Below are 60,948 nucleotides of genomic sequence, written 5' to 3'. Positions count from 1 at the left end.
GTGGAGTGGCACATGTCTGGACCTGTGTGACTGTTTCTATCCATATGGGATGATTTCTTTTACATGGTTGTTCTTCGAAGCTTGTTTGTTTGAACAGGTCAGCAACTCTCACGCTTTCTCCTACAGCTGGGATGATGACGTCATCATGTGGTTATCCACGTACTGTGCATTCGGAAAGTTTTCAGACCGCTTGGCTTTTTGTTACAGTCTTATTCTAAAATTGCTTCAATTGTATTTTTCCTCGTCAATATACACACAATACCCCATAATGACAAAACAAAAACATGTTTTTAGAAATGTTTACAAATGTATTACAAACAAAAAACTGAAATATCACATTAACATAAGTATTCAGACCCTTTACTCAGTACTTTGTTGAAGCACCTTTGGCAGCGATTACAGCCTCGAGTCTTCTTGGCTATGACACTATAATCTTGACACACTTGTATTTGGGGAGTGTTTCCTATTCTTCTCGGCAAATCCACTCAAGCTCTGTCAGGTTGGATGGGGAGGAATACTGCACAGCTATTTTCAGATCTCTCCAGAGACGTTTGATTAGGTTCAAGTACGCACTCTGGCTGGGCCACTCAAGGACATTCAGAGACTTGTCCCAAATCCACTCCTGCATTGTCTTGGCTGTGTGCCATTGTCCTGTTGGAATCCCTCTGTACTTTGCTCCGTCCATCTTTCCCTCGATCCTGACTAGTCTCTCAGTCCCTACCGCTGAAAAACATCCGCACAGCATGATGCTGCCACCACCATGCTTCACCGTAGGGATGGTGCCTTGTTTCCTCCAGACATGATGCTTGGCATTCAGGCCAAATAGTTCAATCTTGGTTTCATCAGACCAGAGAATGTTGTTTCTCATGGTCTGAGATAGAGGTCGACCGATTAATAGGCATGGCCGATTAATTAAGGGCGATTTCAAGTTTTCGTAACTTTCCTTTTTGGATGCCGATTATGACCGATTACATTGCAATCCACGAGGAAACTGCGTGGCTGGCTGACCACCTGTTACGTGAGTGCAGCGTCAAAAGCACCTTGTGGCTGCAAGGAGCCAAGGTAAGTTACTAGCTAGCATTAAACTTATCTTATAAAAAACAATCAATCTTAACATAATCACTAGTTACCTACACATGGTTGATATTACTAGGTTAACTAGCTTGTCCTGCGTTGCATATAATCAATGTGGTGCCTGTTAATTTATCATCGAATCACAGCCTACTTCAACTTTGCCAAAAGCACATTAGCGAAAAAAGCACTGTCGTTGCACAAATGTACTTAACCATAAACATCAATGCCTTTCTTAAAATCAATACACAGAAGTATATATTTTTAAACCTGCATATTTAGTTAAAATAAATTAATGTTAGCAGGCAATATTAACTAGGGAATTTGTGTCACTTTTCTTGCGTTCAGTGCAAGCAGAGTCCGGGTATATGCAACAGTTTGGGCCGCCTGGCTCATTGCCGTATCCGTACAAATCAGCTGGGCTTGACAATCTGGACCCGCTATTTCTGAAACTATCTGCCGCCATTGTCGCAACCCCTATTACCAGCCTGTTCAACCTCTCTTTCATATCGTCTGAGATCCCCAAGGATTGAAAGCTGCCGCAGTCATCCCCCTCTTCAAAGGGGAGACACCCTGGACCCAAACTGCTATAGACCTATATCCATCCTGCCCTGCCTATCTAAGGTCTTGAAAGCCAAGTCAACAAACAGGTCACTGACCATCTCGAATCCCACCGTACCTTCTCCGCTGTGCAATCTGGTTTCCGAGCCGGTCACGGGTGCACCTCAGCCACACTCAAGGTACTAAATGATATCATAACCGCCATCGATAAAAGACAGTACTGTGCAGCCGTCTTCATCGACCTCGCCAAGGCTTTCGACTCTGTCAATCACCAAATTCTTATCGGCAGACTCAACAGCCTCGGTTTTTCGGATGACTGCCTTGCCTGGTTCACCAATTACTTTGCAGACAGAGTTCAGTGTGTCAAATCGGAGGGCATGCTGTCCGGTCCTCTGGCAGTCTCTATGGGGTGCCACAGGGTTCAATTCTCGGGCCGACTCTTTTCTCTGTATATATCAATGATGTTGCTCTTGCTGCGGGCGATTCCCTGATCCACCTCTACGCAGACGACACCATTCTATATACTTTCGGCCCGTCATTGGACACTGTGCTATCCAACCTCCAAACGAGCTTCAATGCCATACAGCACTCCTTCCGTGGCCTCCAACTGCTCTTAAACGCGAGTAAAACCAAATGCATGCTTTTCAACCGATCGCTGCCTGCACCCGCATGCCCGACTAGCATCACCACCCTGGATGGTTCCAACCTTGAATATGTGGACATCTATAAGTACCTAGGTGTCTGGCTAGACTGCAAACTCTCCTTCCAGACTCACATCAAACATCTCCAATCAGAAATCAAATCCAGAGTCGGCTTTCTATTCCGCAACAAAGCCTCCTTCACTCACGCTGCCAAGCTTACCCTAGTAAAACTGACTATCCTACCGATCCTCGACTTCGGCGATGTCATCTACAAAATGGCTTCCAACACTCTACTCAGCAAACTGGATGCAGTCTATCACAGTGCCATCCGTTTTGTCACTAAAGTACCTTATACCACCCACCACTGCGACTTGTATGCTCTAGTCGGCTGGCCCTCACTACATATTCGTCGCCAGACCCACTGGCTCCAGGTCATCTACAAGTCCATGCTAGGTAAAGCTCCGCCTTATCTCAGTTCACTGGTCACGATGGCAACACCCATCCGTAGCACGCGCTCCAGCAGGTGTATCTCACTGATCATCCCTAAAGCCAACACCTCATTTGGCCGCCTTTCGTTCCAGTACTCTGCTGCCTGTGACTGGAACGAATTGCAAAAATCGCTGAAGTTGGAGACTTTTATCTCCCTCACCAACTTCAAACATCAGCTATCCGAGCAGCTAACCGATCGCTGCAGCTGTACATAGTCTATTGGTAAATAGCTCACCCTTTTTCACCTACCTCATTCCCATACTGTTTTTATACTGTTTTTATTTATTTACTTTTCTGCTCTTTTGCACACCAATATCTCTACCTGTACATGCCCATCTGATCATTTATCACTCCAGTGTTAATCTGCAAAATTGTATTATTCGCCTACCTCATGCCTTTTGCACACATTGTATATAGACTGCCCATTTTTTTCTACTGTGTTATTGACTTGCTAATTGTTTACTCCATGTGTAACTCTGTGTTGTCTGTTCACACTGCTATGCTTTATCTTGGCCAGGTCGCAGTTGCAAATGAGAACTTGTTCTCAACTAGCCTACCTGGTTAAATAAAGGTGAAATAAAAAAAAATAAAAAAAAAATGCGAACTGTGAGAATTGCCAGAATGTTACATAATTATGACATAACATTGAAGGTTGTGCAATGCAACAGAAATATTTAGATTTAGGGTTCGATAAAATACGGAACGGTTCTGTATTTCACTGAAAGAATAAACTTTTTGTTTTCTAAATGATAGTTTATAGATTTGACCAAATTAATGACCAAAGGCTCACATTTCTGTGTTTATTATATTATAATTAAGTCTATAATTTGATATTTGATAGAGCAGTCTGACTGAGCGGTGGTAGGCAGCAGCAGGCTCGTAAGCCCCCATTCAAACAGCACTTTACTGCATTTGCCAACAGCTCTTAGCAATATTTGATGCACAGCTCTGTTTATGACTTCAAGCCTATCAACTCCTGAGATTAGGCTGGCGATACTAAAGTGCCTAAAAGAACATCCAATAGTCAAAGGTATATGAAATACAAATTGTATAGAGAGAAATAGTCAACACGTCATAATTCCTATAAAAACTACAACCTAAAACTTCTTAACTGGGAATATTGAAGAACTGGGAATATTGAACCCCCAGCTTTCATATGTTCTCATGTTCTGAGCAAGGCACATATTGCACATTCACTTTCTTCTCCAACGCTGTGTTTTTGCATTATTTCAACCAAATGTGAACATGTTTCATTATTTATTTGAGACTGAATAGATTTAGTTTATGTATTATATTAAGTTAAAATAAGTGTTAATTTTTCATTCAATATTGTTGTAATTGTCATTATTACAAATATATACATAAAAATTGGCAGATTAATCGGTATCAGCTTTTTTTGGTCCTCCAATAATCTGTATCAGTATTCGCGTTTAAAAATCATAATCCAGAAACAAGTCTCTCATCATTGCCGCTTGCTATAGACCACCTTCTGCCCCCATCTGTGCCTTGGTCACCATATGTGAATTGATTGCCCCCCATCTATCTTCAGAGCTCTTGGTGTTAGGTGACCTAAACTGGGACATGCTTAACACCCCGGCCATCCTACAATCTAAACTTGATGCCTTCAATCTCACACAAATTATCAATGAGCCTACCAGGTACAACCCCAAATCCATAAACACGGGCACCCTCATAGAAATCATCAGAACCAACCTGCCCTCCAAATACACCTCTGCTGTCTTCAACTAGGATCTCAGTGACCTCATTGCCTGCGTCCGTAATGACCAACCCTCATCACTGTCAAACGTTCCCTAAAACACTTCAGCGAGCAGGCCTTTCTAATCGACCTGGCCCGGGAATCCTGGAAGGATATTGACCTCATCCCGTCAGTAGAGGATGCCTGGTTATTATTTAAAAGTGCTTTCCTCACCATCTTAAATAAGCATGCCCCATTCAGAAAAATTAGAACCAGGAACAGATATAGCCTTTGGTTCACTCCAGACCTGACTGCCCTTCACCAACACAAAAACATCTTGTGGTGTACTGCATTAGCATCGAATAGCCCCCACGATATGCAACTTTTCAGGGAAGTTAGGAACCAATACTCACAGGCAGTTAGGAAAGCAAAGGCTAGCTTTTTCAAACAGAAATTCGCATCCTGTAGCACAAACTCCAAAAAGTTCTGGAACACTGTAAAGTCCATGGAGAATAAGAGCACCTCCTCCCAGCTGCCCACCTCATTTGCACACACTGTATATAGACTTTTTCAATTGTATTATTGACTGTATGTTTGTTTATTCCATGTGTAACTCTGTTGTTGTTTGTGTCGCACTGCTTTGCTTTTTCTTGGCCAGGTCGCAGTTGTAAATGAGAACTTGTTCTCAACTAGCCTAACTGTTTAAATAAAGGTGTAATAATGTTTTTCTTTTTTAAATCAAAATAATCGGTCGACCTCTTGTCTGAGAGTGAGCTGTCATGTGCCTTTTACTGGGGAGTGGCTTCCGTCTGGCCACTCTACAATAAAGGCCTGATTGGTGGAGTGCTGCAGAGATGGTTGTCCTTCTGCAAGTTTCTCCTATCTCCACATAGGAACTCTAGAGCTCTGTCAGTGATCATCGTGTTCTTTGTCACCTCCCTGACCAAGGCCCTTCTCTCCCGATTGCTCAGTTTGGCCAGGCGGACAGCTCTAGGAAGAGTATTGGTGGTTCCAAACTTCTTCCATTTAAGAATGATGGAGGCCACTGTGTTCTTTGGGACCTCCACCACTGCAGATTTTTTTTGGTACCCTTCCCCTGATTTGTGTCTCACCACAATCCTGTCTTGGAGCTCTACAGACAATTCCTTTGACCTCATGGCTTGGTTTTTCTCTGACATGCACTGTCAAATGTGAGAACTTCTATAGACACGTTTGTATGCCAGCAGAATACCACCCTGCATCCCACTGCTGGCTTGCTTCTGAAGCTCAGCAGTGTTGGTCCTGGTCAGTCCCTGGATGGGAGACCAGATGCTGCTGGAAGTGGTGTTGGAGGGCAAGTAGGAGGCACCCTTTCCTCTGGTCTAAAAAATATCCCAATGCCCCAGGGCAGTGATTGGGGACACTGCCCAGTGTAGGGTGCCATCTTTCAGATGGGACATTAAACAGGTGTCCTGACTCTCTGAGGTCATTAAAAATCCTATGGGACTTATTGTAAGAGTATGGGTGTTAACCCCGGTGTCCTGGCTAAAATTCCCAAGCTGTCCCTCATACAGTCACCTAATCATCCCCAGCTTACAATTGGCTCACTCATCCCCCTCCTCTCCCATGTAACTATTCCCCAGGTTGTTGCTGTAAACGAGACTGTGTTCTCAGTCAACTTACCTGCTAAAATAATGGTAAAATAAAAAACTTGTACATTTCCAAATAATGTCCAAACAATTTAATTTACCACTGTTGGAATCCAATCAAGTTGTAGAAACATCTCAAGGATGATCAATGGGAACAGGATGCACCTGAGCTCAAATTTGAGTCTCATAGCAAAGGGTCTGAATACTTACGCAAAAAAAACTGTTTTTGCTTTGTCATTATGCGGTAGTGTGTAGATTGATGAGAATTGTTATTTAATCAACTTTAAGATAAGGCTGTAACGTAACCAAATGTGGAAAAAGGGAAGGGGTCAGAATACTTTCCGAATGCACTGTAGATATAGATGCTGCGTTCAACATAAAAAATTTGAACGATCATCCAACTCGGAATTCCAAGTCGGAAGCTCGGTTATCTTTCTAGAATTCCAACTTTCCGACCTGAAGATGAGTGACGATTTCCCAGTTGTCTTATATCAGATTTATGACAAACATATCAACAACCTTCCAGTAGGTATAGGGATAAATAGCATACTGGAAATATTCACATCAGCCCCATGTAATGTCTAAACTTACAAATATGATTAAAACACTTGAACCTGGATAAGTATCTTTAAATCTAAACCAAGGGAGAGACGGTTTGAAAGATGTTTCCACTGTGGCTGGTTTCCAGGTTTCCTTGCTTCCTTGCAGCCTTTAGGGTGGCTCAGGAACAGGCAGGCACCCCTCCTTCCTTTGTGACTGCAGTCTGCAGAACTAGGCTAAAGGTCCCAAAACAGACTTGTTTCCCTCACTTGCAAAGTGTGTCGTCATCTACAAGAGCAGAACGTGATTGGAGGGATGTTGGAAGCTCTCTCAGTATACTAATAATTGGTTGTGCAATTCCTTGTTCGGCTATTGTGATTTGAGCTAAAGCTTCTCTAGAAATATGCAAAAACCTGACAAGAATGTGTGGACAGGCCATTGTCTTCAGATACTTCCTCCCTCACTGAATCTTTGCCGTTTGAAATACAGATATTAAGTTACATTGATACCTATTCAAGTGAAAATTAAGTCTGGTCTGTACCATCATGAGTATTCAGTATGCATCAATCTTATTTCAATTGTTAAACACGCAATATACAAGTTTTCCTACAGTAAGATATTAGGCTAATTTCATTCAGTCTCGTGAAACTAGTAAATTCAAGATGCCCTAAAAGATGTGAACAGCTGAGTGAAGAGGACAGGAGGGAAATTATATACTCATACTTTCATCACATTGTTGATTAATCCAAGGTTATGCTCCTGATTAAAGTCTAAATTGAGAAGCACATGTCCTCAGTGTTGATCTGACAAGGTTACCTTTACAGTAAAGCCTTACAGAATATTGCGTGTAAACCAGAATTAATCTCTGTGCCCTTTCTTTTTCTTTGCGGGGATCTAGGCCAGGTTACAGTAAAGCAACGTTAAAAGGGCAATCAGAAGTTGCTACAGCTGTTTTTGTACTTAATACTGTATGTACCCATTGATTATTGAAGATGAACTTAAAAGGCCTCATGAGATTAGTTCAACTGTCGTACCCCATCAGAACCCCAAATAAGCTTGTTTTACTCAGTAAAATTGCCTCAACATTGTTACATATAATTTTGATTAGAGGTCTACCGATTATTGGAGGACCAAAAAAGCCGATACCGATTAATCTGACTTTTTTTTGTTTTGTTATAATGACAATTACAACAATACTGAATTAACACTTAACTTAATATAAAACATCAATAAAATCAATTTAGCTTCAAATAAATAATGAAACATGTTCAATTTGGTTTAAATAATGCAAAAACAAAGTGTTGGAGAAGAAAGTAATATGTGCCATGTAAAAAAGCTAACGTTTAAGTTCCTTGCTCAGAACATGAGAATATATGAAAGTTGGTGGTTCCTTTTAACATGAGACTTCAATATGCCAAGGTAAGAGGTTTTAGGTTGTAGTTAATATAGTATTTATAGGACTATTTCTCTCTATACCATTTGTATTTCATATACCTTTGACTATTGGATGTTCTTATAGGCACTATAGTATTGCCAGTAACAGTATTGCTTCCGTCCCCCTCCTCGCCTCGAACCAGGAACACATCGACAACAGCCACACTCGAAGCATCGTTACCCATCGCTCCACAAAAGCCGCGGCCCTTGCAGCGCAAGGGGAATAACCACCGTACTCCAAATCTAAAAGCGAGTGACGTTTGAAACAGTATTAGCGCACACCCAGCTAACTCGCTAGCCATTTCACATTGGTTACACCAGCCATTAGGCTGATAGGCTTTAAGTCATAAACAACGCTGTGCTTAAGAGCTGCTGGCAAAACGCACGAAATGCTGTTTGAATGAATGATTACGGGCCTGCTGCTGCTCAGACTGCTCCTTCAAATCAGACTTAATAACATATCACACAGAAATACGAGCCTTTGGTCATTAATATGATCGAATCCAGAAACTATAATTTCGAAAACAAAATGTTGATTATTTTTTGTGAAAGACGGAACCGTTCGGTATTTTATCTAACGGGTGGGTGGCATCTCTAAATCTAAATATTCTTGTTACATTGCATAATCTTCAATGTTATGTCATAATTACTTAAAATTCTGCCAAATTAGTTCGCAATGAGCCAGGCAGCCCAAACTGTTTCATATACCCTGACTCTGCGTGCAATGAACGCGAGAAATGACCATTTCACCTGGTTAATTATTGCCTGCTAAACTGGATTAGTTATAACTAGTGATTATGATTGATTGTTTTTATAAGATAAATTTAATGCTAGCTAGCAATTTACCTTGGTTTCTACTCGTGGAGTGCATTGCGTTGGACTGTGCGGTTGCAAGATTGGAACCCCTGAGTGGACAAGGTGATAATCTGTCGTTCTGCTCCTGAACAAGGCATTTAACCCACAGCTCCTAGGCAGTCATTGAAAATAAGGATGTGTTCTGAACTGACTTGCCTAGTTAAAAAAGTTATAACATTTAAAAAATAATAATAATTGGAAATCGGCGCCCAAAAATACCGATTTCAATTTATTATGAAAACTTCAAATCGGCCCCAATTAATCCGGTCGACCTCTAATTTTGATATCATGGATGGCCAGTTAATGCAGCCATAGCGCAGTCCATAAATGTGATAAAATAGCATACTATTAAAGTCAAACAAGAAAGATTATGGTAAAATTAGATTTTTTTTATGTTACAAAAAAGACAGAGCCTGTCACTTGCAATATAAATTCCATAGCTGGCCACTAGAACAGTATACAAATCCTTAAGAGACGGACCTCCCCCCACACAATCAAAAATCTACAGCATCTTGGTTAGTAAATCATGTTAAACAATATTATGAGTAGCAAATTGATACACAACTAGAAGTAGACCTATATATAGAAAACATTTATCCCTCCAACAGACATTGTCTGGAATTGTTAAATCCATAGCATCAATTAAAAAGGGCAATGTTGGCAGTGATCAAACTCTACCCTGAACACAGACTGCAGAATGTACTGAAGATTCTCCCATGAAAAGGGTTAAAAAGCAAGCCATACATGGATGGTCAAGACTTGCAATATGCAAGGGGTTTACAAAGCTACAGACAAAACAGTACTTGGAATGACACTTGAGATGTAGCTCAATAGGACAGGAGGGGGATTATTTCAGACCAAAAGAGTATCTAGTTCATTTGCTGTATTCTTTAGGCTCCTCCCCCTCTTCACTGAGCAAACATGTGCGTATCAGCGCTTCCGTGACTGCATATGGGTCGCAGTTAGCAGATGGGCGGCGGTCCTCGAAGTAGCCCTTCTTGTCCTGACCCACCGAGCGGGGTATGCGGATGCTGGCGCCGCGGTTCGCCACGCCGGCTGAGAACTCATGGATGTTGGACGTTTCGTGGTGACCGGTCAAGCGCCGGGCGTTGTCCAGCCCCCCTTTGGGGTCGTAGGCACGGATGTGGTAGCGGTGTCTCCTTCCCAACTTCTCAATCGAATCTTCGATGCCCCTGTGTGGATAGAAGACAGAAGGGGTTAATCCACTGCTAAAGAGACTTGAGACTTAAAAAGCTTATGAGGCCAGTTTCCCAGGTTGGATTAAGCTTAGTCTTCAACTAAGAAGCATAATCAATGGAGAATTGCCATTTGTCTAGACCTAGGCTTAATATGGGTCCAGGAAAACCAGCCCTAAAAATAGAGCAGTGGGTTTACAGCACAATTGAATCCATGCCTACCTCAATCCGCCATCTTCTCTCATCTCCTTGGTGCTGAAGTTTGTATGGCAGCCAGCACCGTTCCAATTCCCAGGGATGGGCTTGGGGTCGAATGAGGCCACCACACCAAAGTCTTCACACACCCGGTGGAGGATGAACCGGGCAGCCCAGAGGTGGTCACCCATATTGATACCTTCACATGGCCCAACCTGGAACTCCCACTGGAAGACAATAAGAGTCCGAGAGATGATGGTTTTGAATATTTACAGAGTTTCATGAACACAGATTTAGCCTAATCCTGCACGAAGACTAATTCTTGGACTATGCTTAATCTGTATACTGAACAAAAATATAAATGCAACATGTAAAGTGTTGGTCCCATGTTTCAGGAGCTGAAAAATGAGCCAATAACTCTTCCAATACGCAGAAAAAGCTTATTTCTCAAATTGTGCACATTTGTTTACATCCCTGTTAGTGAGCATTTCTCTTTTGCCAAGATAACCCATCCACCTGACAGGTGTGGCATATTAAGAAGCTGATTAAACAGCATGATCATTACACAGGTGCAACCTTGTGCTGGTGACAATAAAAGGCCACTAAAATGTACAGTTTTGTCACAACAATGCCACAGATGTCTCAAGTTTTGTGGGAATGTGCAATTGGCATGGTAACTGCAGGAATGCCAACCAGAGCTGTTGACAGATAACTGAATGTTAATTTCTCTACCATAAAAGTCACCACCAACATCGTTTTAGAGATTTGGCAGTACATCCAACCGGCCTCACAACCGCAGACCGCATTTATGGCGTCGTGTTGGCGAGCAGTGTGCTGATGTCAACGTTGTGAACAGTGCCCCAAGGTGGCAGTGAGATTATGGTACGGGAAGGCATAAACTACGAACAGTTGCATTTTATCGATGGAAATTTGAATGCACAGATACCCATCTCAAGGCTCATTCTCATGCCATTTATTCGCCGCCATCACCTCATGTTTCAGCATTATAATGCACGATCCCATGTTCGAAAGGATCTGTACACAATTTCTGGAAGCTGAAAATATCCAAATTCTTCCAGGACCTGCATAGTCAGACATGTCACCCATTGAGCAAATTTGGGATGCTCTGGATTGAGGTGTACGATAGCGTGTTCCAGTTACTGCTGGTATACAGCAACTTCTCTTCAATGGCTGTGTGGAGTGGGACAACATTCCACAGGCCACAATTAACAGCCTGATCAACTATGCAAAGAAGTGTCGCTCTGCATGAGGCAAATGGTGGTCACAAGATACTGACAGGTTTTCTGATCCACACACTTTTTTTAATAAAGGTATCTGTATTCCCGGTCATATGAAACCCATAGATTAGGGCCTTGTTTATTTAAATTGACCGATTTCCTTATATGAACTAAAACGTTGCATTTATATTTTTGTTCAGTAGAATAGTCAAGTGGTTCTTACCTGAGCTGGCATGACTTCAGCATTGGTGCCACATATCATAACCCCAGCATATAAACAAGCTCTATAGTGGGCTTCTACGATGTCTCTACCATACGCCTTGTCTGCTCCCACACCACAGTAGTAGGGGCCTGTTCAAAAACACTGCATCATCAGGCTCAACAGTTTAGATGCTAAACATTTAATACTCTACTTGAATATACAGACTGAAAGTAGCTATGGATATCTGCTAATTAATGGTACTTTATATTTAAACTTAACCTCTCAAACTAACCTTGTGGACCAGGGAAGCCGTTGGAAGGCCAGCCAAACGGATGTCCGTCTGTTCCCAGGATGGTGTACTCCTGTTCCATGCCAAACCACGGCACCTGGTTCTCTACCATCTCCATGATCTTCTTACACATCAGCCTGAGGTTAGTTTCTGGAGGGGAACAAACATTGTACTTGTCATTCAAACCATTTCTGCTACACTGAGCCAATGGGGCCTGGGTTCAATAAGATACTTAAGGCTAGGCCATGTTCAGCAGGCATGAAATGGAAGAAAACAGGGTGGTATTATCCAAATGTATCCAATAAACCTAATTTTAATTTTCTATTGCAAAAGTTCAAATGTTTGAGCGCCAATGAATATGACCCCCCAATGTCACTTTACTGCTTAGGTTTACCTGTAGGCTTGCGGTTGTATTTGAGCACTTCACACAGGACCAGTTTGTTGGGGTCTTTCCTGAAGGGGTCTCTGAACATGGCAGCAGGGATAAGGTACATATCGCTGTTGGAGCCCTCCGACTGGTACGTACTGGAACCATCAAAGTTCCACTCTGGGAGATCTGAAGGAGAGAGGGAGGGAACCGTGCGATAAGAGCAACGCAGGGATTCAAATACCCATTAGGTTCAGGGTTATTAGTCAAAGCAACCCGTATTTTTGGATTTATGCTGTATTAGAAAAGTTACTGTTGGAGCTCTTTGAGCAATGTGTTACAAGGGTGTAACCAGTCTTTCATCTATATTCATTTAGAAAATAGTTTGCCAATCCGACCCCCCCCCCACAAAAAAAAAGTAATTTCTGCCACCCACCACTGAAAAAACATTAGGGAAAACACTGGGTGTAGCACAAAAGTTTCTTATTACCCATTTCAACAGGCATAGATCAATGCAAATCAAATCTTACCATCAATGTTCTTGGGTTCAGAATCCAGAGTTCTGGTCTTGCAGCGGAGCCCCTCTCCAGTCCCATCTATCCAGATGTACATGGCCTGGACCTTGTCTCCCTGAGAAAGGTCCATATAATGCTGCTTCACAGTTTTACTCAAACTGGCACTCTCTGACGTGGCCATTTTTTCAATGAGCGCCTGGAAAACCTTGGAACAAAGAGCAATCATTTGGAATCCACTTGAAGCGTTTGATTCTTAGAATTGAGCCATTTGAAGTCTACAACTATGGTATTATGCCCACCCACTGATTTATAGTAATAGTTGATCTACTCAAAACGTCGTAACAAAAAAATAAAATGTTCAAAACGTATGTCTTGTAAGTTTGCCTAATTACTATTGCACCAACGTGTGATGAGAACGCAATCAACATCCTGCAATATCGAGTTAAATCCATGAACGTTTTCCACAAGAGAAAACAGTCCGGTTTACAATAAAGCACGTACGCGAGCATGCTGCTATGTCAGTTTACAATAGGTTACAATACTGTGATGCCTGTTTACGCCTGGTTACGATGATGGAAAATAAAAGCGCAATGGTTTCTGTTGCCAGGTTATGATAGTCAAAAACGTCTGGCACGCACTATCCATACATGGCACATAATCAACAACAATAATAAATAACTCATATAAATGGAATTCACCATAATTCGGCTAAGAGGTGCGAAACTATAAAGTGAAACAGCACACCAATTAGTCAATATGATGAAAATACACAATGGAATTGTCGTAGCCGCTCCTAGAACTTTTAAAATATAGGAATATACCTTATATCAAGTAAGGAATTAGGATCAAAAGCCTGGTACAGCCTTCTGTAAATGTTCTGTGTAATTCCAAATGTTTTTGTTTCATTCTCTACCCCCAAATTTGTCCTAACGGTTCGATTTATAAAAGAGAGATATGACCCTCTCGCCTCAGATTGGCTAGAAAAGAACGTGATCCCTTCGTGATCAGGTGATGGGGAGCTCATGGTTTGCGTTCATTGGTCGTCCGGAAAAATGTGGAGTTTCATTCAATAGCCTGCCTAAAAATCCTTCCAAAAAAGTATTTATTTCAAGACTCTACTCTTTGTTTGCTAAAGGAATGATAACTATCCTTACCAAAACCTCAAATACGTTTCTTTATTTGAACAGTATGATAATTTGTTTAAAAAATACGAAACGGAGAAAAAGATTATGCATGGAATAATTTCTATAATATGGTAATGATAAAGAACGATGATTAAGTAAAATACGCCCCTTGACGAAATGAAAACGGAATATTCCTAGAATCAATTATGGTGCCTCTAAAGAACAAATGTTCCTAAATGATGAAAAATAAGACCATTATGCTCTTTGACTGTTGGCTAAAATATCGACGTTCCGTACTATTTTATTATAAGATGGACATTTGTTATGATGAAGAAACAAGAATGAAAAAAAATACAGCCTACCGATTTACAAGCCAATTAACCAACAACGTAATGAATTGTAACAATTCATACAGGTTTACGTTACGATTTTATGATTAAATTATTACGTCATTGGTGGTATAGAGCGACTGTTAATGAAACCACATGGCTGAAAAGGCACAGTCTGCCTAGTAGACAACCTGCGTTGTTGAGGTATTATAGAATGAACGAATAAAAATGACCAACAACTCATCAATACTGAAACCATCTGGTATGTTCTGCATAATACTATAATACCGGTAGGCCTAAGGAATGGCATTGTACATTATTTGTTGAAGCCTAACATGACCCACATATAACATGATAACATGTAGGCAATCGGTTCACATTTGTATCTATTTTAGGTGGCGATGATGACCGACTGTCAGATCTTCTGAAAAATGACGTTTTCGTGGATTTCTTTAACACGTTTCTGAACCTACCGGTGAGCCCCTTCTGCGATAAAATAGAACACAGCTCTTTCACAGAATTTAGAATAGAATATAACTGAACAGAATAGAATATATCTTTCACAGAATTGATACTAGAACATAACTGAGTAGAATAAAATAATTGTCACAGAATGTATGTCACAGTTGAATCTGTTTTCTGCCTAGGTGTTTGGTCAAACTCCTCTCTTCTTTCTGTCGGACAACAAATGGTTAACTTGTCCTGAGCTACTTCAAGGCCAGGTAGAGAATACAAAACCTAACGAATTGCGCCCTCCTGCGGTTTATTTCTGAAACAGTACTCGCTGTCCATATTTTTATTTATTTAATTTGAACAATAGGGTTCAAATAGAGTTCAAAACAGAACTTTTACTCTACATACCCATGAGAAAGACAATACAAATGAATTTCTTCATTTTGAAAAAAAAAAATGTCAGTAGGCCTGGGTATTTTTTATTTAATATTGTAGCGACCTTAACGGAGCACCTATCAACCTCAGCAAGAGGTTCAGACCACTTGTCATAAAGGTTAAGGTGTTGGATTAATAGTTGCCAGACCTGTGTTCGAGTCCTGGTCAGGGTTACCCCCTGAATTTGTTATACTTTGTTAAAATGTTATGATTTATATGCTATTCTAATTTTTGACATAACAGGAGGTGAACAGAGGAGGATTTCAGAAGTGGTTGACTGCTCATCGCTTCACCTTGTTCAAGGAAACAGAGTTGTTCCATTACTACACTCTCTGTAAAGAATTCTTGGAGTTCTCAAACCATCATTCAGAAGGTAATCCGATTAGTTATATATACAGTATATATATTTTTGCAGTATGATAGCGGTACTGTAAAACTAAAGCATAGAGAAACGTGACAGGGAAGGAGCCATAGTTTCGGTCAGTGTTTCCCTGTTGACTCTTATTAGTGATGAACATCTAAATGGTACAAAAACACCCTTTACCTGTTGAAAGTGAACGTATGGGGAGGGTTTCTAAGTACAAATATTTGGGTTAAGGGTACAATGAGCGATATACATGGAAAGGTAATGTCATAAATGTTGAAACAAAGTGTAAGAAGGTGGTGAATCATACGCGCTCGGTCTCAGGTTATGAATGGGGGGCTGACAGGCAATCGTTGATGGATATTTATAGAGCTCTGCTTAGGATGACACTTGATTACGGGTGTATAGTTCAAGGAAGCGGCGAAGACCTGGCTTCAGAGGCTGGACAGGATCCAGTATATAGCTTTAAGGATATGTATTGGTGGATTTAAATCAACATCTGTATGTGCATTACTAGTGGAGACAGGTGAGATGCCTTTGGATAAATGGTGTAGAAAATTGTCATTAGCTTGTTGGGTTAGGTTGAAAGGCTGTGAGGTTGAGCATCCCACTGCTACTGTTCTAGATGACTGTTGGGAATACTAGTAGGCAGTGGTTTGTACCTTGTCAGCTCTGGGATTTGAACTTGCAACCTTTCGGTTACTAGTCCAACCACTAGGCTACCCTGCCGCCCCATAACAGATATATTCAGTTGAATTGTTGGTGATATTATTTGCCCTCCAGTGGGTGAAGGACATACAACCTGTTAGTATGCTCAGATTCTCTGTTTTGGTTGGACAGTTGGAAAGCGTGTTGATGAGAGTGGTTGGAGGTTGGCCCTTCTGTGGTGATCGAGGATGTTCCTCCATGGTTACTCCCAGATCCTGTTGATCTAACCTTGGAAGCGAAAAGGAAAGATTGGTCAGAAGTCAGTGATCTAGGGAAACTGGTTGACAATTACATTGGTAGAAGTTTTTATGCTTTTTTTAACCACTTTTCACGATGGATCCAAGGACCCAGATAGTGGGCGCACAGGAGCAGGCGTTTACATTCCTGAATTTGATGTGCAGATATGTAGAAAATTAACAGTCCATTTGGCCCAGCTGGAACAGCGTTGTGTTCTCCAATTCGTTTTTGAAATAAGAAGAAAAAAATCAAGGACACCAGAGTTGGAGGGCAGCAAAAGCAATCTAACTGCACATTGTCATCATTGCGTTGATTTGTAGTCACGTATTCAAATTATCTGCAGAACAAACATTCCTCATCTTTCAGCATTGGTGCACAATTGCATCAACTGCACCACCAGTCTATAGTCTATATTGATCCTGGGGATGGGTTGTGGCTGTGGTCTAGCTGTTGCTACAACTTCGGTGGCTAGAGTGGCCGCAGTGGCCATCTAAAGCTAAATTTTCTAAATTCTTCGTCCGAATACTCAGGCTCAAATAAATATGTTTCGAAGACACAATCGGTGCCCCTCCAGCAGTGGCGACCCGTCAGTCAGTGCAGGTGGGGCTCTGTTTTGAGCCCCACATTTTGAGCAAAAAATATTCGAATAAAAATGTATATTTTTTGGGAGGGGGCATACTTATTTTGCATGTTATTTTGGCATTAATACGTGTCACATATCAGTTTGCAAACAATGTAAAAAATATATATATGTCATTGAGGTAACAAAGCCTCATACAAACATGGTCTCTTTTTTGTTTTCTTGTTGCTCAAAAATGCTGGTGTTTCAGCCTAGCTCAGTGCTTTCTGTGGTGGTGGGGCAAGCCAGCAGAAAATAGGAGCACTGCGCCGTGATTGGCTCAGTGTTCTGTCACTCATGGGGACATTACATCACAGGCCAAGTCTAAGTCCTTAGCAAGGGTAGACATTGAACATTTAAGCCCTTTGGGTCCTGCCATAGAATTACATTAGAAGAGCCCTTCCAAGAAGGCTCAAGGCCATTGGCCACAGATAAAATGACATAATCGCCACTGCCCTCCAGTAGTTTTCTTCATCACTCACAAGTATTTCATCGTCAGACATGTTCGTAGGTTGTTCTTTACTTTGTTTAACTAATGTGTAAGGTGGTCTTCACTTCTCTGCCCAAAAAATACCCACATGAAAAAAGAGTAGTTTACTATGGAATAAATACTCCAGTACTTACTATAGAATTCTGTAGTAAATTGTAGTATACTGTAGTATCCCTTGATCATTTGTAGTACTTACTCAATAAATTTGTAGTAAACTGTAGAACACTAGAGTAAATACTACAGTATTATCCGCAAAGAAACACTATAGTAAGTACTACAGTAATCTCCACAAAACACTACATTTAAAAAAACAACTATATATAGCACTCATGTACAGTTGTTACCCATCTCCGCTGCTGTGGCAGTCGGCTACATAAAATAACTATATAAAATAACCGCAAAAGTTTTAGGTGGAAAAGTACACATTTACTGTACCTTTTTCTTTCTTTTTTAAAAAATAGCTAATTTGGCCGTAGGCTTTCAATAAAACAACTAATTTGTCCACACCACAGATTTCTGAATCATGAACTGGCAATGGAGCAGAGCGAAACCTGCATCCAGCAATGTCATGAGTCACTTGACCCATTTTTACAGCTGTTTCAGTACAGCACTGCAGGGAGCGAGAAAGGAGGAGAGTGCAAACTCCACTGAATTAGTTTCAATGTATGGAATCACTTGGAAATTCCAGGATTTTGGGTAAACTTTTCTTTTAACCTTTTACAAACAAGAAAACCTGAGTCATTTAATAAACTTTGCTTGTTTTTTACATCTGCCTCCCACCACGGGTGGACTGGCCATCTGACATTTCAGGCAAATGCAAGATGGGCTGGTCTATTTTTAGCCAAGTGGGCCTGTCTAACTTGTTCCTTTTTTTTGTGTGCAAAATGATCATTATCTGGCTAATAATGGGGGCCTCAATGAAAAAAATGGGCCAGTGTGGAGTCCTCGAGGGGAAAAATGGGCCGGTGTGGAGTCCTCGAGGGGAAAAATGGGCCGGTGTGGGGGGGACGACAAGACCGCTTCCCTGCCCCATCCGCCGTGTCTTTATGGCACATGTGTGTACTGTCAATTCCATGAAGGTCTGTGTGAAAACCCTGCTGACAGATTCAGAGTAAGGTGCTGTACAATGCTGTACGATGCTAATTTGAGGTTCTTGTTGGTTAAAGTGTTGAAATGGACAACAGCGGACCAGTGGCTACTGAGGAGATGCATTGGGAGCGGGAGAGGGATGAGACGATTCAGCACTTTCATCAAGGGCACTTGTGGTAGGTGACTGGTGTTGGTGTGTGTGTGTGTGTGTGTTCCTGGCCTATGATTACTCATTTATTTTCTATGGTACTGTGCATTTTCCACGTGTGGTCATTCATCGACTCATGCTTCCTGTGTGTGTGCAGGGAAGGAGCTGGTGTCGTTCTGTGTGAGAGTGTCCAGGTTGTTCAACATGGACTGTGAGGATGCAGGTCAGAAACACAGATACCTGGCCCTGCTGACTGTCATCAGAGCCATCCATCTCACAGAGGGATCCAGCATCATGGCTATCTGTCACATACCACGAGGTAAAGAGACTAAACTGGTGACAAAGTACATTAACCTGGGATCGATAGTCACCATGAATAAAGATGATTAATTCAAGAGATGGACAGGCCACATCACTGTTACCTGTCCTGAACCTACTCACCTGCCCCTTCTCTGACCTATAGGGCTACATACTGTTTGTGCTGTGTTGATGTATTTTCTTGATTTAAATCCCTTTGTCTGTGCTCTCCTGTGTCTGTCTGGTAGATACAATGATTAGCATTCTATCCAGTGAGCTACCCAACAGTGCCAGAAAGCAGATCATCGGTCAGATGTATAACAAAGCTTTACATCGGCTGCAGCACTATTGGCTTCCTCAGTTTCTAAGATACTGCAAGGACTCACTCTGGAGAGATGCAGAGTGCAGCCACATCGTTCAGGAGTACAGCACCATCGCATCCCACTCTGTTTCTGAGGATGTGCCTGGTATACCTGCTCAACTGGACCCAGGCCTGGGACAGGTGAAGGAGGCAGAGCTGACTGGGAGTGCAACTGGGACCTACTGTTCCAAAAACACCAAGAGTCTCCTCTGGATGCGCCATGAGGAACCACAGAACAGATCCGTAATGGCAGCCCGGGAGACTGAGAAGATCCAAGATGGACGTCTCTGTTGCCAGTGGCTTCGTCTTGAGGGTGAAACAGGCCAGGAACGGTGCACTAATGCTGTGCATAGCAGTAAAACCAAATACCAGATTGATGCCACAACTGAACAATACCGCAACATGCCTGACGATTCAAAATCCCAAACCTGCAGCAAACAAACCAGCAAAGTGGATAACCTCAAGTCCAGCCACAGAAGTGGTAACCTTCTCCCAAACATTGCTGTTGAAGGGGTCCAGGAGGGAGAAGTACTTATTCCACACACCTGTATGGAGACTCCTGCCTACTACCAACAGTCTGTCTTACCAGCTCCCCCTGCACCAGCAACTCCAGAGTCCCACCGCTACAACTACCTTCAGCCTGCCCTGTCGGCTGACAGCTTGGCTGGTGGGCCCTTAGCTGCCTTCCTGAGGGCCAGGGGACTGGAGACAGAGCTGCAGCATCTAGGGCTCTGGCAGGACCTGGACGTGGTCCTTAGCCTGGTGCTCAGGTATGGAGATATTTAAAAAATAATGTAAATTGTTGAAAAATAAATCATGAACAAATGTGTTGTGAAAATACTGAATGCAACTTTTAAAAAATTAAACGTCTGTGAAAATGCCCAAAGTGAGAAATATGTTTATAAAATGTGCTGTGTTTAACAGAAATAAACATTGTGGTATTGTGGTATGTGCTAATAATGATTTGTTTTTTGTATTGATGACTCGTTCACTTTTGTAGACTATCTATTATTTGGCTGTAATATACTGTATCCTCCATACTCAGGGCCCAGGGAGATGACTCCCTCCACAGCCAGAGACAGGCTGTGGCCAGGAGGATCACACACACCTACCTGGGGGAGAACACAGAGAGGGTAGGCCTCCTGGAGATCGACACCAGCAGGCAGCTCCGCAGACTCCTGCCCTCTGGAGCAGTCATACCGTGGATATACACAGCCAAACATGAGATCTGTAAGGTAAAGTCAGCATGTTGGCATACACTTAATATTTGAATGTTTTTGAAATCCTGTGAATCTTTGAAAATGTCTTGAGTCAATATCTTAGTAATGGGCATTTTTTTTGTAGGTGCTTCGTGCATCTTACGATTCCTTTTTGGACGAAGACGACAAACATTTCTGCTCCTGTCTGGTAACTGATTTGATTTTGTTTTATGCAAATTGATTATACAATATAACTGTATTGTCCATGGTTACAACGGAAATGTGTACCCCCCCTCTTTTACATGCACGTATCTGTCCATCTTCACTTGAACTCTGTTGATGGTTATGTTATCACATTTCCCCTTATGATTTGACTACAAGGAGAGTGCCGGTGTGAACTGTGGTCAGAGGTTATCTGCCATTGGCCAGAACACAAAAGAGCAGCAGGTCAGGAGGATGAGGGAGGCTCTGGCCCTTTGTCAGTCCTGTTGTAGCCATGGAGCCACGGAGCAGCCCTCTGATTGGCAGGAGGACTGGGCCCTGATGGCTCTAGAGGACGTGAAGAGAGGAGGGTCTGTCCACCTGCACTACAAAAAGACTGGTAGGAACATAACCAAGGGCTAACACAGAGGAGTTATTGAGAATAAGGGGAATGTGCAGATTTAGTTGTAGCTAAGGCTACGAGAGAGCAATGCTTGTGTTACTACAGCGTGAACAATGAAAGCTCAAGGATGAGTTCAAACTCCATTTATAGTTGCAAATACATTTAAACTCAGTTTTTCACAATTCCAGACATTTAATCCTAGTATAAATTATAGTCTTAGGTCAGTTAGGATCACCACTTTATTTTTTATGAATGTGCAATGTCCGAAAAATAGAGAGAATTATTTATTTCAGCGTTTACTTCTTTCATCACATTCCCAGTGGGTCAGAAGTTTACATACACTCAATTAGTATTTGGTAGCATTGCCTTTAAATAGTTTAACCTGGGTCAAATGTTTTGGGTAGCCTTCCACAAGCTTCCCACAATAAGATGGGTGAATTTAGGCCCTTTCAGGTTTGTAGGCCTCCTTGCTCGCACACGCTTTTTCAGTTCTGCCCACATATTTTCTCTAGGATTGAGGTCAGGGCTTTGTGATGGCCACTCCAGTACCTTGACTTTGTTGTCCTTAAGCCATTTTACCACAACTTTGGAAATATGCTTGGGGTCATTGTCCATTTGGAAGACCCATTTGTGACCAAGGTTTAACTTCCTGACTGATGTCTTGATATGTTGCTTCAAAATATCCACAAAATGTACCTACCTCCTATGCCATCTATTTTGTGAAGTGCACCAGTCCCTCCTGCAACAAAGCACCCCCACAGCATGATGCTGCCACCCCCGTGCTTCACGGTTGCGATGGTGTTTTTCGGCTTGCAAGCCTCCCCCTTTTTCCTCCAAACATAACGATGGTCATTATGGCCAAACAGTTCTATTTTTGTTTCATCAGACCAGAGGTAATTTCTACAAAAAGTATGATCTTTGTCCCCATGTGCAGTTGCAAACCGTAGTCTGGCTTTTTTATGGTGGTTTTGGAGCCGTGGGCTCTTCCTTGCTGAGCTGCCTTTCAGGTTATGTCGATATAAGACTTGTTTTACTGTGGATATAGATACCTTTTGTACCGGTTTCCTCCAGCATCTTCACAAGGTCCTTTGCTGTTGTTCTGGGATTGATTTGCTCTTTTCGCACCAAAGTACATTCATCTCTAGGAGACAGAACATGTCTCCTTCCTAGCGGTATGACGGCTGCGTGGTTCCATGGTGTTTATTCCTGCCGTACTATTCTTTGTATAGATGAATGTGGTACCTTCAGGCGTTGGGAAATTGGTCCCAAGGATGAACCAGACGTGTGGAGGTCTCCAAATTCTTTTCTGAGGTCTTGGCTGATTTCTTTTGATTTTCCCATGATGTAAAGCAAAGAGGCACTGAGTTTAAAGGTAGACCTTGAAATACATCCACAGGTACACCTCCAAATGACTCAAATTATGTCAATTAGCCTATCAGAAGCTTCTAAAGCCATGACATCATTTTCTGGAATTTTCCAAACTGTTTAAAGGCACAGTCAACTTGTCATACACAGTCAATTGTATGTAAACTTCTGACCCACTGGAATTGTGATAAAGTGAGGTAAAAGTGAAATAATCTGTCTGTAAACAATTGTTGGAAAAATTAGACAAGTAGATGTCCGAACCGACTTGCCAAAACTATAGTTTTGTTAACAAGAAATAAACAAGTTTTAATGACTCCAACCTAACTTCTTGGCGCACCCATCCCATTCGCAGGATAATTTTCCTCAACATCCGCTGAATTGCAGAGCGCCAAATTCAAATTGAACTACTAAAAATATTTAATTTTCATGAAATCACAGCAATCAACTGTATGTGGAGAGCAAACTTCCACGATAAGGACTCTAGGCCCTGTGAATACTGTCATTGTGTCTGTCTCTAGAGCCACGTGATCTGCCGTTTGACTTGCTGGCAGTGAGGTACCCAAAGCTGGCACTGGAGAATCTGAGTGTTAACTATTTGCTGTATCAGAAGAAGAAGCCTTTCTCAGACGGCGAAAGCTCAAAGCCAGTATCCGCTGGTTCCATGATGAAGAAAGCCCCTCTGATGTTGAAGAAAGACAACAGTTTTGTTCGCATGCCGTCTATGAGGCCAAGGTACTGTTGGGACACCACCTGAAATGCGGCCTTCTCATTGAGTCATTGTTTATCTAATGAGTGTATCTAATCTAGCATAACTAATAATCTTCAGCTACCGCTGATTTTGCAGAAGCCGGCTATTTTGTAGGAGGTTTTACTTGCAATGATTGTGATAAGTGGTTGTTTTACCTACTTTAGTTAAATAAGAGCTCTATGAGCAACTTCTAAATGACTCAAATGTTAATTTGTATATGGCTGTATTGTTTGTCTCTGTGCTACAGGTCGTTTGGAGATGTGCTCCGGAACCCTGTGAGTCTGGACTACTTCAAGCGCTTTCTGCGTTTCCACTATGCCCAAGGAGCGCTGCTCTTCACACTGGAAGTAGAGAAGCTGAAAGCCATCGACCGGCCCAAACCTCAGAAGATCAAAATCCTCGCCATCGTGAATAAGTTCTTACGCCGGGAGGACCCCAGTACAGTCCTCAAATCCTTATTCATTATTCCTGTCAGATTCTGTCTAGAGTAGGGTCCTTGGTGACCTTTAGCCAAGCTGACATCAATGGTGACGTTATTCACTTTGCTGCTGATAGTCTTAAAGGACTGTTTGTATGACGCTGAAAGAGATGTAATTGAAGTGAAAAGGCTAACAAGACTAGTATCCCTCTACAGTAATATATTGGAGCTATAGTAAAGTTTAAACGCTAACTAGCATCGTCCCACAGTGGGCTACCTGCAGTGCAGTGCTGACATCATCTCCCAGGCGGCTCAGATGAGAACCGTTTCCTGTGAGGTTCTCTACACCATCCAGGACCTGGTCACCAAGTCACTGGAAGGAACATGGTATTGGGATTATTTATCCTTGTGGCCATGAGTTGATTTAGCCTGGTCCTATATTTGTTTGTGCTGTATAGCCAACTCCTATGGTCGTTGTTATGCTAAACATGACAATAACCTTAGAAGTTGGCCAGACGGAACAAACAAATCTGGGACCAGGCTATGGATGATTGATGCTACTTGACAGAACTGTGTGATTGATGTGATGTGTGTGTGTGTGTTTGGATGCAGACGAAACAGTGTGCGTTTATCCGATGTGTGTGTTTGGATGATTCCTTGCAGGTTCAAGCAGTACCAAGACACGTTTCCACCCTGTCCTGCTGTGGGCTCAGACTCCTGCCTGAGAGGAGCCATACTGAAGACCAAACTGGTAGGAAGAACACCCGGCCTCTCATCCTCTATGTACTGTTAGACACTAGACAGTTGTACAATCACTGTATAACCCTCTTGGGCAATGGTATCTAAAATGCTCTGTCATTCATTCATTCATTCATTCACTCACTCACTCACTCCTTATGCACCTCACCCTGAAGAAAAATGTCTGGCTGGTGTTTTGCCGATTCATCAAGACAGTCTGTAAGTTTCAAACCGCCATGAAGGATCCTCGCACGAGGACTGAGTTTGAGCTGTACCTGAGAACGAGCTACCGCCACTTCTCCGAATGTAAGCTGTCCTCAGTCCCCTCTCTCCATTCTGTTCCTGGTTCTGGTGCTGAACAAAGTATAGTTTGACAGGTGCTACAGAAAAAATACATATGAATTAAAAGGACAAAACTCCAGTACACTGATCTTGGATGTTCCACAAACCAATGTTTTGGCGTTACACCTTCATCCGGATTTTAAATCTAGTTCTGGTGCTAGAAGTACACACCACTAAGTTTACGTTGTCTCCTATAGCATGTGACTCCCGTGCCCCTCCTAAAGACGAGGGGGATACCTCCCACATGAAGAGTCGGGTCATTAACGGTAAAGTCATCATCATTGACTTCCTCATCAACGACCTATCTTTTTACCTGGAGAGTGAGAGGTAAGATTGAATCGTCTCACAAGGTCATAAATATGTTTTCCTTCTTACATTATTGACATTCACTTCTATTGACAGAAGTACTTTGCTGTGATTGTTTTCAACTCAAATTAAGACTGTCTGAGTGGGGAAAATAGAAAATTAGCTGTTATTGACAGAGATTTGGAACTCTCTTTCTTATTGGTCTGTAAAACAAATTTACTAGCCAAAATTCCATCCCATCAAAACAGGCTGAACTTTCAGGCTATCTTTTCAAGCAGCTCTTACACCAGGGGTTCCCAAACGTTTTTGGCCCTAGACCCCATTTTGCGATCTGAAAATTCTCACAACCCCAACCATGTGGAAAAAATTATGTAATTAACAGCCAATGTTTACTTTTTTATTTGGGGCTACGACAGTCAATTGAAATTCTAACAGCATTTATGACTTTATTCTCAACTCTCCGTGACATACTTTTAATGTGGGGCTAATGACAGTCAATTGCAAATGAGTCTGACATAATGCATCATATCTCAGCGCCACTAATGAGATGGGTGTGCTTGATGTCACATCGGAGATTCTCAAAGTCAGAGGGTGTGGTCGACAGTACACACCTCACCCCTTCTGTCACATCCAACCTGGATCGATATTTGGTTTTAATGAAGACGAGAGCACCGTATCACCCAGATATGAGCTGGCGAAGGGTACGATGAGTTTTAAGGGAGACGGCAGGGTATTCCTTTTTATTCAGGAACCAAAACTCCTCCGTAGTGACCAGTGAATGCATTCGGTCACATGACAGCTCGGTTCAGCTGTTCGATTTCACATACCGGCATGTCAACTGAGACAGGATCAAAGTCAAACGGGTTGGGAAGTAGACCCCAAAGTGCTCTTCCAAGCGTTGGAGGTGAGCAGTCATCACTCGTGTGGGACACTTACTGATGATGTTTTCTGTTAGAAACATACACAGCTGAGGGAAGCGGACATGGTTCAATTTTGAAAGACTCTCTCCAATAAGAATTTATTTTCCTCTGAATCCATTGATTTGGTCAGTCATCTGTAGAATGTTTTTGTATTTCCCCTGCATGGTTGCGTTCAGTTCGTTCAGATCCCAAATATGTCTGTTACATAGGCAAGGATATATTTTCTTTTCATTATACAGAAAGTCAACCAAGTCTTTAATTTTTATATTTTTTTCTTCATCCATTGTGAATGACAACAGTTCCTCTATCAATACGAAAAATCAACTCAACACTCCCCCTCGATAACCACCAAGCCTCAGTGTGAAATAGAACATTGTCAAGCTCTGATCTCATATCTCCACAGAGGTTTGGGAACAGGCATGCGCACAGTTGGTGTGTTTTGATGTAGTTTACAAATGAAGTTACCTGCTGCAGTATATCTCAGAGTTCTGTGCTCAGCTCTTTTGATGCCAGTTTCTCTCAGTGTGTCAAACAATGTGCCCATATGGCAGTGGGAGACACATTCATAACTAGAGTGCAGAGGCCCCTGCCCGCTGTCCCGCCATACTGTAGATGGAGCCCCATCTGTGCAAAAGCCCACCATTCGATCTCATGGAGTCTGTTTTTCATCAATATAGCCATGCTCGGGAATTGTGAGACAGAACCATATGTCCTTGTGAATAGCATCCCCAGACATGTATAGCAGACACAAGTCAATGCATGGGCATCTCGGGCCCTCTCAACTGACGTCCATTTGGAGAGCATAAGTTGGGGAGTTTTTGAATCGTTCAGTTTCCTCTTGATTGCTAGAAATAACATAAATTCTTTAAGTGTTATCTGACAAAGCTATTGATGAGAGTTTCTCTACCTCTGCCTCCCCAAACATTGTATTCCCCATCAGTTGTGGATGGTAATATCAAAGTCTCTGCAATAGTGTGTGGTTTGATAGCGTAGTGGGCATAGCCATTCTCCCATGATCGAAAGGCGCTATCTGGTTGAATTTAATCTTTTAGATTTGAACCATTTTCATTTCGATTTTTAAGGTTAACCACATTATAATGATTTTGAGATACAAAGAGAATGTTATATTGTTTTTATATTTTTGTTCATTTTATGTTGTCAGCATTTAGGAAATTCTCCCGCAACTCCATTTTCATGTCAGCGACCTCTATTTTGGGAACTGCTGTCTTACACTAAAAGGGCATTACCATAATTTTCACAATTTCACAGTATCATTTCAACCTCATAGTGTGAAAATATATACAGTATATACACTGAGCGTACAAAACATTGAGAACACCTTCCTAATATTGAGTTACATATCTCACCTTTCGATTTGTGTGTAGCCCAAACCATTTGGATGCTACAGACAGAAGTTGGCAGTACCGACTTCAGATGAGTCCTGTAACGCTTGTGGGGGTTGTAGAGCAAAACGGGGAACACTGTTGTGTTCGAGAGAGTCATCTTTTTGTACCCCAAACAGGACGCTGCAGACATTTTTGTGGGAAGACCAATTTTTGGGATAGATGCGGTAAAGAAGTCCATGGAACTCGACCCAGACAAAGGAAATGCCATGGAAATGCGCAGGGAAAAGATCCTGAATCCCCCCCCCCACTCCCCCAGCAAAATTAGCCTACATTTAGGTTATTGTTTAAATGTGTATTTAACGCTATGTTGGGGTATAATGCTTCCTTACATTCTACCTGCAAACGTGCAATCTTTGGACAATAACATAGATGACCTACGTGGAAGATTAAACTACCAACGGGACATTCAAATCTTTAATATCTTATGCTTCACGAAGACGTGGCTGAACGACGACACTATCAACATACAGCTGGCTGGTAATACACTGCACCAGCAGGATAGAACAGCGGCATCTGGTAAAACAAGGGGCGGCAGACTATGTATTTTTTTAAATAACAGCTGGTGCACGATATCTAAGGAAGTCTCGAGCTATTGCTCGCCTGAGGTAGAGTATCTCATGTTAAACTGTAGACCACACTATCTACCTAGAGTGTTTTCATCTGTATTTTTCATAGCTGTTTACATACCACCACAGTCAGAGGCTGGGACTAAGACCGCATTGAATGAGCTGTATTCCACCATAAGCAAACAAGAAATTGCTCATCCAGAGGCGGCGCTCCTAGAGGCCGGGGACTTTACCAAATTTCTATCACCATGTTAATTGTGCAACTAAAAGAAAAAAACTCTGGACCACCTTTACACCACACATAGAGACGCATACAAAGCACTCCCTCACCCTCCATTTGGCAAATCTGACCATAAGTATATCCTCCTGATTCCTGCTCACAAGCAAAACTTAAGCAGAACAAAGGTTCTACAGCTGCACCATCGAGAGCATCCTGACTGGTTGCATCACTGCCTGGTATGGCAACTGCTCGGCCTCCGACCGCAAGGCACTGCAGAGGGTAATACGAACGGCCCAGTACATCACTGGGGCCAAGCTTCCTGCCATCCAGCACCATGTGGTGTCAGAAGAAGGCCCTAAAAATTGTCAAAGACTCCAGCCACCCTAGTCATAGACTGTTCTCTCTGCTACCGCACGGCAAGTGGTACCGGAATGCCAAGTCTAGGTCCAAGAGGCTTCTAAACACCTTCCCCCTCCCTTACACATATTACTTCAACTAACCGGAGGTGCCCCACCCACATTGACTCTGTACTGGTACCCCCCTGTGTTTAGTCTCTCTATTGTTATTTTACTGTTGCTCTTTAATTACTTGTTGCTTTTATTTCTTATTCTTTTCCGTATTTAAAAAAAATGCATTGTTGGTTAGGGGCTCGTAAGTAAGCATTTCACTGTAAGGTCTACAGTGCATTCGGCGCATGTGACTAATATAATTTGATTTGATTTGTATGGATGTTCGCCCCAATCAGTTAAACAACGACTGCCTACCACCACCGATTTCTGTACGCTATTTCTGCTAGCAGCTTATACGAACGGGGGCTAGTATTTAGCAGTCACTTCTTCTAAACCTGAATATAGGGACTACTTCTAAATGTTATGCAGCGAAAACAGCCAAATACTGTGTATCCAAATCGGAGTTTAGTAACCACATTGTAGGCCTATACCCCTTAGATCAGATTTGTTGAATGTGCGCCAATCTGGCAGCTTTCTTCTATACCCCAATAAAGACAGATTTTTATTGGGATGTTTTTATCATGCCAATTAGATATCCGCGGGGGCGTGGACATCGACTCTTTAATGTGGGCTGTGTCCTGATTACCGCTAAGCTGTTGTGTTTGTTGTTGTTGTGCTGCAGGTTCAGGAACCTGGCAGATTCAGGCACAGTGATGGCATCTGCAGGGATGTATGGAGAGAATGACCATGCTATGCTACACCAGAAGGCTGACATGATCATTAAGATTTTCCTCAAGTCAGAGATCTCTCCCAAACTTAGGGTAGGACTACTTAGTTCAGATGTCTATATGGTACTATGGTTTTATATGATATCACGTTTTATATGATACTTAATGAGACTCCATCTGCAGTCCCATTGGCTGTCTTTTTATATCCCATATCGTGTTATGGTTAATATCATATGGTAACTCTGTGCTGCTTTGTTTGTAGATAAACATAGCTGAGACCCAGAGGGATGCCATCCTGCAGCAGTGCTCCACTGGGAAAGTAGACAGAGGACTGTTCCACCCAGCCATCGTAACCATCTTCCCCAACCTTGTCTTCTGCTGGAAAAAGTGACCTATAGCTAGTGTTATTATTGCTTTCACTTATGTTGCAATGATATTACAGTACATGCTTGTTACACATTTTGGTATTTAGGGAGACCTCTTTGTCTGTGAGCTTATTTAATAAAACATTTCACGAGGCAACAGTCTGATATCACTTTCCCCCATAGTGGTTGAATTATAGCCTGTATACCAGTCAGTAAGAGAGCAGCAACAGACTGGTACCCCGGCTAGTTGAACGGACCTTGCTGAGTGAACTGATCCCTCCCCTGCTTTAGGTTCTGTAATCAGAAGTTGACAAAGAACCTGGATGGAGTCAAGGCTACTAAGAAGCAGGAGGTTTCCTCCACCCCAGACTACATGGGCCCGCTGCTCATAGACAATGACTGGTACCGCAAGGTCAAAACCATCATGTCCATAACAGGTCAGTTCCACTGTCCCAAGACAGTTAGAGAGCAGTGTAAGGGAATCTTTATAAGCCCAGACGAGCAATATGGTGCACAGCTCGGAGTAAATAAATGTACGGTACATATAGATGATACAAGACATGGAGGACAAACAGTTTGGCTAAAGACTCTCCGGTTGGTTGTTTGAGAAGTGACACCTCTCTGTCAACAGAGGACCACACCACTCTGAGGTTTACAGTCCACCATGGACTCAAACTGATCCTGCCTCAAGCCATACTGGATCTGAAGCGGTCACACAATAATATGCCACTGCCACACAAGGCCCCCAGTCCCCAGAGATCTGTGCCAACCTACAGCGGGCCACACGCTGAGTATGTATTTCTGTTTTTCTGTATTAAGTGGAGAAAAAAAATGTGCTTGATTGATGTCAAACGGTTGTTCCACTATTTGGAGACAGACACCTGTGCATGTACAGTATGTAAATATACACGGCTTGTATGTGTGATCTGTCTTTTTCTAGCCACCCAGTGATGGACGCACATCACAAACCCCAGCGACACAGGTGAGCGCTTTCTTGTTTGTGTTTCATCCTATGCATAGCACTGGGGGATGCAGTCGCTCCGCTCACAACCCAGACCTATACCATACGTCAGCAGGAGGGAGAAGATTCTTTAGTCCTCTAAATGAGTTACTTGTCTGATTTTGTTTTCGAGGATGCCAAAATGATTAGTCAAATTCGTTGCCGTTGTTGTAGTTTCCACCCACCACCAGCAGAGAGCAGCATAGGCCAAGACGGATCCTCTTTCTGATCAGCGAGGATGACTGGAGCGGCCAGTTGCAGTGAATAAACCATACTAATTTACTCATGCGTTAGATCTACTTATTGATTTTTTTTCTTCTAAAAAGCTAAAATCACAAAGGTCGCGTTTTTTTTCTTCTAATTTGTTACACATCATTTTTACGAAGAAAACAACAGAGCTACCAATACAATTTTTATTTATTTTATTTTACTAGGCAAGTCAGTTAAGAACAATTTCTTATTTTCAATGACGGCCTAGAACAGTGGGTTAACTGCCTGTTCAGGGGCAGAACGACAGATCTGTCAGCTCAGGGATTTGAACTTGCAACCATTCGGTTACTAGTCCAACGCTCTAACCACTAGGCTACCCTGCCGCCCCAATATTTATGTAACCCATGTAAGATCGTAAGTATGTAGTTCTAAAGCTTATTTTTAAAGGCAGAGTAAAGAACTGGTAAATTGTTTGCTCTGCTCTCCTCCTAGGCTGTGTTTCTAAAATATATATATATATATTTTAGGCTTAGCTCAAAGCCATTAAGTCAGGCACTTAAATGGGAATCGAGTCTCATCATTGGTATTCCTCCCGCTAACAGAAAGGGTACAGTAATTGGCTAATTTCAGCTCTAACGTGTGCCATAAAAGCCCTTACGATCCCTTTTAATTAAGCCTCAGTGAAAAGCCTTGCTTTGCAACATTAAAAACGGTGTCAAATCAGTATGTAGAACAATGCTGTACATATCAGAAAATTGATCTACACAGTAGTTGAATTAAAAAGTTTCCAACAGGGAATAACTAGGGCCAGTAGAACATTTTTATTTTATAGGGTCTGGACTCGTTGTATATTACCTCCTTTGTTACCACTGTAGAAAAGCAATTAAAACGGAAGATTTGTGTTTTTATTCCTAAAGAAACTGTCAGCTCCGCTGTCTTAATAAAAAAAAAGAGATCCTCATGCCCACTCTGCTTAAGTTTTAGGGCAGGCTAATTTACATTGTGGCTTGGAGTGAATGAAGGTCTGGGAGGAGGAAAATGTTCGGCTGAGGGCGAACAAAGGCACTGCCTGCGCTAATTCTTGGCGACGGAATTCCTGTTTCTGCATGTTATTGTGACAGAGAATGTGAGTCTATCTGAAACCTTGTCAGAGTTATTAAAAATGACGGTCTGCACAGTGTGAATCTGAATGCTGCCTTAGGCCCTGTTTTTATTATGTATTGTGAAGTTAGTCTTTTCTTTCAACTCCCTCACATTACACTTTCAAGTGGCGCTGCTGCTGTCATTGTTCAGTTTGTTTGTTTGTTCTCTGACTACGAGAGCATTAAAATGTTGAATTTATTCTGATAAATACATTTAACATTTGGAATTGATTAGTGCCACTTGTGGTTTTAACTGAGAATGTTAAATCATCAAAGGTTAACACTATCGTTACAAATGTGGACTTAAACCTTAGTAATACTGAAATGTTCAGAATGAGTACACAATACAGTATATTTCTATAAAGATCCCTACACTCATGAGTGTTTCCTGTGCGACCTCTTGCCTCAACTCAGTCAGTCTGCCATGCAACCCCCTTTTATTTCCTCTCCTCTTCTCAGCTAAATGTCAACAGTCTCTAGTTTGTAGTCTTGGTGAGAGGGGGGAGGGAGGTGGAGAGTGAGCGAGAAGGAGACCTGCCAGAGGCATTAGACAACGAACGGCTAATTTCCCTAAAACACACGTTTAATTAAACAAATGGCCATGAAGAGGGGAGAGGAAAATATAAATGGTGAGAGACTGTCAAAGAATTTCCTGTGTGAGGAGGAGTTCATTAATATTTACAGACCCTGTGGTGTTTCCAGTCCTTATTATTGGCGGTGGCCCAAATTGCACTGTGTTCCCTATATAGTGCACTACTTTTGACCAGAGCCATATCAGTCCTGGTAAAAAGTAGTGCACTACAACAGAATTGGGTGCCATTTGCAATGTGACCATTGTCTCTACTTCTACTCACCAGCACTACCAGAAACCAGACTGTTATGGTCTTTAGAACTAACAGTAATGAGTGTGCTGTGGCCTCTGTGGAATGGTTACACAGTAGCAGGAGTTGGTATAGACCTGGTCCCAATTTCGGGCCTACTTGACCCTGGTAAATGGTGGAGGTGATGCTGACATGCGCAGGACCAAGATACTAGGTAGCGCTTGTTTAACTCATTCTGTCGTGTTCAGCTATTAGCTGATTAGATTGGGTGTCAAATCCAATCTGTTGTGTTTAAAATGTAAGATGTGGCTTTGAGGCTGCCTTGAGTTTGTCTCTCTTCAGACACAGTCATATGCTTCATTAAACACATTAGGATGCAAGGTGCAGGAGGCACGCTACACACACACACACACACACACATGCAAAATGTCTTAATTGTGTTCTGTGGACTAGAGTTACAAGGCAGTGAATACACTTTTCGAGAAAAGGTTTCCAAAAAGGTTATTTGTTGAGGGGATAGGGTTCTAACAAGAATTGTTTTAATCTGAAAAACCCTTTTTGGAAGCCGAAGGTTCTTTGTAAGACAAAGAGTTCTACCTAAAACTTTAAAGAAATGGTGCTGATGATTATTTGGAATGCAAGAAAGATTCATTGGAAGGCAAGGATTCCACATAGAACCCTTCTGAATGGTTTTTTCTTCTTCTTTTAAATAGTGCCTGAGCATTAGTGTTTACCTCAGTGTTTAAAGAGCAACTGCCCCCCCAAAACACAACTTATCATTTAAACAACAGCCTTTGTGGCATCCATATGAGTCAGAAACATTTATTATACTGTCAAAATTGACTACAATGTGTAAATATGATCATTTTGGCCATGAAGTCAGTCTCGTCCAAAACAGAGTTTTGTGAGACTTGTGGTCGTGACCGCCTCACAATGTAAATGAAGGTTGGGTTTGTTTCAGTCTTGCCCACATACCAACAGCTGGCAGCACACAAGTAATCATCAATTTGGAGTCCAGCTCAATGCGACCCAATCATAATGTCGTGGTAAATTTGGGTTGACTTTGGATATAATTTGGGACCATCAGTAAATTACAGAATGTACATTTCCAACTGCTCCAAATTTCAATGACTTAAAAATCTCAAAAAAACCTTTAACTTAATATACAAATATTGAAAGCATTTAATGAGAACTAAAAGGTGTGCAACATGAAAATATTGTCTCATTTACATTGTGTAATTTATTTACGGTCATTAATTAGCCCTGGAGATGGGCTACCTGAAGTTAAACCTACTTTGCCACGGTTTCACACCAGCCTGCTGAAGCTAATTGGCAAAATAATTTGGCTAATTCTTCCCACTTGCGAGCACACACACACGAGACACCCACATCAAACCACACCCTGAAACCAACTCACGTTTGAATTCAGTCATGGTTGCTAGCATTTCTTAATGAACCAAATCTTCAGTTGCCCTTTACATTTTAAGGGTTCTGAACAGTCAAAATCATGTTTTTCATGAAATTGGATGGTATTTGGATGAAACCAGAACAAAAGCACGTGAAGGATTTCCCCAAACTCTTACTCAGTTTTCATGTCATTACATCAAGAGACATGCCAAACAGGTGATTTATACAAACTTCTTGACATCATTGATATTTATGATATACACTATACATTGTATACTTGGGGGGTGCAACTAAATATTAGGAAGGTGTTCCTAATGTTTGTATGAACATTGTGTGGCAGTCAGTGTATATATATTTATTGAAATGTACGTAATAATAATAATAATAATATATGCCATTTAGCAGACGCTTTTATCCAAAGCGACTTACAGTCATGTGTGCATACATTCTACGTATGGGTGGTCCCGGGAATCGAACCCACTACCCTGGCGTTACAAGCGCCATGCTCTACCAACTGAGCTACAGAAGGACCACGTAGACCTCACCCTGTAAAGTTTCAACTGAAAAAGTCCAAGATGAACTAGCTAGCATAGGTGGTATGTCCATAAGGCTTCCCCCTAAAGTAAATGTAATTTAATTGCCAAAATGATATGGCCTAACTATCTGTAGATAGTTTTAAATCACATTGCCCACAGTCGGAAAGGCCCGCAATTTGGGCAGCTCGCATGGCAAACACCAAATATACTCAACAAAAATATAAAAACAACATGTTAAGTGTTTCCCATGTTTCATGAGCTGAAATAAAATATACCAGAAATGTTCCATACACACAAAAAGCTTATTTCTCGCAAATTTAGTGTACAATTTTGTTTACATCCATGTTAGTGAGCATTTCTCCTTTGCCAAGATAATCCACCCGCTTGAAAGGTGTGGCATATCAAGAAGCTGATTAAACAGCATGATCATTACACAGGTGTAACTTATGCTGGGGACAATAAAAGGCCACTCGAAAATGTGAAGTGTCACACAACACAATTGCACAGATGTCTCAAGTTCAACCTAATAATTTCTGCACAAATGGTAAAAAGAACGTCTCAGGGAAGCTCATCTGCGTGCTTCTCCTCCTCTCCGGGGTCTTGAGCTGACTGCAGTTCAGCGTCGAATCCGACTTCAGTGGTTAAATGCTCACCTTCGATGGCCACTGGCATGCTGGAGAAGTGTGCTCTTCACAGATGAATCGCAGTTTCAACTGTATGAGGAAGATGGCAGACAGCGTGTATGGTGTTGTGTGGGTAGCGGTTTGCTGACGTCAACGTTGTGAACAGAGTGCTGCATGGTAGCGTTGGGGTTAGTGTATGGGCAGGCATAAGCTACGGACAACAGACACAATTGCATTTTATCAACGAAAATTTGAATACACAGAGATAACGTGATCCAGAGGATCTCGTGTCATTCAACCGCCGCCATCACCTCATATTTCAGCATGGTAATGCACGGCCCCATGTCGCAAGGATCTGTACACAATTCCTGGAAGCTGAAAATGTCCCAGTTCTTCCATGGCCTTCATACTTACCACCAGACATATTGACGTGTACGGCAGCGTGTTCCAGTTCCCACCATTATCCAGCATCTTCGCACAGCCATTGAAGAGGAGTGGGAAAACATTCCACAAGCCACAACAGCCTCGTCAACTCTATGCGAAGAAGATACAGTGCATTCGGAAACTATTCAGACCCCTTAACTCACATATGTCAGAGTCAAGGCCCGCGGGCCACATCCGGCCCGCGAGAAGGTTTTTTACGGCCCCTGGGATGATCTTGATTTATTATTAGAACCGGCCCGCAGACCGCAGCAAGCCGGCAGCCCGCAGATCTTTTACACGCACCAATACTACATTTCCCACAATGCAACGGTGACGCACCGAGCAGTAGGCTGCTTCATTTCAATATTTATTGGCACAGCAGTTGTCAGCATCACAGTAAAATTAACTTTCAGATACCCATCAAAAATGGCAAAACGGAAGGTGGACACTGAGAACCGGGGGTTTCAAACAAGGTGGGAGTCGGAGTATTTGTTCACGGAGGTAGCTGGAAAACCTGTGTGTCTTCTGTGTGGAGAAAGTGTGGCGGTACTGAAAGAGTATAATCTGAGACGACATTATGAAACGAAACACGCGGACAAAAACAAGGCTCTGTTCAAAAAAGCCAAATCACAAGGCCAGGCTGCTGTCAAGGCCAGTTTTATTTTGGCAGAAGAGATCGCTAAATCAGCCCGGCCATTTACGGAGGGGGATTTCATCAAAAACTGCATGATTAAAGTTTGTGACGAAGTTTGCCCAGAAAAAAGGCAACTCTTTTTAAATGTGAGTCTGAGCAGAAACACCATTGCCGAGAGAGTAGACCAGTTGTCCATCAATCTAAAAGAGCAGCTTGTGAAAAAGGGAAAAGATTTCATTGCATATTCCTTGGCTGTGGATGAGAGCACCGACATTTCTGACATTGCCCAGTTGTCAATTTTCATCCGCGGAGTGGACTCCAGCCTAAGCGTGACAGAGGAGTTTTTGGCTTTACGTCCTATGCATGGCACAACTACGGGGCATGATTTGTATGAAGAGGTGTCAAGATGTGTAAATGAGATGGAGCTGCCTTGGGAAAAACTCGTGGGTTTGACAACCGACGGAGCACCTGCGATGTGTGGACACAGGAGCGGACTGGTGGCGAAGATACGGGAAAAGATGCAAGAGGAAAACGCGACAGGTGAGCTGACAGCTTATCATTGTATCATACACCAGGAAGCGTTGTGCGGTAAAGCCTTGAAAATGGAGCATGTAATGAGCATCATCACGCGCACAGTTAACTTTATCAGAGCCAAAGGTTTGAATCACCGCCAGTTCAAGGCATTTCTGACGGAGTTAGAAACGGAGCATGGTGATTTGCCTTATCACACAGAGGTGCGATGGCTAAGCCAGGGAAAGGTGCTTCAAAGATGTTTCGAGCTTCGTGAGGAGATTTGTCTGTTCTTGGACAGCAAAGGGAAAGACACAACACAACTCCGAGACGAAATGTTTCTGTGTGAAATGGCTTTTCTGTGTGACATTACGAGTCATCTGAATGCAATGAACTTGCAGCTGCAGGGTCGGGATCGTGTCATCTCTGATATGTACAGTACAGTGAAGGCATTTAAAACCAAACTGACTCTGTGGGAGACGCAGATGCGGAAAGAAAATTTGAGCCACTTTCCCAGCTGCCAGACCATGAAAGAGAAGCTCTCTACCAGTGCGTTCCCGAGCGCACAGTTGGCTGATAAAATAGGTATGCTTGCCGCTGACTTTCGACGCCGATTTGCTGACTTTGAAGCACAAAAAGCAGGTTGGAACTGCTCGGTAACCCATTTGCTGTTGACGTGGAAAGCTCACCACCAAACCTCCAAATGGAGTTGATTGACCTCCAATGCAATGATGCACTGAGGGCAAAATATGCGGCAGTGGGTGCTGCGGAGTTCGCCCGTTTCCTCCCGACACAATGCCCCAGCTGCGCATCCAGGCTGCTCAAACGTTGTCTATGTTTGGCAGCACATACCTGTGTGAACAACTGTTTTCTTTGATGAACTTGAACAAAACATCACACAGAAGTCGACTTACTGCTGAACACCTCCACTCAATTCTGAGGATTTCCTCAGCTCAGAGCCTTACCCCGAACATTGATGCACTTGTGGAAAAGATGGGACACCACCAAGTATCACCCTCAACCTCAAACAAGTGAACATTACTGTGCAATCACATATTTAGAGTTTTTACTCAGTTCAAGTTTAAAAGTTAAAGTTTAATATTTGTTTTCACTGCATGTTACTTCTCCTTAAACAAAGTGTTGTTTTTGATTAATAGATTTTTGCACTTTATTTTATTGTATTTCAATCCAATTATATTTTAAAAATATTTCAGTTGAGTGGATGATAGAAAATTGCTATTATTGTTTTTTTCTTTGAAGTAAATTTAGCCCACTTTTGCTAAAATAGAAAATATAGGCTACTGATGGTGCCTTGAATACCGGTTTCTTTCATTTAATGTTCATGTTATGGGGATTTTTATATAAAGGAAATTTGTCTTTTGTGTCTGTTGAAAATTAAAGATTACTGACAGAGCCATAAGAAAATATTGCTTTATTTATCTGATCATATTGGAATATATTTGTTAGGTTTTCAGTAGGTTCAATTAGGTTCACTAGACTATATGCGTCATTTAAACATTTTTCAATGAACATTCGAACAGTCCGGCCCTCGGCTTGTAGCTAAATTTTTTATTTGGCCCTCCGTCCATTTGACTTTGACACCCCTGCCTTAACTTATCCCACATTTTGTTAAGTTACAGCCTTATTCTAAAACTGATTAAAAAATAATAATGTTCTCATCAATCTACACACAATACCTCATAATGACAAAGCAAAAACAGGTGTTTAGAAATGTTTGCTAATTTATAAAATAAACTGAGATATCATATTTACATAATTATTCAGACCCTTTATTCAGTACTTTGTTGAAGCACCTTTGGCAGTGATTACAGCCTCGAGTCTTCTTGAGTATGACGCTACAAGCTTGGCACATCTGTATTTGGGGAGTTTCTCCCATTCTCTCAAGCTCTGTCAGGTTGGATGGGGAGCATCGCTGCACAGTATTTTCAGGTCTCTCCAGAGATGTTCGATCAGGTTCAAGTCCAGCCCCTGGCTGGCCCACTCAAGGACATTCAGAGACTTGTCCCAAAGCCACTCCTGCGTTGTCTTGGCTGTGTACTTAGGGTCGTTGTCCTGTTGGAAGGTGAACCTTCACCCTAGTCTGAGAACCTGCTCCAGAGCGCTCAGGACCTCATCAAGGATCTTTTTGCATTTTTCTCTGTTCATCTTTCGCTCAATCATGACACGTCTTCCCTGAAAAACATCCCTGAAGCATGATGCTGCCACCACCATGCTTCACCGTAGGGATGGTGCCATGTTTCCTCCAGATATGACTATTGTCAGTGTCAACACTACCCTGTAACAGTTATATTATTTGCCTAAATTATGACTATGTAATCTACTCATCACCTTAGGAATAGTAGCCTATCTTACAAAAAAAAAATTCAAATGTGATTATGCTTTATTATAAAACTGCATTCTTATGGTAAAAATGTGCTTCCCCAAACTTGAAGCTCACATGCTGCCTTTGCTAGCTATTTGTAGCTTGATAAAACAGTGGTGACATTCATTTGGGGTAGCTAGCTAAATTATACAGCCAACATGTTGTCTGTTGAAACTGTTACAATAACCCAGCAGTTGGATAAACAGAATTTCTAAAATGAAGAATTTATGTATGACAGAATTGGATGTTGCATGCAATTTCAATGTTGTTTGAGTTGCTTTGTGTATCAGAAAATTTTCTTGATATAATATCACTGCAACACTGCTCACTGCGTGTATGTTACATGACATACAGTAGGTGTTTTCAAAGAACTGTCAGTCACGGTGATCTCACCGCCCACTCAGCGTACTATAGCTCCCCACCCACTCGGTCTGTCTTTTCAGACGTCCTCATAGTTTGACACAAAGAAAGTCATTTTTCTAACATTTTGAGAATTTCTATCTGGGAAAATACATTTTGAGTGATGTTTTTTTGTGGGAATCAGAATGACTGTTTGGGACTTTCAACTTTTTAACATGAGTTTAAGTAACCTGATACGTTTAGAAAGACGGGTGTGAATGTTTTCAACTGTACCTATATGGGAATATTTGTGCATGTATATGGTATTCCTTTAATAATTGTATATATACATACAGTACTGACAGAGTTTGTCTCATCTAATCAAATTGTATTACTGACATGCGTCGAATACAGTGAATTGCTTACTTACAAGGCCCTAACCAACAATGCAGTTTAAAAAATACAATTTAAGAATACGAAATAAAAGTAACAAGTAGTTAAAGAGCAACAGTAAAATAACAATAGGCAGTGATGCAACTAGTCAGAATGCTCTCGATGGTGCAGCTGTTGAACCTTTTTGAGGATATGAGGACCCATGCCAAATGTTTTGAGTCTCCTGAGGGGGAATAGGTTTTGTTGTGCCCTCTTCACGACTGCCTTGGTGTGCTTGTTACCATGTTAGTTTGTTGGTGATGTGGACACCAAGGAACTTGAAGCTCTCAACCTCCTCCACTACAGCCCCTTTTCCCCGTAGTCCACAATTATCTCCTTTGTCTTGATCATGTTGAGGGAGAGGTTGTCTTCCTGGCACCACATGGCCTGGTCTCTGACCTCCTCCCTGTAGGCTTCTTGCCATTGTCGCTGATCAGGCCTACCACTGTTGTGTCATCGGCAAACTTAATGCTGGTGTTGGACTCGTACCTGGCCTTGCAGTCATGAGTGAACAGGTAGTACAGGATGGGGCTGAGCACGCACCCCTGAGGGGCCCCTGTGTTGAGGATCAGCGTGGCGGATGTGTTGTTACCTACATTTAACACCTGGGGGCGGCCCGTCGAACTCCAGGATCCAGTTGCAGAGGGAGGTGTTTAGTCCCAGGGTCCTTAGCTTATTGATGAGCTTTGAGGGCACTATGGTGTTGAATGCTGAGCTGTAGTCAAAGCATTCTCACATGGGTGTTCCTTTTGTCCAGGTGGGAAAGGGCAGTGTGGAATGCAATAGAGATTGCATCATCTGTGGATCTGTTGGGGCGGTATGCAAATTGGAGTGGGTCTAGGGTTTCTGGGATAATGGTGTTGATGTGAGCCATGAACGGCCTTTCAAAGCACTTTATGGCCGCAGACGTGAGTGCAACGGGTCAGTAGTCATTTAGGCAGGTTACCTTAGTGTTCTTGGGCACAGGGACTATGGTGGTCTGCATAACACATGTTGGCATTACATACTCGGATAGGGAGACGTTGAAAATGTCAGTGAAGGCACTTGCCAGTTGGTCAGGGCATGCTCGCAACACACGTCCTGGTAATCCATCTGGTCCTGCGGCTTTGTGAATGTTGACCTGTTTAAAGGTCTTACTCACATCGGATGCGGAGAGCGTAATCACACAGACGTTCGGAACAGCTGGTGCTCTCATGCATGTTTCAGTGTTATTTGCCTCGAAGCGAGCATAGAAGTAGTATAGCTCGTCTGGTAGGCTCGCGTCACTGGGTAGTTCTCGGCTGTACTTCCCTTTGTAGTCTGTAATGGTTTGCAAGCTCTGACACATCCGATTAGCTTCGGAGCCGGTGTAGTACGATTTGTTCTTAGTCCTGTATTGACACTTTGCCTGTTTGATGGTTCGTCGGAGGGCATAGCGGGATTTCTTATAAGCTTCAGGGATAGAGTCCTGCTCCTCGAAAGTGGCAGCTCTACCCTTTAGCTCAGTGCGGATGTTGCCTGTAATCCATGGCTTCTGGTTGGGGTATGTACATACAGTCACTGTGGGTATGACATCATCGATGCACTTATTGATGAAGCCAATGACTGATGTGGTGTACGTAGGAAGTACCAGTGACTCGGTCAATAAAAAGGTGGTCAGATGAAGCAGATGCTAAGCTACAAGACTGTTTTGCTAGCACAGACTGGAAAATGTTTTGGAATTCTCCCTATGGCATCCTCAATGCCATAGGGAGAATCCCGAAACATTTTCCAGTCTGTGCTAGCAAAACAGTCCTGTAGCTTAGCATTTACTTCATCTGACCACTTTTTTTATTGACCGAGTCACTGGTACTTCCTGCTTTAATTTTGGCTTGTAAGCATGCTAACATGCTGTTAGAAATTTGGTAAAACCGATTTAAGTTCCCCTCTATTAAAGTCCCCGGCCCCTGGGAGTGCCACCTCTGGGTGAGCGTTTTCCTGTTTGCTTATGGTGGAATACAGCTCATTGAGTGTGGTCTGAGTGCCAGCATTGGTCTGTGATGGTATGTAGACAGCTACGAAAATACAGATGAAAACTCTAGGTAGATAGTATCATGAGATACTCTACCTCAGGCAATCAAAACCTTGAGACTTCCTTAGATATTGTGCACCAGCTGTTGTTTACATATTTGCATAGTCCTCCACCCCTTGTCTTCTCAGACACTACTGTTCTACGCTGCTGATACAGTGTATAACCAGCCAGCTGTATGTTGATAATGTCATCGTTTAGCCACGACTCCGTGAAGCATAAGATATTACAGTTTGTCCCGTTGGTAGTTTAACCTTTCTCGTAGGTCGTCGATTTTATTTTCCAATGATTCCATGTTAGCTAGTAGAACAGAGGGCAGGGGAGTTTATTCAATCGCCTACGAATTCTCAGAAGGCAGCCCGATATTCATCCTCTTTTTCTCCGTCGTCTCTTCACGCAAATTTGGGCCTGTTCCCGGGAAAGCAGTATGTCGTTCACATCGGGCTCGTCGGACTCGTTAAAGGAGAAAAAATAGCTTCTGTCAGTTCATGGTGAGTAATCGCAGTTCTGAAGTCCAGAAGTTATTTTCGCTCATAAGAGACAGTAACAGCAAGATTTTTTAAAAAAAGTTACAAACAAAGCAATAAAACGAACATAAAAACACAATCGGTTAGGAGCACGTAAAACATCAGCCATCTTGTTTGGCACCGTATTATTCTTTGCCCTGATTTCTTTTTTTGAGCAGAGAGTAGAAGAATCGAAGGGAGTGTGAGTGAACCAGCAGTGTATTGTATGGTGCACAGCCAATTGGCCTGTTTTACCTATTGATGTTCCAGTGTAACATTTCCAGTGTTCTCTCAGTGGTGTAAAAGAACCCTAGTGTTGTTGTTAATAACCAGGGTCGAGTGTGAGATGATTGGTCCAGTTGGTAGAGCAAGGCACTTGCAATACCAGGGTTGTGGGTTTGATTCCCATGGGAGACCAGTATGAACAATTATGGAACTGTATGCACTCACTACTGTAAGTCACTCTGGACAAGAGCGTTACTAAAATGTTATTTTTTTTTAATGGTTATCCCATTAATCAATCTTCCCTACTCTGGCAGTCATTCTGAATGCAGGTTGCGGGTGATTAAAGGTTCTAATTGCGTGTGTTCTCACTCTGCCTGGATTCCAATAGGAATTATACATCACTTTGCTAATCAAACATAATGTGACTTGCAGGCTTGATGCGGCCTGTAAACCAGAAGTTTCATAACACCACTGTGTTAGGGTTTAAACTAGGCCTTCAAAGAAAGGCCTTATGATATATGTAATGTTTTGTCTTAAAGAGTTTAATTTTAAAGGCTAATAAGGCTGGTGGAACCGTTCATAGAGGGTTCTAGGAAGAGACCTTCAAAGATAAAATGGTTCTTGGTAGATCCCTTCATAGAGGGTTCTACTGTAGGTAGAACCATTTTCAAAGGGTTCTTCCTAGCACCAAAAAGGCTTTCCCTATGGTGAAAAACCCTATATGGTTCTACTATGCACCTTTTTTCTAAGAGTGTACTGCATGTTGAGGCCTTGTGTTACCATCTGAATATTAGGGCCAAAGAATTGTGGGCAGTATCTGCAGTCTGGCACCCATCCTGAACTATTTTCTTACTTTGGATCCAGCTAGGGTCTGTGGAGGCCAGGGGCCAGTGGATGGGTCTCCTCCTTACAGCCCTCAGTAGTCAGGTGGCCCTCAGCCATTCCAGTTGTCTGTCGAGTGTCGGCCTCAATCAGTGTCATGCTGGGGCAGGAAGGAAGACCATCGTACCATTTTTAGATACTACATTGCTTTTAATTGCAGGGTAAATCGCATCATACGACAGAGACACTAAACCAGATTAAGCCTCAACACTTGTGTTGCATATGTAATAAGCACAGTAAAACCCCTAATTAGCTTGTTGTCTTGTTGTCAGTGTGTTGCGGCCGGATAGAAGGAAGGAAGGAGGGAGGGACAGCGGCAGGGCTCAGGCAGATGGCTGCACGTTTCCTCGCAGGCACAACCCAGCCCTGCAGAGGAGGAGAGGGAGGAAGAGAGGAGGATGGGAGGAGAGAAGAAAGGAAGGCCATGTCAGACGCTGCTCTGTCAAGCAGGCGACCAACCGCCATCATCCCCCCCCTCCTCCCTCACCTCCCCTGAACAGCCACAGGAGCAAAAGTTAAGAATAGAAGAATCTTGTCACATTGCATGTAAATACATCTCATGTTTAGAGGGGTGATATATACAAGGGCAGATTCCCGAAACAAACAACTCCCGCCTTGGATCTGGGATCTGTAATCCAGACTGTGTTTCCTCTAGTTATTAGTCCCTGTTGGTCAGACCCTGTCACATATCTGTACCTCTTAGAGTTGAGCTCGGGGACCCAAGTTGACATCATCCGTTGTGGGCTGTATTTTGGCCCCGTTTATTTAAGCTAATTTCATTACAGTGTGAATACACTACTGGATGATGTGGAACTCTGATATCATCCTCAAAAGTATTTCAAAATACTTTGTGCGTTCAAAACATCACATTCAATTTCTCTTTTATGACTCGAGAGCGTGACCAGAATATACTAATAGAATGAGTAAGAGCTTTGTTCCACTACTGAAGAAAATATGTGTAGTGTGTTATACTGTCTTCTCTCGTCCATTCTGAACGGACCTAGGAAATTCCCTAGAAAATATGATTCTGTAGCCTGTCCATTTCCATCTTTGTGTGCCTAGGAGATTAACATGCTTTTAAGATGAGGACTAGGGTTTAAACTGGGCCTAGGAAACTGGCTCTGAGTCTTTTGAAGTGATCGAGAAATGTAGAAACAGTACAAAAGGCAGTACTGTAATAAAACCCTGACTCATCCACCCTATTAGGGCTTAAATATGGCTCTTGTGGAGACTCAGCTTCCCCGAGTCATGGTGTGCATCTCAAACGACACCTTATCCCCTATATAGTACCTATGGGCCCTGGCCAAAATGAGTGCACTGTATAGGAAATAGGGTGAGCAGCGGGCCAGGGAACTTGTCTCCCCTCCCTGTGTGTGTGTGTTTATTTTATTTATTTTCATATCTTTTATTTTTTGCAGCTCTGGAACAGGAAGCGGCCAGCAGGAATTTCTGTGTTGCCAAATGGTGAGACATACATCTGGGGATAATTCCGTGTCTGCGTCGACCAAATAATGGAATAAAAAAAAAGTATACTGTTTGTCAGATGTTGTTGTGGTTGATGAGACCTTTATGAGAAGGACCCTCTTATTATTTTCTTTAAAAAAAATAATCCTGATCCCTGTCGACAACGGGAAGCCAACAACTAATGCTATTGTTGTGGAACATGTTGGCTTTGTTTGATTCACACTGCTATATCTATGTTGGCTGTAAATACATATGTACGTGGGGTCCACAATTATTGGATCCCTTGATAAAAATGAGCAAAAAAGACAGTTTAAAATTAACAATACAAATACTGTGCTATATTTATTTTTCTAAAATGTTTTATGAGATTGGAGCACACATTGGTAGGGATCTTAGACCAATCCTCTATACAGAATCTTTCCAGATCATTGATATCCTTTGTCTGCGCTTCTAGACTGAGACATAAGTAGTACTTCTAGGTTTTACACAATCAAATGTTACAAATAACAAACAAAAAAATTGTAAAGAAATATAATTGTATTGGTCATGTAAACAGATTTGCAGATGTTATTGCAGGTGCAGCGAAATTCTTATGTTTCTAGCTCCAACAGTGCAGTTATATCTAGCAATACAATAATACACACATCGTTCAAAAAGTAAGACAAATAGAAATTAAGAAATATATGAGCAGTCAATATCAGAACGAGCAATGTCAGAGTCCGGAATATACATTTAATGTATATAAATGGTGTGTATAGACAGTATGGACAGTATATGAATAGAAAAGGTGTTTACAGCAGTAGTTATATAGGATGAGCAATGATTAGAATACAGTATATATGTATAAAGTAGGTTAAACGGTATGTAAACATTGTTAATGTGACCAGTGTTCAATGTCTCTATATACATGGGGCAGCAGTCTCTAATGTGCCGGGGGCTGGACGGCTAGTGATGATTGTTCAACAGTCTGATGGAATGGAGATAGAAGCCGTTTTTCAGTCTCGGTCCCGGCTTTGATGCACCTGTACTGTCTCCGTCTGCTAGATGGTAGAAGGGTAAACAGCCTGTGGCTCGGGTGGCTGAGGTCCTTGATGATCTTCTTGGCCTTCCTATGACACCGGGTGCTGTAGTTTTCCTAGAGGGTAAGCATTGTGCCCCCTGTGATGTGTTGGTCTGACTGCATCACCCTCTGGAGAGCCATGTGGTTGCAGGTGGTGCAGTTGCCATACCAGGCTGTGATGCAGCCTGACAGAATGCTCTCGATGGTGCATCTGTAGAAATTTGTGAGGGGTCTTAGGGGTCATGCCAAATTTCTTTAGCCTCCTTTTTCATCATGGTGTCGTGTGGTGGGACCATTTCAGGTCCCTGGTGCTGTGCAATGATTTTAGTATTTTATTAGGATCCCATTAGCTATTTCTGAAGCAGCAGCTACTCTTCCTTGGGTCCAGACAAAACATAAAACATGACATAATACAGAACATCAATAGACAAGGACAGAACTACATACATGTAAAATAAGAACAATAGAACCCAAAAAGCTCCTACGAACAATTACAAGCATACAGTACATATGCAGTTGAAGTCGGAAGTTTACATACACCTCAGCCAAATACATTCAAACTCAGTTTTTTAAAAATACAATTCCTGACATTTAATCCTAGTAAAAATTCCCTGTCTTAGGTCAGTTAGGATCACCACTTTATTTTAGGAATGTGAAATGTCAGAATAATAGTTGAAAGAATGATTTCAGCTTTTATTTCTTTCATTACATTCCCAGAAGGGTCAGAAGTTTACATAAACTCAATTAGTATTTGGCAGCATTGCCTTTAAATTGCTTAACTTGGGTCAAACATTTCGGGTAGCCTTCCACAATCTTCCCACAATAAGATGGGTGAATTTTGGCCCATTCCTCCTGACAGAGCTGGTGTAACTGAGTCTTTTTCTGTTTTGCCCACACATTTTCTATTGGATTGGGATCAGGGCTTTTTAATGGCCACTCCAATACCTTGACTTTGTCCTTAAGTCATTTTGCCACAACTTTGTATATATGGTTAGGGTCATTGTCCATTTGGAAGACCCATTTGCGACCAAGCTTTAACTTTCTGACTGATGTCTTGAGATGTTGCTTCAATATATCCACATAATTGTCCTCCCTCATGACGCCATCTATTTTGTGAAGTGCACCAGATCCTCCCCCGTGAGATGGTGTTCTTCGGCTTGCAAACTTCCCCTTTTTTCCTCCAAACATAACGATGGTCATTATGGCCAAACAGTTCTTTTTTTGTTTCATCAGACTAGAGGTCATTTCCTCAAAAAGTATGATCTTTGTCAACCATGTGCAGTTGCAAACCGTCGTCTGGCTTTTTTATGGCGGTTTTGGAACAGTGGCTTATTCCTTGCTGAGGTTATGTCGATATAGGACTCATTTTACTGTGGACATAGATACTTTTGTACCTGTTTCCTCCAGCATCTTCACATGGTCCTTTGCTGTTGTTCTGGGATAGATTTGCACTTTTCATACCAAAGTACGTTCATCTCTAGGAGACAGAATGCGTGTTCTTCCTGAGCGGTATGACGGCATGTTTGTACAGATGAACGTGGTACCTTCAGGCATTTGGAAATTGCTCCCAAGGATGAACCAGACTTGTGGAGGTCTCCCAAAAATGTTCTGATGTCTGATTTCTTTTGATTTTCCCATGATGTGAAGCAAAGAGGCACTGAGTTTGAAGGTAGGCCTTGAAATACATCCACAGGTACACCTCCAATTGACTCAAATTATGTCAATTAGCCTATCAGAAATCAAATCAAATCAAATGTTATTGGTCACATACACATGGTTAGCAGATGTTAATGTGAGTGTAGCGAAATGCTTGTGCTTCTAGTTCCAAAAATGCAGTAATAACCAACGAGTAATCTAACCGAACAATTCCAAAACTACTACCTTATACACACAAGTGTAAATGGATAAAGAATATGTACATAAAGATAAATGAATGAGTGATGGTACAGAACGGCATAGGCAAGATGCAGTAGATGGTATCGAGTACAGTATATACAGTGGGGCAAAAAAGTATTTAGTTAGCCACCAATTGTGCAAGTTCTCCCACTTAAAAAGATGAGAGAGGCCTGTAAATTTTTATCATAGGTACACTTCAATGACAGACAAAATGAGAAAAAAAATCCAGATAATCACGTTGTAGGATTTTTAATTAATTTATTTGCAAATTATGGTGGAAAATAAGTATTTGGTCAATAAACTTTAGTTATCTCAATACTTTGTTATCTACCCTTTGTTGGCAATGACAGAGGTCAAACGGTTTCTGTAAGTCTTCACAAGGTTTTCACACACTTGCTGGTATTTTGGCACATTCCTCCATGCAGATCTCCTCTAAAGCAGTGATGTTTTGGGGCTGTTGCTGGGGAACACGGACTTAAGTTTTGCTGGAAGCAACAAAATGGAATCGTGGTCAGCTTTTCCAAAAGGAGGGCGGGGGAGGACCTTATATGCGTTGCGGAAGTTAGAATAGCAATGATCCAGGGTTTTACCAGCCCTGGTAGCACAATGGATATGCTGATACAGTTTAGGGAGCATTGTTTTCAGATTAGCCTTGTTAAAATCCCCAGCTACAATGAATGCAGCCTCAGGATATGTGGTTTCCAGTTTGCATAGAGTCAAATAAAGTTTGTTCAGTGCCATCGATGTGTCTGCTTGGGGGGTAATATATACGGCTGTGATTATAATCGAAGAGAATTCCCTTGGCAGATAATGCCGTCGACATTTTATTGTGAGGAATTCTAAGTCAGGTGAACTGAAGGACTTGAGTTCCTGTATGTTGTTATGATCACACCACGTCTCGTTAATCATAAGGCATACCCCCCCGCCCCTCTTCTTACCAGAAAGACGGTTGTTTCTGTCGGCGCGATGCGTGGAGAAACCAGCTGCCTGCACCGACTCCGTTAGCGTCTCTCGAGTGAGCCATGTTTCCGTGAAGCAAAGAAAGTTAGTCTCTTATGTCTCTCTGGAATGCTACCCTTGCAGATACAGTCATATTCCTGGTCGTAATGATGGTCAGTTGGCATTGCTCTGATATTCAGTAGTTCTTCCCGACTGTATGTAATGAAACCTAAGATTACCTGGGGTATCAATGTAAGAAATAACACGGGAAAAAAAACACTGCATAGTTTCCTACGAACGCGAAGTGAGGCGGCCATCTCTGTCGGCGCTGGAAGCTTCTAAAGCCATGACATAATTTTCTGGAATTTTCCAAGCTGTTTAAAGGCACAGTCAACTTCTGACCCACTGGAATTATGTGAAAGTGAATAAGTGAAATAATCTGTCTGTAAACAATTGTTGGAAAAATTACCGACTTGCCAAAACTAGTTTGTTGACAAGAAATGTGTGGAGTGGTTGAAAAACGGGTTTTAATGACTCCATCCTAGGTGTATGTAAACTTCCGTCTTCAACTGTACATGTGCATTTTTTGTTAATTAGGTCAGTTAGGGGAGAGGCGCTGTGCTGTAAGGGTTGTTTTTTTTTTTTTTTTTTAAAGCTGTAATTTCAGATTGAAGGCCATTCTTTAAAAAATATATATATATATATATATATATATATATATATATATATATTTCACCTTTATTTAACCAGGTAGGTTAGTTGAGAAAAAGTTCTCATTTGCATCTGCAACCTGGCCAAGATAAAGCAAAGCAGTGCGACACAAACAACAACACAGAGTTACACATGGAGTAAACAAGGGTACAGTCAATAGAAAAAAGAAAGTCTATATACAGTGTGTGCAAATGGAGTGAGGAGGTAAGGTAATAAATATGCCATAGTAGGGAAGTAATTTCAATTTAGCAAGTTAACACTGGAGTGATAGATGAGCAGATGATGAAAGAGCAGAACAGTAAATAAAAACAATATGGGGATGAGGTAGGTAGATTGGATGGGCTATTTACAGATGGGCTATGTACAGCTGCAGCGATTGGTTAGCTGCTCTGATAGCTGATGTTTAAAATTAGTGAGGGAGATATACGTCTCCAGCTTCTGCGATTTTTGCAATTCGTTCCAGTCATTGGCAGCAGTCATTGGCAGTTCCTTGTGATCATGGCTCTATATAATACTGTGCGTTAACTTGAATTCATTCTGGATTTGGCGACTGTGATTAGACCCCCGATGGCATGTCTGGTGGGGTAAGTATGTCTGTCAGAGATTGATTATTGATTATACAGACAATTTGGAATTTTCAACACAGTAATAAAAAAAATTCAAAATGTCATGCAGTCAATCTCTCCTCTACTTTGAGCCAAGAGAGACTGACACGCATACTGTTGACATTAGCCCCCTGTGTACATTGAAAGGCAAGGCATGCTGATCTGTTCTGGGCCAGCAGCAGCTTTTCTAGACCCTTCTTTGCAGCACTTGACCGTATCACCGGGCAGTAGTCAAGATTCAATAAAGCTAGAGCCTGCAGGACTTGTTTGGTCGACTGTGGTGTTAAAAATGCTGAGTTTCTCCTTATCACACACAGACCTCTCCCCATCTTTACAATTGAATTAATATGCATTGACCATGACAATTTACAATCTAAAGTGACACCAAGAAGTTTAGTCTCCTCAACTTGTTCACACTCAAAAGAATGGTGGGTTAAAAACAAACCGATTTTGGTTATTGATTACCCAGCACTTGGTAAATATTGGACAGAACACATGCTGGGTTATTTTGACCCAGCCAGTTGGGTTGTGTGAATAACCCAACATGTTGGGATGTTGGGATTACCCAAAAAGGTCAATGTACCATCAATTGGTTATTTTTTACTTTCATGCTGGGTTGACTCAGCAGCTGGGTCTTTGTTAATGTAATCCTAAGGTTATTTCCAGGACGCGTGGCTTATTAGTGGCTTTCAGGTAGGTCTTATTGGCCACTCGTGAGAGTAAATGTCATTCCTGTTCTTCATGTTAAGTTTACATACTGCAACAATGACAACAAATCTTTAAAATGTTTAGCATTTTCCAGAACAGGGTTCATCAACTAGATTTAGCCGCAAGCCTGATTTAAAAAATAAAATTAAAACATTTTTTCAGATTTTATTTTTCTTGAGCAGACGGTCAAGGGGGCCGGAACATAATTACAAATCATTTGTAGACTGCAAGTATCCCAAACAGATATAATATTTGACTAAAACATAATATTTTCAAACCTTGCTTACATTAATATGCGATCACGTCTCTCTATCTCTCTATCATGCGTGGGAATACTTGGGAACAGATTTCCAAAGTTAAAATCACTTGGAGTTGATTTCCTGGTGTTTTTACAATCTTTTATGTCCAACAATGAAAATTTGTCGGACATGGTATGAAAATTGTTCCACAGGAATGCTGGCCCATGTTGACTCCAATGCTTCCCACGGTTGTGTCAAGTTGGCTGGATCTCCTTTTGATGGTGGACCATTCTTGATATACAAATGAAACTGTTGAGCGGGAACAATCCAGCAGTGTTGCAGTTCTTGACACAAACCGGCGTGCCTGGCACCTACCACCATACCTGTTCAAAGTCATTTAAATATTTTTTCTTGCCCATTCACCCTCTGAATGTCAGACACACACAATCCATGTCTCGGTTGTCTCAAGGCTTCTCCTCCCCTTCATCTACACTGACTGAAGTGGATTTAACATAAATGTAGGCATCATAGCTTTCACCTGGTCAGTCTATGTCATGGAAAGAGCATGTGTTTTGTATATAAAGTGTATACAGGATATGGACATTCCATTCCAGCTAAACAATGCAGACGAATATTACTGTATAGCATTCAGCATAAAAACACATTTTCATACATATCTTAAATCGATTCATAAAAAATCTGAGAACAGTAATATTTTGCACACATGAAGGTACCCATACGCAATCATTTCTGATTAAACAAACAAATGTGAAAAAATTGTGAATATAGTGTTTTCGAAATTAACTCACTCATTAACTCTAGTAGTCCTGTAGCTCAGTTGGTAGAGCATGGCGCTTGTAACGCCAGGGTAGTGGGTTCGATTCCCGGGACCACCCATACGTAGAATGTATGCACACATGACTGTAAGTCGCTTTGGATAAAAGCGTCCGCTAAATGGCATATATTACTCACCAACTATTCATTAAGTTATTTCCCTCCTAAATATTATTATCAGTAATAATAAAAGTAACAATAATAATAATGTTGACTATATTGAATTGTCAGTTTGTCAAGGTTACAGAGATTGTCAATGTCACAGCTTAACTGAAAAGGTCGTGTTAATGGGGTCGTTCCATATCATTTCAGCAAGCCATGATACCCACTAATTTGGCCAATTTGGATGCAATCAATTGGCTTAATTTCTCAGAGATTTGATTATATTTCAACAAATATAATGTTGCAGGAAGGCTAATTCTATATGTTTGTAACAACAGAAACGATTTAAGAACAATCTGAGATGGTAGGTGTCAAAATCCTCTTTCTTGTTTTTTTTAAGGTGGAACAACCCAATGGTGCAGAGCTGTTCTTTACTCTGAAAATATCTGATTCTAAGACCAGCATAGTTAGAAAATCGTTTACCACCCAGTGATAGAAAAAAATGATTTACTTTCAATTAACGAAGCATTATTGCAAAAAGGTCATTTCAAAAACTGCGTTTCCTATTACAAATTCAATTACCGGCCTCAGAAAATAAATTACGAGAAAGGGAGGTGTCATTGAATATAATTCTTAATGATAGACTCCGGAATGTAATAACTCTGCCAATTAACCATTTTTATTTGATTTAGGTAGATTTTATGATCTTCTTTCACAATATCAATTAAATGAAATGGCTTGTATTGCCGATGTTAATAATAGGGGAGCTATGAGAGAAGAATCATTGACTAGGCTAATTAATGTATCGTTATAACCATTTAATTTAAATTTAATCACTAAAACGCGTTTGTAGGTCATGACTCATGAGACCATAGCATAATGTAGCCTACAAAGAAAACACAGGAACATATTGATTGTGTGACATTTAATTTATTCATTTGGTTATAGAAAACAGTGACTTAATAATAATGGGATTATCCATAACAGTAACTTTTTCATATAAAATATAATATATTTCAATTTCAGAAAAATATGACAAATCTAGTGCATTCATGGTAATAAAAGCGCTCAGAAATGCTGAACTTTTATTTTATCAGGTGTGCCGAACCATAATCGTCCGTTTGACAGGTGAGTCTTAGTTCTGTCTGTCTGGGTTCTTACACTTGTTACAAAGATATCAATCAATCAGTGACGGTCAGATATAAATCCAGCGAAGCAGCAGTTGAGGTAAGCTCTTTTAATTTGCTCACACTGCGTTCTGAAACCGGAATATTCAGCAGTTTGATAGAGATTTGCTGTTTGTGCACATTGCAAAGATTAATGCTGGCGTTTTTAAAACATTCCCAGAGATAGACCTATCAGAATATTCACTCCACAGATTGTAGGTGGTGTCAAATCCAGATAATACAAATGTTTATGTTTCTAAACATTTGCTAGCTGAAGTATTAATCGACGTTATAATAGTACACTTTATAAATTACAATTACATGTTCTTAGTTTTATAATCTTGCACTAATGTAGTCTACTGTCGACGTTCGTTTTCGCTGTCATTCCGCCAGGGGGCAGTATAACCGAGCGAGGTGATCAGTGGATCTCCCTCCACGTCTTGAACCACATCGCCTTGGACAGGGGACATAAACATAGGAACAGCAGGCCAAGTTCTTCAGGTGACGTTTTTTTTTGTTCCCCAAAAACCCATAATACCTTCTACATGATCTCAATACTGCAAATAAAGTACAACTAGGTTGACATCTTTTGAAAAATAGATTATCTCTATGAAGCTGTCAATTTTGCACATCAGGATTTATTTTTTCATTTGGTGCGTGCTTGCTTTTACATTATTGTGATTTAGAATCAAATATTCATTTGATATCAAATTTGATTACAATTACAAAGGCATTGACTATTAACAGATTTATAAGCATAAATGTATTATCATGAGAGTTGGCACAAAACAATGAAAAGTATAGGCTATAATAAACAAACTAAATTTAATATTTCCATTTCCCTAATGTTGTATCTGAATTAATTTATTAATTTTAATGAATAATGGATGTGGTATATGCAGACATTTTAACACGTACATCTGAATCAAGTTGCAAAGTAGAATTGTTCTCTCACATCCATGAGTTCAGGATACGTTATAATCTAACACACTGGCACTGTCTTATTATCACTGCATATTGTGCATAAGGCTTTATTTTCACCTCTGCCAGGTGGTAGGAAAGCCTTCACATAATTATAAGGGATTTTGGTTCATATTTAGGTAAACAAAAAGAGGGGAATCCTGTAGTATGTAGCCCTATAGAATGTAGCATGTAGCCCTATATTTAGGTACAATATCCAGATGTGGGTTGACTGAATACACTCACATTATGATCACAAATGCAATGGTGAGCTGGCAACTGAAAACAAAACAAGTTATTGAACAAGCCATAGTCAATTCTGCTTGACACTATTGATTTAATATGTTGCTCCCTCTCTTTCCCCCATCCTATCTCTTTTCTTTACTCTTTCTTTTCTCTCTCTCTCTCTCTCTCTCTCTCTCTCTCTCTCTCTCTCTCTCTCTCTCTCTCTCTCTCTCTCTCTCTCTCTCTCTCTCTCTCTTCCTCTCTTTCCTTTTCTCTCTCTTCCTCTTCTCTCTCTGCATGGAGTGTCTATCAGAGTTCAGCCGTTGAAAGGGGATTAAGACTAGCCATGTGTGTGTTTTTGTGTGTGTATGTGTGTGTGTTCGTACGTGTCTGTTTGTGTGTGTGTGTGTGTACAGTTTACGAATATGTGTGCTTGTGTGACTGTGCATCTCTGTGTGTGTGTGCATCAGCAGCAGCTGGTTCAGGCTGTTTTCCTGTGCTCTGCCTTTGCCCAATCTCAGCGCCAGCCCAAACTCATCCCCCAGCCCTAACCCACAGCTCCCAGCCCCCACCTCAGCCCAGTCCAGCTGTGATTGATGCGCTGCTGAGGCCGGAGCACTGGGACCCGACCATCCAGACTGATGTTTATTTGTGGTCAGAAACCGACTCCCTTGCGTCGTTGGTCACGGCAAGCAGGGGTCCCTGCTAGCTAGTCAAACACCTTAATCCTCATAAACCGACCAATGCAGCTCACAGAATAAGCTCAGAAAGGACAGGCAGGGGTTGCTTTTTATTGTCAGCTTGTATGGTGAACGAATGCTCTTCATGCTTTTGCTGTTTTAGAAGCGTTTTCAAAGAACGTGGAAAATTATGTTCATCGATAACAATGGAATGCATTTTTTACAAACTAATAGATCACATGTAGCTGGTCTAGAGATATGCAAGAGGTTGTCTTGTCTCTGGCTTGGCTTTGATTTATGCCAGAAAAAAAAAAAGAAATTTAATTAAGAAAATAAGCATTTGTTAGCCATGGACAATTAAGTAAAGAGTGAGTTAAACATTAGCATGGTGTATGCTTGATGAACAGGTAATTGATTTAGAGAGGCTATACAGTGCCTTGCGAAAGTATTCGGCCCCCTTGAACTTTGCAACCTTTTGCCACATTTCAGGCTTCAAACAAAGATATACAACTGTATTTTTTTTTGAAGAATCAACAACAAGTGGGACACAATCATGAAGTGGAACGACATTTATTGTATATTTCAAACTTTTTTAACAAATCAAAAACTGAAAAATTGGGCGTGCAAAATTATTCAGCCCCCTTAAGTTAATACTTTGTAGCGCCACCTTTTGCTGCGATTACAGCTGTAAGTCGCTTGGGGTATGTCTCTATCAGTTTTGCACATCGAGAGACTGAAATCTTTTCCCATTCCTCCTTGCAAAACAGCTCGAGCTCAGTGAGGTTGGATGGAGAGCATTTGTGAACAGCAGTTTTCAGTTCTTTCCACAGATTCTCGATTGGATTCAGGTCTGGACTTTGACTTGGCCATTCTAACACCTGGATATGTTATTTTTGAACCATTCCATTGTAGATTTTGCTTTATGTTTTGGATCATTGTCTTGTTGGAAGACAAATCTCCGTCCCAGTCTCAGGTCTTTTGCAGACTCCATCAGGTTTTCTTCCAGAATGGTCCTGTATTTTGGCTCCATCCATCTTCCCATCAATTTTAACCTTCTTCCTTGTCCCTGCTGAAGAAAAGCAGGACCAAACCATGATGCTGCCACCACCATGTTTGACAGTGGGGATGGTGTGTTCAGGGTGATGCTTTTACGCCAAACATAACGTTTTGCATTGTTGCCAAAAAGTTCCATTTTGGTTTCATCTGACCAGAGCACCTTCTTCCACATGTTTGGTGTGTCTCCCAGTGGCAAACTTTAAACGACACTTGCTATGGATATCTTTAAGAAATGGCTTTCTTCTTGCCACTCTTCCATAAAGGCCAGATTTGTGCAATATACGACTGATTGTTGTCCTATGGACAGAGTCTCCCACCTCAGCTGTAGATCTCTGCAGTTCATCCAGAGTGATCATGGGCCTCTTGGCTGCATCTCTGATCAGTCTTCTCCTTGTATGAGCTGAAAGTTTAGAGGGACGGCCAGGTCTTGGTAGATTTGCAGTGGTCTGATACTCCTTCCATTTCAATATTATCGCTTGCACAGTGCTCCTTGGGATGTTTAAAGCTTGGGAAATCTTTTTGTATCCAAATCCGGCTTTAAACGTCTTCACAACAGTATCTCGGACCTGCCTGGTGTGTTCCTTGTTCTTCATGATGCTCTCTGCGCTTTTAACGGACCTCTGAGACTATCACAGTGCAGGTGCATTTATACGGAGACTTGATTACACACATGTGGATTGTATTTATCATCATTAGTCATTTAGGTCAACATTGGATCATTCAGAGATCCTCACTAAACTTCTGGAGAGTTTGCTGCACTGAAAGTAAAGTGGCTGAATAATTTTGCACGCCCAATTTTTCAGTTTTTGATTTGTTAAAAAAGTTTGAAATATCCAATAAATGTCGTTCCACGTCATGATTGTGTCCCACAAAATACAGTTTTATATCTTTATGTTTGAAGCCTGAAATGTGGCAAAAGTTCGCAAAGTTCAAGGGGGCCGAATAATTTCGCAAGGCACTGTATGTATAGTTTTTCTTTATTCGTTTAATATGGTAGGCTGGGCAGGCCACGCAAGTCCAAACAAAATGTACAAATATTTTTTTCCCCCTCCCATGATACAAAGATGAATGATGACATTCCAACTGGGAAGTTGGGGCGAGTGACAAGATCGTTCCTCTTTGATCGTGGTTTGACTTGGGGTTCTTAACAGAGTGCTAAGTGAAAACTAGCTTTGTACTGCTCTGGCGAGACGAACAGAAACCTCCTCGAATGTGACATTTTGCAGAGGTTCAAGGAAATGATCGGGCAAAGTGCAATCAACAGGCTGAGCCAAAGCTCCATGGCTAACTCCCTGTGGGGCTATAAGGTTTATACCACTGGGTTCTGTACTGCAGTCAGGCTGCTTCCCAAATGGCTCCCTATGGGACCTCGTCGAAGTAGTGCACTATAGTACATTTTATGGTGCTATTTGGGACGCAGCCAGGGCAGGCGCTCTGGGGAAGAGCTGGGTTGTGGAGCTCACTGGTGGAGACGAGTTAGGTTAGTGGTTTATGTTTCAGATGGAACCAAGAAGCATGTTGTGTTCACATTCACATGGAGGGGAGCTGATGTTGCAATTAGTTGTTTTTTTAAACTGTCATTTTCTGCAGAAATAGGTTATAATTATGTAATTATAGTACCCTCCTATACGTATATAGTGGAGCAACAGGGCCAAAAGCAAGACCTCAACAGCAACCAACTACTGTAACTTTTTACGAACATGTCAAAATGGAAAAATATATACATTCAATTCTCAGTTAGTTTTAGTAAATCCAGTTACTTGGATTTTGTCTCTCTCTCTCCATATCGTCTGCTTACGTTTGTTTTATATCGGCTTGCCATCACTACTTCATCGCTTCACCTCACCCCAGGTTAACGGTGGACTTGTAAAATTAATGACCCTTAAAGATATACAAGTTCTCAATGTTAGAGCCATGATATATGATTTAATGTAGTAATTACTGTTAGCCGAACTGCTTCCATGCTCTTATTCCCACTGGCCAAAATAAAAACGGAGGCTTTTGTTTTGTTAGGGTTGCGTAACGAGGTGTGCTGTGCTGGTTAAATCAGCATAGAGTGAAGGTGCGGACTGTGCTGTGGTTGGTTTATTTTCTCATGGTTCAGAAAGGTTCAGAATGGATGAAGCCAACACCTGGGTAAGTCTGGATTTCCATGTTGTTCTTCATTTTCTTAAACGATTCACAACTCTGTCAGATGGCTTGGCCCTGCAGTGCTTTGTTATATTAAAATAGAATTACCTTAAAATTGTCTAGCAATGCAAGTTGTAAATCTTATCTGTAGGTCTCCTCTGCTTCGGAGTATGTTTGTGATGATTTAGGATACTTGGACTGCAGATTAGAGGAAGCTGGTGAGGGGAGGTTGGCTCATAATGATGAATAGAATGGAGTGAATGGCGATGTATCAAACACATACTATTAGCCCGTCCTCCCCATTTGAAGTGCCACCAGCCACCACTGCGGTAGATCCAAGGAGCAACACTGCATGGAGATCAACTGGACTGGTCTAGGCTTGGACAGAGACCCTCAGGATCCATCACATACTACATGCAATCACTCCAAGGAATCCACAACTGAGACAGCCAGGTACCAATCTCTCCACTCCACTGTGTCTAAAACTTTGACTGAATCTCCGCCAGGCATAATAAGAGTAGCATCACCAAGCCACTCTACACCGACAGGCTACCAGGGGCCTATCTGATGCAGGAATAGAGATGAGAGAGGCGAGATTGATCTCCCATAATGCTTGGTCTTGATGAGACAATGAAAAATGACCCCCGCCAGTGGCTTGTCAATATCAGGGCCGGAGATGCACCGACGGTCGTAGGTTCTTATTTAATCCGGTTTTCCTTAAGATGATAGCTCTTGTTCCATTTTCACTGCCTGTCTGTCAGCTTGACATGGCAATATTCCCCTGTCCTCACTTTCCTGGTCGGTTTCATTTATTTCCAAACACTATTTCACACCCGGGTGGCTTTAACTAGCATTATATAGTATTGAGGCAGACTCAGGGAGATAGAATTGTGACAGATACAACACTTTCTGTGTGTAACTACAGAATATTGTAAACAGTAGACAGTCCATAAAGATGGTGAGCTCAGGGTGAAAAACTGCCCTTATATGTTCCAGTGTAGCTTGGTTTCCAGGTAACCTTCTGCCTGTGGAAATTATTCAAAATGTCCCATTTTCTACGGTGTGCTCTTTCGTTCATTTTCACCAATTATTTATTTGTCAGTTGCGCCAATCAAGTTATTAACATGCAAATTCTATTTAATTTATGGCCATTTATGGAGCATTTCAAATAAATAAATGACCATAAATTAAATGGCATTTGCATGTTAACTTAAGATTTTTTTTTTATAGATAAAAATAAATCTCTCTCTCTCTCTCTCTCTCTCTCTCTCTCTCTCTCTCTCTCTCTCTCTCTCTCTCTCTCTCTCTCTCTGCTCCACGAAGCAAGCAGGCAGGCAGCAGCAGCTCTCCTGGTGGAACCACAGCGTGTAGTGGCTGACATATCAGTGATGTTTATTAAGAGACGAGTCTATCAGGTTTCATAAACCCGTACCTCGCAGACGCCACATCTTTTGTTTCTTCCGGAGGGTGTCATCAATCTTAATGCAGCGGGAGGCTTCTGCTTCGCTCTCCTGAGCGGTTGATGGGAGATCACAAAGCCCTCCCTCCCTCCTTTCCTCCCTCCATCCCTCCCTCCTTCCTTCCCTCCCATCTGAGTTGACTTGCCCAGCGCGACTCAATGGTAAAGGAAGGTAGCTAACAGGCAGCAGGGTAGAAAGAAGACTATATACTCCGGTGATTACCCCCAATGATTGAGAGGCGGGATGGGTGCTACTACAGTATATACTGTATGTGGACATGACACCCGCATTCGACCTCAGTCACTGAAAGGATTGTACTTGGCAAAATGAACGTTGTGCGCTTCTATGTACATCACGTTTATGCTGTGACGTATACAGTGCATTCTGAAAGTATTCAGACCCCTTCACTCTTTCCACATTTTGTTACGTTACAGCCGTGTTCTACAATGGATTCAATTGTTTTCTCTCATCAATCTACACACAATACCCCATAACGAGAAAGCAAAAATAGGTTTTAGACATTTTTGCAAATGTATTAAAAATAAAAAAACTCAAATATTACATTTACATCAGTATTCAGACCCTTAACTCAGTACTTTTTTGAAACACCTTCGGCAGCGATTACAGCCTCAAATCTTCATGGGTATG

General features: G+C 41.7%; 2 protein-coding genes and 1 long non-coding RNA gene across 8 annotated transcripts in view; 2 read left to right on the top strand and 1 right to left on the bottom strand.

Annotated features, from left to right (window-relative positions):
- Window positions 1-9,283: 9,283 nt before the first annotated feature.
- LOC118358982 (glutamine synthetase-like) lies at window positions 9,284-13,907 on the bottom strand. The gene is made up of 7 exons (XM_035737070.2): window positions 13,739-13,907; window positions 12,933-13,122; window positions 12,430-12,591; window positions 12,039-12,185; window positions 11,768-11,895; window positions 10,334-10,533; window positions 9,284-10,108 (listed from the first exon to the last, which is right to left on the bottom strand). The coding sequence occupies exons 2-7, from the start codon at window positions 13,096-13,098 to the stop codon at window positions 9,790-9,792; spliced, it is 1,122 nt and encodes a 373-aa protein (XP_035592963.1). The 5' UTR covers window positions 13,099-13,122; window positions 13,739-13,907; the 3' UTR covers window positions 9,284-9,789.
- Window positions 13,908-14,122: 215 nt separating this feature from the next.
- Window positions 14,123-31,628, top strand: LOC118358981 (regulator of G-protein signaling protein-like). Its single transcript, XM_035737069.2, has 22 exons — window positions 14,123-14,632; window positions 14,766-14,845; window positions 15,018-15,092; window positions 15,502-15,631; window positions 18,843-18,941; window positions 19,071-19,232; window positions 19,459-20,341; window positions 20,617-20,806; window positions 20,916-20,978; window positions 21,152-21,371; window positions 23,258-23,471; window positions 23,735-23,925; window positions 24,175-24,292; window positions 24,569-24,656; window positions 24,820-24,949; window positions 25,183-25,312; window positions 29,535-29,673; window positions 29,843-29,967; window positions 30,237-30,382; window positions 30,577-30,736; window positions 30,886-30,927; window positions 31,120-31,628. Exons 1-22 carry the CDS (start codon window positions 14,599-14,601, stop codon window positions 31,172-31,174), a joined length of 3,474 nt encoding a protein of 1,157 aa, XP_035592962.1. The 5' UTR covers window positions 14,123-14,598; the 3' UTR covers window positions 31,175-31,628.
- Window positions 31,629-53,471: 21,843 nt separating this feature from the next.
- LOC127912005 (uncharacterized) overlaps window positions 53,472-60,948 on the top strand; it is a 16,046-nt gene continuing 8,569 nt past the window's right edge. Inside the window, exons 1-5 of one of the 6 annotated variants that reach the window (XR_008080055.1) lie at window positions 53,472-53,751; window positions 54,183-54,290; window positions 58,815-58,846; window positions 59,029-59,293; window positions 60,164-60,948. The exon at window positions 60,164-60,948 is cut by the window's right edge and continues 1,202 nt beyond it. This is a non-coding gene — a long non-coding RNA (uncharacterized LOC127912005). Of the gene's footprint in view, window positions 53,851-54,182; window positions 54,291-58,723; window positions 58,847-59,028; window positions 59,294-60,163 lie in introns of all 6 variants that reach the window. The other 5 variants (XR_008080054.1, XR_008080052.1, XR_008080056.1 and 2 more) reach the window with 5 other exon arrangements.

The sequence above is a fragment of the Oncorhynchus keta genome, chromosome 26 (genome assembly GCF_023373465.1).
Source record: "Oncorhynchus keta strain PuntledgeMale-10-30-2019 chromosome 26, Oket_V2, whole genome shotgun sequence".
NCBI classification, from domain to species: Eukaryota; Metazoa; Chordata; class Actinopteri; order Salmoniformes; family Salmonidae; genus Oncorhynchus; species Oncorhynchus keta.
This window is presented reverse-complemented; position numbering and strand designations above follow the sequence as displayed.

Coding starts and splice junctions, on each gene's coding strand:
- LOC118358982 (XM_035737070.2), bottom strand. CDS start 13,098: ATGGCCACGTCAGAGAGTGCCAGTTTGAGTAAAACTGTGAAGCAGCAT. Junction 10,534..11,767: donor CTGAAGTCATGCCAGCTCAG/GTAAGAACCACT, acceptor ATTGTCTTCCAG/TGGGAGTTCCAGGTTGGGCC. Junction 10,109..10,333: donor AGAGAAGATGGCGGATTGAG/GTAGGCATGGAT, acceptor CTATCCACACAG/GGGCATCGAAGATTCGATTG.
- LOC118358981 (XM_035737069.2), top strand. CDS start 14,599: ATGACCAACAACTCATCAATACTGAAACCATCTG. Junction 24,657..24,819: donor CCATACTGAAGACCAAACTG/GTAGGAAGAACA, acceptor CTCACCCTGAAG/AAAAATGTCTGGCTGGTGTT. Junction 30,737..30,885: donor TACAGCGGGCCACACGCTGA/GTATGTATTTCT, acceptor GTCTTTTTCTAG/CCACCCAGTGATGGACGCAC.